Here is a 72,089-nt window from a genome sequence, read left to right on the forward strand (position 1 = left end):
GTCGTCCTCAGCTGAAATTTTGTGCATACAGCAAGAAATGTTGACCGACAGAGTGCTACCAGTGAGCGCGCCGCGGTTATGCCTAATAAAACGAATAGATAACGACGTGAAAAAACACAAGTGAATGACGTCATACCCGCTCTGGCGGGGACCTAGTAGGAGAAGGAACCTTCGACGGCGGACCAGCCGGTCCTGGAGACGTGGCGTCAGGAGACATTCCCAGAAGGTACGCCACGCTCGGTCCCTGCTGCGGTTCTTTTTCACCAGCCGGGACGCGCAAGGGCGACGACGTGAGGGACGGCGCTCCAACTTCGGAAGGTCGGTTGCCAGGTACGTTGCGCGCTCCAGCGTCGTGTCCGTTGCGGACGTCGGCGGGAGTCCCGGCGGACGTCGGCGACGCGCCAGGCGCGCTCTTGGTGCCGACGCGCGGCTTCACCGAGCGTCGGCGCCGACTTCGATGTTTCTCTAAGGCCAGGGGCTGTGCGCTTGTCTGCGGCACTGCAACCTGTAAGCGCGTTGTCCAGCTGGTGAGCTCTTTCTGCGCCCAATATAGGCTATGGATAGGCGTCTCGGATAGGCTCCTGTTGCTGTAAGCGTGCATACACCATCTGGAGGTAGCTAAGACGTACGTTTCTTTGGGCTGTAGTTGGCGCGCGCTGCAAGGACGCTAGAGCGTAAAGCTTTTGCAATCTGTTTCTATGTCGTTTCCGCCATTAGCCCTCCGCGACTGATCAAATATTTTCGGGACTTTTTCTGCCTGTCACGAGGCGTCGCAAAACCGCGAGAACCGACCCCGTCAATCTGACATGTACGTACCAAAGATGCATTATGATGCCGAATAATGCTTTATTTCTTTTCATAGCCGGAGACTGCCCCGTTCCAAATGGAATAGAAGACAGCTGCCCACCGATCGCTCTGGTACTGGCTCCTCGGCTGCTTGCGAGAATGAATTTCTTTGCGTGTAATAAAAATCTTTCGTGGCAGTATAACGCTCTCGAGCCCTTTCGGCACGTATACGACATCGCCCTTCCAACTCTTCTTCGCAGATGACCCTTTCCAGCGGCATTTTTAGCACCCCGTTACACGCTGCCGCGATTTTCAGCTACCGCAGGTTATGCAAGGGGAAGCGGACCAATCGGAGACGCCGGTACCACTCTCCTCTACCCGGTTATCTATACTTTCACTGTGGTAGCCTCATTCAAACCTTCTCCGCCTCTGCGCGATCCGCGCCTCTCGTCGGCCAATGATGTAAGGAAAACTTGTCACGTTAGGCAATGCTATTAGCTTTGAAACCAAGCGAAAGCCACTTCCTATAGACGAGGACCTCGTTTGGTCGCACTGTTCAAATAACGTTATGTGTCAACGCCCGTGATTGAGTCAATGGTTACGTAAACTTGACGTCAGGAGATTGGAATACAATCAAAATGGTTTACGTTATAGCGGCCCATGTATACGTACAACACGAGCCCCCCCCCCCCCCCCCCCCCCCCAGATAACGTACCAGGCTTTCTCGTTGCTCGCTTTTTTCTGCGTAAACTCGCGCAGTACTACATACTTGCGATACGGAACAAACCACAAGACCGCAGAGGTTGCTTCTCCTCGAGCTGTAGCCCTTGGTTTCTCTTTCACAAAGCTGACGCTTTAGCCGGCTTTCTTGGGAGCTACGGCCCTGAGCACATAACAGCTGCCGTCGCAGTAGAATGAAGCGGCATTAAACACAGTCCATGCTTAGTAGAATGGGCGCCGATATAGCAAATTATCGGTACAGCGATGCGTATGTGTTTCTTTTTTTCTTTTTCTTTCTTTCTTTTTGACCACGCGTTATAATTATAACGAAACTGAAAAGTTATGCCTGGACGAGGTATCGCTCATAGCGAAAACAAATACTTTTCTTTTTCGCATGCTCGATACATGTATAAGAAAGCAGCGAGATGTGTAAACGTTTACAAAAGTAACGCTTGATTGCATTCCTCCTTCCATTTGAGTCATTCTGTGCTCTAAAGCATGTGTTCTGAATCCTTTCGATGTCTATTTTGCGGCAGTCAGAGCATTTGACGTCTATTCTGAGGCGATGCTGTAGACAGAAATTCGAAGAGCTGGGTGTCGCAAGCTGCCCAGTGAAAATAACTGTCTTGTGCGGGGGAAGGGGGGCAATTTAGAAGGCCAAATGCAAATGTATGACCCATAAGAAATATAAGGTTCTGGGACAATGTTGTCTATAGCTCTAATTTCATCTAGTGTGGCAGATTGACAGAGCAGAAGGCAACCGTTTCTTTAAAGTGGAAAATAGAGTAAGCCTTCCTCACTGCGTTCTGAATAACCTCTGGATAACGAGCGTTAAATGTGCGATAAACAGTCTCGCGAAAAGGTGTCACTGGTACTCCATTATTTCTTGTTATTGCTTTATTTTTCTGAAATTTTATTTTGATAATTTTTTTATGCTCGAATTGAAAATTGCCATCGAAAAGCGCCGCGCGTACAGCTACTCCTAAAAGAAAGCTTGCACACTTTGGAGCTTATCTTGTCCCACAATAATCGTCTGTCTTGCTTTCCTTTCATTTCTTGAAAACTCTGCGCTCGCTACTTTCCTGTCGATAACGCTGTCATGCCAATAATGCGCATGCCGTTCGTGACCTGGAAATACTGGGCTCGCAGCGTTAAAGAAAGGAAATGCGGTCAAGATAGATGACAATTATTGTTGTAGAACAAGGGTGCACCGCAAAGGCAGCACATTTTTTAGAGAGTGTAGTAGCATCAATTAAAGAGCCCCTAACCCACTCTGAGTTCGTAGGTGAGCAGGTGGCTTCACTCTCGCCTTCGCTACCCTCTGCCTTCCTCGTCGCGTACTTCATTGGAAGACGCTTGATACCACGTCAGTATTAAACGTCACGTTAGCGCTATTGTTTGAAAACGCGACACAGGAGATTAAATCGCTTCGTTGCGCACAACAGATAAGCGAGACGACAACGAAAAGTGGGGGTCCGACTTCATGGCAAATGCATGCTAGCGGATATAGATAGGAACTGATGTCTCTCGTGAACTGTACAACCAACAGCTTTGACCCTGGTAGCATCCCGTGATTGACGCCGCTTACGCTAGGACGCGCGAAGACCGGGAATGCATAGGAGCACGCGAATGTATGTCCTTTTTTTTTTTTTATTAACAGAAGTGCTAAGGGTCCTTTATGCGAATCGAACGCAATAAAAGTAGCAGTGGCACCTGGGACTTCGAGCCTTTCGTCGCCGCTTCGACTGCCATCGGTTGGTTCGCTTGCTGCACCGCCGGGGACGGAATCTCCGGTGCAACTAATTCCCTGTGCTCCTTCTCTCGATGCTCTTGAGGCTCCCGTTGCGCAGCTGTCCCGCCGATAGGTGGCAGTGATGTCGCTGGCTCATCTACGTAAATGACAATGCGCCTTTCAGGGGAACCCGTCGGATCCGTGGGGTGGTCTTCCACCGCGGTGGTGATGGCGGCTGCGGGAGGGGTGCCGATGGCAGGGGTCCTAAGGTCGTCCCCCTCGGTTACAAGCTTTGGAGAGCCCGGCTCGCTTTGCGATTCTGCCGGCCGGCGCTTGTCCGGTTTGTCTACGTTCCGTTGGTAAGCGTGTCTGTCGGCACGTCCGAGCTTGGCATTGCCTTTTCTCATGGTTACCTGAAAAAAAAAACAATATATATATATATATATATATATTCCTTATGCACGGTTCCATTCCTTACCATCAGAATCGTTTCATCCCGTGGGCAAGACACCGGCTCAGCTCGTCGTCTCTTTGACCAGCACATTTCGCCGGACCGCAGAAATAGTTGGACAGGGATATCATATTCCTTTCTTTTCGATTCCATTCTTCTCGAGCGATTCTATTCCAGTTCTTTTGCTTCGCGAAATTTGCCAGTGGTCCGAGCGGTGCTCCCTCTATACGTTATCACGAGTATAGGCCGCCCTTGAGCCGCGCACGATCACGAAAATAGAATCGAGCGAAAAGAGTGGCTACACTCTAACAGCATTGGATTCTGTTTGATGCCAAATCACACTTTATTCTGCATTTTTATGCAGTCCGCCCCCTCCCGCCCTCTTTTTGTTTATGGATGATATTTCACGGAACTGCGGCCCGATTAACAAAGTTTTTAGTTCGTAAATGCTCAGTGCCATTGACGGGCATCCTACGCTAATAATATGTCCAGCATAGGTATTAGCTGGAATTTCCTCTTAAGAACAATGTTATTAGGTAAAAACTCACCAAATCTATTCACTTTCTTGCTAAATTACCGGACACTGCCCAACGGCCTCCGGTTACTGCTGACGGTACAAAACGCAGACTGCTTCGCACCACTCCCGCAAGTGCTCTGGTGGCTGCACACATGGAGAAGAAAAGAAGTACGATGGGGCGTCACGAGACAATTATGAAGCCTACAGTCATAAAACAAAAAAACCAGGAGTCACTGAAAAGAAAACACCCAAGCACGTGATGACAAGCAGTAATATATATATCACCGGGCGCTGCGGTGTTAGATTTGTCTGCTTGTCTCTGCGCGGATTCCCGAGAGGTTCTTACGCTAAAAATTTCGTAGAAGAAATATTCGAGCCAATGCCGAACGGCACTCAACGAACGAAAAGTTTTTGTTTATTCGGTTTCGGACGAGCCGCACGGGAAGTTGTGCAACGCGCGGCTAATCGTGCGGACGCTACGGGGGCAGCGTTGCCGTCACAACGGCAACTAAGTTATCAACTAAGTTATCAACTAAGCGTGGCATCAAACTAAGTTATCAACTAAGTTATCAAACTAAGTTATCAACTAAGTTATCAACTAAGCGAGGCATCAAATCGGGCGAGCAAGAAAGCGAGTGGCGCGAGTCGCTCAAAGCGAGCTGCAACTCTGGTGCGTCCAGGAGTGGCACAGAGACCTATGCCACGATCCGAGCTGCAGTGCATGCTCCAACCGAACCGCGTGCGGCGGGTTGTCCCCGGGATTCGACGCGCGATGCGCGGATTCTGCCGCGATTCTACAAGTGCAGTTGAAGTGGTAACTTAGCGCGACAAAAACCACAGAAACAAGAAAGGTGGACGAAGAGAATTGTGGAAAACCGACTAGCCCAACAATCAGCTCTTCTAGACAAGTGTAAGCAGGGACAAAGCGACGCCGTCGAATTGCTATAGCTTGTCCCGCCTGATCGACGCCGTGCTCCACCACCTATGTACAAGTAAAACTCTTGCTTGGGCTAGTTGGTTCATGCTTGAAGTAGGTAAAGGCAAGGCGCAGAAGACCAGGCAAGGCGCAGAAGACTCGTCGTTTGTGTTCTTCTTCCTAAGTCCTGGTCTTCTGCGCCTTGCCTTTACCTACTTCACCTATGTAGTTTTCTCTTTCCTCCGTGGCGGAACATTAGCCCATTGTCTGCTCGATCTCCGTCGCGGCGTCGGGGCCCGTGTCGGGAGTGAGTAATGGGAGAGGCCGCCTGGCGAATAAGGCGAAATAGCTATGGCCGTAAATCCATACCTTTCGCAGGTTCCGCTGCAGAGACGTGAAGACGAGCGTCGCCTCGGTTCCGTGCTGTTCTTCTCAATGCTCGTGGCACACGTGCCACGTGCATTCGTGATGATGACGATGATGATGATGACGACGATGATACGTGATGAAGATGACGTGCATGTCGTGATGATGACGTGCCCTTTCTTTTTTAAACATTTGCACGTATCCACAATGGAGTATGGGCAAGGATTCGTTGCGCTTGTAGGTAACGCGCAGATTAATGATAATAACGACAGGAATTACTTGAAGATGAGATGTGGAAGATGGGACGACTTCGAACAAACGAAGAGCGCGTAATTGATGTTAGCGATGACGGATCAAACGACAGCTCTTCCGTTTGATTACTGCAATCTCTAGTCGATAGTCCTTGAAGGTAGGTGCAAATGTCAGTGCCTCGTTTGTTGGTGGCACATAGCCGTTCTGGGCGATCGGCCAAGGACCGTTTAGATTAAAATAAATTAAGAAATTCAAACGAATTTTAATTTCGAAATAGACAGGTTGGGATCAAAATAGATCCCAGAAGGCTTCGAAATTGAGCTTGTTGGTACATTGAAACTTCTGGAGGGGCGCTAAACAACGGGACAAAAAAAAAATATAACGATAACACAAGGGCGTCCTTATGTTGTCTGTCTTTGTGCCGTCATTCAGAGCTGCTCAAGAACTTTCAAAAGAAAGACATTGGAGAGTATGAATTTAATAAATTCGGGGAATGAATGAGAAAATGTAAAAAATAAAGCAAATTGAAGTGAAGTTCGTAGTATGGAAAGAAACCAATAAAGCTTAAAATTGTATTTTAATTTGCATTTACCCTGCAAGAAATCCTAGATGGCAGCTCAAACCGACCTTTCGCTGTGTCCAAGAGTTTACGCACCCAAGGACAGCAAATTATAGTAACAATAATTTATAACGCGAAACGACGAAGGCATTTCAAGTATTCCGAGCTAGGTGACTATTCTGTATACTCAATAATTTCACCATGTTGACATTCTGAGCAAATCAGACGTGGCGTAGCCACCCTGGTGGTCAATCAAAGCTGAGAATACAGTGTCCACAATAACAGCCCTAGAGTGCTTTTTCAATGATGATGCTGTTATTACGGTAGTGGTGGGGTTATGATGATGACAACCACGATGATGATACTGCTACTCCTGATGATAATGATACTGAACTATGGAAAGTACGCACATCTGGAGATTGGGCAAGAATCGGGTGGGTAAGGGGACGCGCAAGACAAGGGAGTATTTTAAAGAAGATAAAAAATACGTTAAAGAAATGACAAGAAACAAGGATGTGTATAAGTGAGAAGTCAGACTGATTCGAACTGAATTGCCAAAGCCATATATAAGTTCAAACATAAGAAGAGTTTTGCAAGAACGGTCTCCTGTGAACGAGACTGATGGATTCTAGCAAAAACTGAGCTCAAAACTTGATCGAGGCTGTTATTAGCGATAATTTGACTGAATAATTATGTAAATATTTTATACATCTCGCTGCAGTGACGTAAGCTGTTTTCGGATTCGCCTCTGTTTTTATTCTCCTAACTCAGACCTAGGGGTGCAGATGTCGATTTTTTTTTTCGCTTTACCGCTATCAGTTTTCATAGTCAACTTGTGTTTCGGAGATATCTGTTTGGTCTTCAGGTGAGTGTTGTAGCTTGCGCTCCGAATATTCACAGTTGTTCTACGAAAAAATTCGTGGCGGGGTGGCTCGGAGTTAAATTTGATCAGCTGGGTTTACTTAAAACTTACCTAAGCCTGTTTCCTTGCATTTCACCACCACCGTAATACAGCCGACGCCCGCGACCTCGTTGTCAGCTGCCCAGCACCAAAGGTAATAAGCTTCTCGGTAATAAGCCTGCTTGAAGCAAATTAACTTCGAAAGGCTACAGTATATTATTTGTTAGGGTATCCGTTATACTGGGTTCGTATTCGATGTCGTCTGCTTCCGTTATGGAAAGCAGACGGCACAGACGCGGATGCGCATGCTCGGAAGGAACACCACAAGTCGACGCGTTGCCTCGTCTTGGAAGGCGAAGGCAGCATTGCCTAGTACACCGTTCCAGGATTTAGTAAGACGTAGTGCGGCCGCTTCCTAAAAGAACGGCATCTGCTTTCTGCGGGCCCAACAAAAACGACAGCAACCGGACAGGAAGATGAAGCGCTTTGGATCTGTAGTGAGCTTCAACTGCTGTCAAGATCTCGTCTTGCTCACATCCTTGGCGTCCTCCGAAGGAAGAGGTCTTGCGCTCATCGGTGTAAGTTGTCGTTTTTCATTTTCTTTGTTTCTTTTATTTGCGTTTCTTTGCTTTCTTTTCAGTCTTCGTCTCAGGGGACTTCTCAGGACAAACAATGCAAGGCCAACATTATTTTAAACGTAAAAGCTCTACCAAGCTGTCCGCCGTTCGGAGCAGTGATAAATACGTACTGGAGTCAAGTGAAAAGAGGTGGCGGGAGGGGTTTGGGGGAGGGACGAGAAAGAAGGAAGCTTTTCTACGAGCTTGGAACACCCCGCGTGTTTTGTGCTAGTCTGAATGCTCTCGTGAGCTGTCTGGAATCGGAAAGATTTTTCACTTCAGTTCAAGAAAGCATACGTCCCTAAGGTCAAGCTCTAGGCGTTCTGGAAATAGACGATCTTCTGTCGGGGAACGCCAGCGAAAGCTCTCAATATTACCACTCGCGTGCAAGAGTGTCGGGATTTGGCGCAATCGCGGTGACATGCATAGTTCCACGTTTTTTTCACGTCGGTGCAGAGGTTTTATACCCTGTCCGGGGGAAGCCACATAAACTGGATCGCGTGTCTGCATAACTCACCAGTTACGCTTTATTTAATGATATCGCAAAGCTTTAACCTTTAGCGGCATCAGCGATGACAGCTTGTTGCGGGGATCTCACGTGCTTTGAGCGAAGGGAACCGGGGCTTTGCAAGTTCGTGCCATCTTATATTGCTCTTGCAAGTGCTGGTGTTAACTGGGGAGGGTTGCAGCCCGATTGCACTAGTCGGAGGGTAAGCAGCCGATGACTCGTGAATGTTGAATCTAGTTGTTGATTGAATCTTCGCCTTTTCTCCAGCATGTCAACAATGTGCAGTCGAGTGCAAAAGTCTAGAGACCGCGGCATCGGTATCAAAAAAAAAAAATGTTCTAGCACAGCCGCGCAACGTGAAATCGTATTGGTGCACAACGCTGGTCGCACACGCACACGCAGGCATTACCACTTGATTTCAGCCTTTATGCTTAGGCTACGAAGAAAAAAATAGTTTAGCAACACCTCTCATCCTTAAACTTTTTCACTCCACTGCACATCCGTAATTAAAGTTTCGCCTACAGTAGTAAGCTTCCACCAGGCAAAAAAAAAAAAGGGAGAAGAGATCGAGAGAGATAGAGAGAGATAGAGAGAGATACAGAGAGAGAGCAGCGAATGTAACCGTCCCGTAAAGCTAGCTTCAACGCAGCAACCTCACTGTGTATGCCACCCAGCCAAGGAGGATCAAACAATAAAAAATAAAACTCGGACTTTTCCAACGTTCTGCAGGCTTTGGTTTTACTAAAGAAAAAAAAAGCTGTTTCGCACTTTTTGCTAGCCATCGGTGGTATCACTTCCCACGATCAGTCAGGGGTATTGGGAACAGTCAGGGTTTTGTGTCGCATGCACAAATCGTGCCGTCTCGCCATACGAGCTCGACAATTTGCTGCGAGACAAGAGAAGTTCGAGCACGTCGTTTCGGGTAAAGCTGCACAAAGACAGACATTCGGTACACATGGCGTTGCCGATCGACTGTCGCCCCCGAGATAAAACCAGAAGGAAGTTTCCGAACGGAATGGCCCAGTCGCAACTTTGGATGGGCAGACGCCCTGTAGTTCCTGACAGTGCGTGCAATATGCATTTGCTCTCTCTCGCAGACGCAAAAAAAAAAAAAAAAGACGGCAATAAGCCAGACGACAGCGCAGTTTTCGCTTTCTTCTGCCGCGCTTCCGGTATAAGGCGCGTGCCATCTGTGAAAATGCCTCCGGCGTCACAGAGCTTCCTGCGAAAACTACTAGAGGGAACCTTAATATGGAGGAATGGCTGCTACTCTGTAGATTGTCAAATTCCGCCATATTGTTGAATTCGCCATCTTGTAAGTTCTGATTGGGCCAGAGAGCTGCTACAACCTCTCTGATTGGCTCGAAACGCCGCCATTACAGAATAAAAAATACGGCGGAATTTGACGATATCCGGAAGAGCGCCATGGTCATCACGTGGATTTGCCTAAACTTCGCCCTTCTGGCTTAGAACGGCCTTGTTCCTGTCCAAATTGGTTATTTCCCGCTAAATGTCGTGTTGGAAATGCTACAATTAGCAATGGCACGTGGGCAGAAATTAATGGCCCTGCTATGTTTAGAAAATTATGACTGCTTGGAAATTTAGAACGATAAAGCGTAACAAATAAGCTCGCAAGAACCTTTGAAGCCCCAAACATGAAGCTTAGACAATTTCCCCTCAGCCACGTCCCTCTTTACCCTTTCCCCTTTCAATAAAGTTTATTACGATAAAGCGTAACAAATAAGCTCGCAAGAACCTTTGAAGCCCCAAACATGAAGCTTAGACAATTTCCCCTCAGCCACGTCCCTCTTTACCCTTTCCCCTTTCAATAAAGTTTATTACCACCACCACCACCTAGACAATTTCCATGCACTGACTGATATTGCCACGGTGGTGGAAAGAAAGGAAGCGCCTTAGTTGTCTCTATATAGTAATTTTCTAGGAAACTATAGTTCCGGAAAGGGGCTTTTAAGGTCTTAATGAGTGATGAATGATGATAATGGTCATCGCAAGGGCAAACTCAGGAAGGAACGGCACAGTGGCAACTTTGGACCAGTGGATGCCCTGTACTTCAAGTGTGCAGTATGCATTTGCTTTCTGACGCGGGCACACAAAAAGAAGGAACCGTAAACGAAACAACGCGTTTCTCGCTCTTCTTCTGCTCGACTTCCAGCAAATCCGGTGTGATCTACCACTAAGTCCCTAGCGCTGTGTGCAACGCGAGCCAACACAGCCTTCACTCTATCGCTCAGTGCTTCCTAAGACGTATTCAACAAGCGGCCATTTTACGCAGTGAGTTAGGCATGCAGCTGCTCCATAGTACAACTATACTCTATCTAACTTCACTCTATCGCTCAGTGCTTCCTAAGACGTATTCAACAAGCGGCCATTTTACACAGTGAGTTAGGCATGCAGCTGCTCCATATTACAACTATGCGAAGATTTCCTTTCTCCTGTGCTCTCACGTAGCGCTTGGTTTTGGCCCATAACTCACGTTAGCGATGGGCATTCCTTGACTTCGCAAGGTTTGTGCTGCCGGTTGTACCTGTACTTTCAGTGCCGCGGTGCTTGCAAAAATATCCCTCATTCCACTAGTGTCGCGTGCATTGAAATACCGGGAAGCGGAGGCTTCGTATTGACATTTTTCTTGGAGGCGCACTGAGGGTGCATCTGATAGGCACATGGCGAACAATATGCCACCTACATGTATATCACAACAGATTCTGCTAAAGATAGTCTATGACGCTGCTTTCACAATAGGCAATGTACGTTTCTTAACAAGCAGGCACAGCGCAAACTACAGACGAGCACACGACTATCATGTGTTGACACTTCTTTTCTCATTAACTGTTCGCCGTTTTGTACAAACATATATCAGAACGTAGCACGTCAGTACAGTGAGAGTGTAATTCTCGATTTTTTTTATGGCTACACTAAATGTGACGGTAGCACCACTGCATCTTCATGACGTCAGGCTCGCAAGCTTACATGCGCTCTATTGTTACATAAAATACGCTTTAATAAATTATAATCATTCACAATAGGTTTCGCAGTTATGTCAAATGTGAACGCTATATACCAACGGCGGCGCGCAATGAGTTCGAGCAAAGACAAGAAGGTATGCGCTCGTTGCGCACGCCAGGACTTACGACGGCGCGCTCATTACGGTAATAGCCCTTAACAAAAGGCCGATGTTTTTTACACGGCGAAGCAGAGCGTTCAAACTCCTAATAACTATCCAGACCTGGATCGTCTAGAAGCGTTGCTTCGGAAATCGCACCTTCATCAAGCTTGTTGCAGGTGGAGGCGAGCGAGCGCTTCTTTTTAGATGGCAGTGTAAAGGAAGAGCCCACAGGTGAGCGGAGGGCGCCGGTGAACCCACTGCACCAAACACCGTTCGCGCATCGGCGTGTGTATGTGTGTGTGCAGAGAGGAAGTAGGAAACACTCGATCGATCGCGCCTAGGACAGCGAATCGTTCGCAGAATGATTCAACGTCGTCGACGCGAGGGGCAGCGGCCCGTCTGTCGCCACGCCGGCTGGACGCGCTATAGAAGGCGCGGCGTGTACTACGCGGTGCGCGCATGGGAATCACGCGGTCTTCAAGGGCGTTCCACTTGGTCGATGCCAGAGTGAGGCACCACGGCGGTGCTGCATTGGCTTTCCGCCTTGGTTGCCCACAAGGCGGCGCCCGCCCCGTGTAGTGGACGTGATCGGACGTACCAAAATGGTCACTCGCGGCATCTCGCGCATCGGAGAAACGCTGCCGTAGTGCTGCTGCCTGGAACGAACTGGAATCGTTCGAGCGCCATCGATATCGTGGGTGGCACTTCGCGGATTTTTCTTCTACTTGGCACGGCTTTTTTTGTGAGAACACACGCATTGGCCTTTGTTTTAATGTTATTGTTTTATTAATTTTTTAAATATCCTAGTGGCGTTGTCGACATGCACCGGCGTCTGTTGATAGCATTCAAGTATTTCATGATTAATATATCCGGGAAGTTTCTGGGCCTTAAATAAATAAGGTCATTTAGCGTAGCTGTGTAGATAAGTACAGACAATACCTTAACAGGTACGCTTGCTCTAGGTAAATAACTTTTCTGAGTTCTTTGCGAGAATATACGGACACTCAGTATCGTGATGCCTATAAGAATCTTCTAGACGCCACAGGAAGTCTCTCAGCGCAGTCCACATCAAAAGCATCCGTGTTCGATCGACCAAATGCCGAGGACTACGCGAAGCGATGTAATATGTAGTGAGACGTGTGGGAGAATCCTTCGGACAATTGGCACAAGGAAGTGCGAGCGCCGTGCGCAAGAGCGCATCACGTGCTAGAGTAACGACTGCCAGATTGCTCGCGTCACTTCCATGTTTGCAGTTCTATTCCTTGCAAACAGGTTACCGTGCTACGCAGAACGACGAAGGATCAGTGAACAAAATATGTGATGGGCAGCGGCACGGCATTCCCGTTCCTTAGGACGCCAGTCACGCCTCTGTTTATGCTACACGTCCGGGCCCGAGCAGTTTCGGGTGCTTGTGATGCTTGTCATGGCGGAGAATCCGCGATGCGGGCGGGGAACACGCGTCTTGCATGAAAATGAGCCATGGCTAAAAGCCCGCACGGAAAGAGTTGTATCACAGCACTTACTTCTTCCGGCTGTCAATGCGTGCTCTCGCGATGCAGCGTCGGTCCGAAATCCACAAAGCTTTACAATGACGAGCGATGTTTGCTATTGGCAAGTCGCTTTCGAATATGATAGATTCGGCATTCTGATTTTTTCTGGCATCTGCTTTTGCGAGTAGTTTTATCGCTTGAACTTTGTTGCCAATGCGCGCGCCTGGGGCCAAATTCACAAAGGTTTATCGTTCGTAAGTGCTTCTTGCAACTGGCCAGCAGCCTTCTCTAATAATATTTCCGAAGCCAGTTGGAAGGGAGGAGGAGAAGGAGGGAGAAACAGACAAAAAGAAACACACATAAAATAAGCTTGAAGCACTAAAAGTGTTCACTGAGTCTTTCTTTCCTCGGCGCACGGGCAGGGTAGTAAACCGAAGATCTGCTTCTAGTTAACTTACCGGCATTTCCTCTCTCTTCTTTCTCTCTCTCCGATGTGAGGATTCGTTAAAATTGGTTCTTACGAAGAACTAAGAGTAAGAGCTTTTTGTGGCTACGGGCCTTGTTTTTTTCGCACGATGTAGTCACAGAAAAACATGTTGTAACGCGTTCACACCGGTGTATTAATTATTCGTGCGTGAAAAGAAAGAAAAAGGAACTCGAGCAAAACGCTACATCTTCTGTGCGCCATGCTTACGGAACTACATTGCCGCAGTTCTGCCATTCCCTGGCGCAAAAGGTCGTGCGTCATAAGCGGGCACGATGGAGAAACGCGGTTCATTTCCTATAATCTGCGCATGTCCGGAGGCAGGGACACAGAAAGCCGCAGTCGCCGCATTCTCGCAGGTTCAGTCACTAATTAAAGAATGACGCGTAACATTGCCCGGCATAGGCTGCATTTCTCTCATTTATTAAGTGAGAGCTTGAGGCAACTGCGCGGGCCCACCCGAAAGCGACTCGTCGCTTCGTTTGACCACAAAGTATACAACGACACTCCAGGGTGTTCGCGACAACGTGGATTCCACCCGAGGTCATGCTTGAAACGCCGTGTTCTAGAGCATGCGGCGAAGCGTTAATTACGTTAGCCTCGAGAACGCCGTTCCTTTAGGGTGAGTAAACATATATATGCTCCTTGCTGAGTGCGCTCGCGGGCTGCAGGAGATGGACCCACGTTGCCGAGCGTTCGAGGAGCGCGAGGCGAGATGCAAGGGAGCGCGTGCTAAGCGTGTAATTGCGTTCCTCGTCATTTGTCGTCGCGGCGGTAATCAGGCGACCCGCAGGTTGAGAACACTGCTGCGTTCGCAGCGCGAGCCGGGATGTTTGGAGAGGGGTCGAGAAGGTCCGCCGGCATGTCCTGTTTATAAGTTTCCACGACTGGGCGTGTCGGTACTTAGCATGCTAGATGTCGGATTGCGCGACATTTTTACGGGACACACGGAAGGGAAACACGCTCCGACGTGTGTGTTTATGTTCCGCGTGTTCCGTCAGAAATGTTGCGCAGTCCGACATTATTATGTTTGTAGACACAAACACCATATGCAGGCCGCGCACAAATAGGCGCGCGCACACACACACACACAAACACACGCACAACCACGCCCACCTGCGTCCCGCCTAGCCCAACCTTCTATTTCCTTAAAATATATTATCTTGAATCGAAGCACGCGAGACATGCGAGACGTGTCGAAGCGCCTTCGTATCATATGTTTGATATCTATATCGTACGGCACTCGCAGGGCTCAAGTACAACCATAAGTTTTCTGGTCGACGTAAACAATACGGCACGTCATTCCTTTCTACGTATGGCATCTGCCAAAACTGAGAAATCGCCCCAGTAAGTAAAGGTTAGCGGACAACGCGTGATAAGGGCAACAAACATCGCAATATGCGGCGCTCCGACGGACATTTAATCACCTCGCTGTTGCGTACCGCCGCCGATAGTAGGAGGCACAACACTGAGTTGGTTTCAATGTGATGAATGACCCCGACACATATTTACGCCGACCTCTAGCGTCGTCCGCTGCGAAACGATCTGGAGGCCCATAGGGGCACCCTACACACCACGCCGTTAATCAAAGCACCGGGTGGTTGCACAAGAAAAGGCGGTTCATATTTCTTGCAACAGCTGGCAGGTTGCTTGTAACCTATATTATTATTCTGTTATCCCGAAATTCCTTTTCAGCTGCAGATATTATAAACGGAGGGTATGTCTCTTATTTGACCGCATACTATAGCCATGCAGTATCGCAACGCCTCGGTACGCCCCCTTTTTCTTTTCCTTTCTTTCTTCTTAAGTTATTGATACCTCAAGAGTCCCAGTGGGACATTACATGAGGGGCGGGCACGTAAAAGGCAGGAATGATGAAGATGACCTTACAAAGATGAGTTAAAACTGTCGATGGCAGATCCAAAGATCGCTGTATCGCGAATGCATGTAGTTTGCCTCGGAAGTATCGGGCAGTGCGGATCGTCTTGTAATATAATTGAACACATCATCGCTAAACAAATTGACCAGTTTCTCGAGAAAAACTCAAGTTTAACACTTCACCAGCACGGTTTCAGAAAAAGATGCTCAACTGTAAGTCAGCTAATTACGGTGATTAACTCACTAGCCTCTTTACGCTTACGGACAAGTAGACATGATTCTTTTAGATTTTAGCGAAGCGTATTATATTTATAATATCGTAATGATGTAAATTAATTGAACACATCTTCGCTAAACAAGTTAACCGGTTTCTCGAGAAAAACTCAACTTGAACTCCTCACCAGCGTGGTTTCAGAAAAGGATGCTCAACCGTAAGCCAGCTAACTACGGTGATTAACTCACTAACGTCTTCTCTTGACACTAACGGACAAGTAGAAAGGATTATTTGAGATTTTAGCGGAGCGTTCGACTGTGTACTTCATGATTCACTCATGACAAAATTAAAAAATGCAATGCTTCCACCTATTACTTTAGATTGGATTACTGATTACTTGAGCAATCGAAAACAATGTTTTAATCGGCCTGCAACAGTCGGACTGTCTACCGGTGCAATCGGGAGTACCGTTAGGTAGCGTAATCGGACCATTGCTTTTCCTTTTGTTCATTAATGATCTTGTAAATGAAGTAGACTCAAACATTAACAGCTGACTATTTGCTGACGATTGTGTTTTTCACAGAGATATAACTTCTCATAACGATCAACTTGAACTTAGCAACTTAAACATTTCAAATTGGTGCTACATGTGGGGAGTGCTTCAGAATGCGGAAAAAAAGTTATGTTTTACAAATTGCATGCAGAAAAAAAAAACGCCCGGGCTAGTGCAAAACTTCTCTGCTACAGATAATATATTCCACCTATACTTCAGTATGCATGTATAGTCCGGGATCCCTATACCGAAGTTGACATCAAAAACCTCGAAGGAAGGCAGAGAAATGCAGTTCAATTAGTTTATTTTTTTCTAAATTTTCGCAGTATATATGATTCACCCACGAAACTAATGGTAACAAATGGTACGCTTTTACTAGCTTTACAAAAAAATGCGCCTTGGCTTTCTTTCGGCACTTATCAGTAATAAATAGTTATTGAACCATCAATATATATATTAAACCTTTAACAACTAGACACACCCGGCACCACCAATCCTACAATTTAACCCCGTATTTTGCACGTACTGAAGTGTTCAAGTATTTCTTCTTTTTTTTTCCACGAACTGTCAACGACTGGAACCGGATACCGTCTCCATGCAATTGTACCTGCTACTGATTGACATGCGCTACTTCTTTTCTTGAGTCTATTCAAAGGCTTCTTTACACACCCTGCCAGGACCTGTGCGATGTCCGCGATATTGGACAAACAAAAAATTGCCAGCCCCCCCCCCCCCCCCCCCCTCCCGTAATCGAGAGTACATGTAAGCATGAAATGGCTACCGGCAAAGCAGATTGGTTGGAGATTATACTAGCCACAACCTTAAAATGGGTGTAGTGCATGCTCGCAACGGGACACCCCGCCCCGTCACACCGCGCCGTGCCATACTGAGCCCTGGTCCATATGGGCGCGATAGTTTCCCGTCACAGACAGAACCTCATTGCAAGTATCGTCTCGGTCAAACGGCCATTCGCGGCGCGCCAGACTCTCCGCGGAACTCGCGGACCACTGGCGTTGAAGAGAACACTCAGCGTCAAAAGCTGACAATCAAGTGTATAGTGCCCTGTACCTGCCTTTTGAACGTCGCCTATTGGAAATGACAAATAAAACTTCAGCATACTAGAAGTTACAGCTTGAGGGATATTGTGAACGAACATTTGGAAGAACTGAGAAGCAATATTTCTGTAACTTGTTCGGGAGGTAACTTGTAGTGTGATCTTGACTGGTTGCCCGGATGATCTCGTTTTGTTCTCGCAACTTGCCCGATGTTCTCGTTTGAGTGCCCGGATAACGATTCTGGCTTCTGGCTCAAGGTCACTTGGAGGTCGCAGACAACGGGAGCTAAAGGTATTTCATGCTTAACAAGTGGTTGAATGTTTAGGCGTGATAACTTCAGTAAAGTACGATGTTGTGGAACCTATTCGAAAGCCTTTTCAATGTTTAAGAAGAGGTCGTCATTTGGAATGGTTGGTTGGTTGGTCGTGGTTTAAATTAATATCACGGACAAATAAACTGCGTTTCGCGTGAGTGATCTCTCCAGAAGCCACGTTAATTAGGGTGAAAAAACCACTGCATTTAGTAAGTTAGTAACATGAGAGTAGATGACGTGTTCCATGATTTTGGAGCATATGCTGGTGAGTGAAACGGGGCGATAGTTACTTAGGGAAGACCAGTCACCTCTTTTGAAGGCTGGCATGACCTTCCCTATTTTCCAGTCTCTTGGAACTGTGCATGTGTCCAGTGATTTCTCAAAAATGATACAGGATCGAACTACACACATACTTCGTATCTTTTTAACATTTTTGATTCCGTCTATCCCACAGGAGGATGAGCACTTCAGAGCATCTATAACCTTAACGATGCCTTCTGACCTGAGGTCAATGCCTTTCAATGGGGAAAAATCGAAAGATAAAAAATTTGGAAATCCGACGGTGGAATCTTCTGTGAACATTGAACATAATGCAAAGTTCAAGGCATCAGGAACATCTGAGTCAGAAATGGGCGAACCAGGCTTATTACAAAATGAAATGAAGGTATTATTATCGGGTTTATGATTTTCCAGAAGACGCCGCCGGTTAAAGTGCAACATGTTTTGAACGGTAGTCGAAAAGAAATCACGTTTGGTATGTGCGTTTAATGACTTATATTGTTTAGCGGCCTCATTATATCTTTCGCAGGTGGAAAGACAACCTGAAGATTTGGCTAAGCAAAATAATCGTTTTTTTCTTATTGTTCAAGCGCTGTAATGTAGTGTTGAACCAGATAGAACGCAATCTATTTTTTAATTTAATTAATTATGGGTTTTTACGTGCCAAAACCACATTCTGATTATGAGGCACGCCGTAGTGGAGGACTCCGGAAATTTTGACCACCTGGGGTTCTTTAACGTGCCCCTAAATCTAAGTACACGGGTGTTTTCGCATTTCGCCCCCATCGAGATGCGGCCGCCGTGGCCGGGATTCGATCCCGCGACCTCGTGCTCAGCAGCCTAACACCATAGCCACTGAGCAACCACGGCGGGTAACGCAATCTATCATTTATCGTGATAGTCGTAATGTAAAGACCTATTAAATGCAACATTTCTGTTGTGAAAAGCGTCCAGTTACTCTCGGTCGACCGATGGCAAGTTCCTCGTGAAAGATTGAAAGTTCACGATTCATACTGGTACGATCAGCTTTATCGTACAGCGTTAGTACTTTCTTTGATATATAACTCTTGAGTATATTGCAAGAAAACATGGCATAGATCACGGTGTGATTGCTACAGCCATTGATGTACATATATAAAAGGAGGCATATTATCGGGGTGTGACGTCAAAACGGGGTCTAGGATATTTGACGATGAGTGTTGTCTTATGCGCGTATGTTTAGTAACCACTGCGAGAGACCGAAGAGCAAGCACGTGTTTATAAATTCGCTAGCCATATTTTTTGTGTGTTTGCGAGTGTGTATTAGACATGACGCAACATTACTCCAATCTATAGATGGGAAGTTGAAGTACCCGAGCAACAAGACAGGGGTGTCGGTATGAGGCACTGTTAGTTCTAACAAATTAACGCGTCGTGAACAAACGAAAGACAGGAGCTATCAGTTCTGGGTGAAACGATAACAGCCGATGAACGTGCGCGATGCAGTGGCCTGGCGGCACGTCCAGATAATTTCCAGAGGCGTTCTTACGTTTACAGAAGATCACTTAAGTTGGCGATGGGTAGCGATAGCCACACCGCCGCCAAGGGTTCCATCGCACCTATCTTCGCGAAAAATGTCGTGCACTGATAGATCAGGAAGGGTTTCGGAATGAAGTACTGTGTAACATAACCAAGCAAGTTGCCAATAGTAATACGATGTTACTAGACGACGATGTAAAGAGGCTGCATAATGAATCACGTTTAGGTATTAGGCTGCGAATGTTAGCGTAGAGCAATGACAGATTGTGCTTAACACGCTCAGCCAGCCTCGCTGGCTTTTGCACTTGCTCCTAGGATTTGCGTTCGACAACCGACTGTGTGGCGTGATCGTAAGCGCAGGTTTTTCGCCCAGAGATGAGTTTGTCGTAACGGAGCTTAAACGAAGAGTGTTGCGCTTTTCCAAATTAGATCAGGTGCCTTCGGGCCAGGCGAGTTGCCAGGGAGAAATCTTCGCCAAATGCCGTACTCAGTGCCGTTCAGTTTACCACTTGAAGAAGGATGCCTTGCTTATCCTTGAAGTCGGCGAGTTTTACTATTATTGACTTCCGTTTCTTTCCCTGAAAAGTTCTAAGTCTGTGGGAACGTTCTACACCGTGACTTTGAATAGTTATGCCTAGGCTTTTGTGGCAGTGCTCAATTATCAATTCTTCAGAATCACCATAACGAGAAAGTCTTTCTTGGCCTTAGTCAGGAAGCCTCTTGAAGAAATAATAGGAGTCTGTACCATCGGGAGCTTACGTCTGAATGCGTCAAAACTAATCGAAAAAGCAAGGACAAACTATAGCAGCAATATACAGCCGCGGGAAATGGAGAGGCGGTGACACCGATCTCATTTCCTGGAGGCAGATCCCGGAATCCGAGAGCACATGCCCCGGAGTGTTTTCCGCGACGAGTTGTACGGCTTTGCCGTGTGGCAGCCGAAAATGAATTTCTGCGAGACAAAGCGCGAAACGAAAGAAGTGAAAAAAAAAAAAAGAACAGTGAGGACATCGAGCGCTAAGCAAAACTACGACTCTCACTTCGAGTGCTTCTGGCGACCGCACCGATGGAAAGGAATAACTGCGGTCGTAACCTCGATCGCCACGAGAAACCACTGTTTCTTTCTCCCCGGTTCATGTGCTTCGCTAGCTTCTACTTCTTGCAAGTTCCGCTGCGGGGACTTTAGATTTCGACCGTAACACGACCACGACTGCAGGGCGGGGGGGGGGGGGGTATTTTGTAAGAGTCCACGTAGTGTTATCAGCAGCGGCCGAAATGGACAGTCCGCTAGGTGGACGTGAGAGAGCAACGCAGCTGCAATGCGCGATTCATACATGACGCATTTCGGCAGCGGCGATACGGTGACACAAAATGGTTTTAACGCTAACCGCATTGACGTCAGCAGTCATCGTGAGATGGGTTGTGCCGCAATTTTTCGCACCGTAGAGCAGGCTTAACTTTTCAGATGAAGGTAATCTACCAAGACATAGCGGTTGATGACCCACATGTACAGAGGACATGGCGTCGACTTTTGTTCATACTATAGCTGTTGCAATAGAAAACGCGCACGCACGCACGCACGCACGTACGCGCGCACTCAGGTACGCCAGGAAGGTGCACGAAAAGAGACAGTACAACGTAAGAACCGTATCTGAGATATCCTGTCTGGCAAATAAATTATTGGGTTTTACGTGCCAAAACCACTTTCTGATTATGAGGCACGCCGTAGTGGGGGACTCCGGAAATTTCGACCACCTGGGGTTCTTTAACGTGCACCTAAATCTAAGTACACGGGTGTTTTCGCATTTCGCCCCCATCGAAATGCGGCCGTCGTGGCCAGGATTCGATCCCGCGACCTCGTGCTCAGCAGCCTAACACCATAGCCACTGAGCAACCACGGCGGGTCCTGTCTGGCAGTCTGTGATCGAGAGGGATTCTCCAAAAGTAATATTTGAATCTTCTTGAAAATATTGTCTCCTCACTTCCGCGACAGGCGATAATAGACACTCGGCTTATTTTTCTGTTGAGGCTTCACAAGAAAACGGTTCTTCGTGGCATTTGTAAAACAAGTGCACGGTTGCAGGTGGTGCTTAGGGCTATAGTGCCGCAGCCGGCGACTCGATTGGCAGGATCTGGAAAGTCATTGTGTTGGCGGCTCTTCTTTTCTTTTTTTTTCAGTGATGAGTAAAGGATCTTCAACCATCTCTCTGCTTCTTCCGTTGAACTACAATCATAAGATAATTCTGGCAGAAACCGTCGAAGATGATGTCAAAGTCATCGATAGCTTTCTTGTGTAACCTGCTCCATATCCGCAATGTAATCTGTGAATCACGGAAGCTTACGGGCCCATCAGCAAACACGCGAAGTGTGCAATCCCGCTGCCAACCGCAATGTCGAGTGGTATCACGACACAGCATATCTTGTAATCACTATACACCCCAGTTGGAACTCCGTAGCAGCCCCCACTATCTATTTAGCATCCTGGCTGCAACGTCGACGTTGCAATGACTATCCAATAAGCGGTCGTTCTCGAAGCGAAGGCGTCTGTCTTGCGGATGGGGCGCTGGTCGCTTTAATCTAGTATTCAAGCCTACGTGTCACCTCGGCACATTCCCTCGTGTCGCCTTCGCACATCCATCCCGGGGATCGACCAAGGATGGGCACATAACAATGTGATATACGCAGTGCCAAAGTTGTCTGTGCCAAGGGGCGATGGCACTCGTCTCCAATTCGCCACCGCTCAGCGCCACCTCCACAAGCGTGTACAACTCGCGACTAAACTCGTCGGACAAAGAAGTTTTTACAGTGAAGCTGTTTATGGCTAGGGTTCCGTGTATTCTGCGTATCCGTCAACAAATCCGTGAAAGCAAAAACTATCATCATCGGCAATGGCTCGTGCCACTGCTGGTCGTCTTCTTCTACAGCTGGCTCCGTTGCCGCTCATCACGCCGGCTTTCTCATATTGCCCCTCCCTATGCGAAGGCGCTGACGTCACTGGCCCACTGCTAGTCGGTGCGGGGATTTCGGTCTCAAATTCTTTGCCTCAATATACCGCGAAATGAAAACACGAATGCATATAACGAATGTATACCACGAATGAATGCGATCGTAGAAAAACAAATGTGTGTGCGTACCTTTCGTCACCATGACCACCGGTCACGGCAATAAATGTGTTCCTATATTTGTTCAAAATTATGCGTCACCTCTTTGTCGCGTGCTACGCACCTACCCTGGTCATCCAGGTTCACACAGTGGAATGGCTCATCACTTTCTTCTTCTTCGCGCTCATGCCAGTTTTGGCACATGTCCAGCGAGATAAGTTGTCTACCAGACCAGACAGCAGCAAATTATCTTTCGTGCACATGGCCAGTGGAACCTGTCTACTCGGCAAGAAAGCAGCCAGTTGCTAGTGACTCAAGTAAGCAGACAATTTCAGTCTGCGTATGTGCCACGTACTGTTTATTTTGTGAGATCGACCAGTCACCCAACGTGCCCGAATTAGCTAAAGAAAGCTATCGCTTTAAGAGTTATCGATTTAACAAGCACTATGACGTAAAACGTCGATCCGTCCAATTTTTTTTGTCTGTGCCATACGTCGGTTGGTTGGAAAGAGCGAGAAAGAGAGGGCAATAAAGAGAGAAATAAGGAACAAAGGGCCGGGGTGTTAACCAGGTTACATCTGGTTTACTACTATACAGAGGGGGAGGGGGCAGCGTGAAGAAAGTCAAACAGGAAAGGTAGAAGGAAACTGATAACAAGTTATGCGCGCGCAGGCACAACGGCGATCACATTACAATTAAATAATCAAACGTGGTCGCAGAGCTCAAGCAGTCATCTTTAAAAAGGGCACCAATGTGCCTCCCTCTGCGGACGATGATCGAGTACTGCCCCACTATGTATGTTTTCTCCCGTAATGTTTAGCTATTCACTAACTCCCTAGTTATCGGTTGCGTTGTTTGATGAGCTTTCCTCTGTACCTCAGTGTGACGGGGTTTATATACAAACACATATGACAAATCGTTAGTATGTACGAGCGTATTAAACTATACATGCCTGGTACCGCTATTCGTTCATCACTAGCATTGTCGTGCCATTGACCTGCGGGAATAGAGGAGGGCACGACTTGAGAAGTAACAACGAAAAATATGCCGGACCGGTGAAACCGCCAAAGCATATCGTAGAGAGTTTCACAACCGGCGTCTGCAACTGTGCGTAACTGCTCCTCGAGATAGTGGTCGTAGCGTTCTTACGTTGTAAAAAGACGTGCTCCGAATCAAAGACGATGCTTGGTATAGCACGTTCCGGCTTTTAATCGATAGCCTATTACGCGCAGCCTCGTACTTTCTTGTTTGAACACCACACTTGCCTTCCCGATAAGCAGCATACCACTGAGTAAGAAACTGTGCCGATGCGCGAGTAATAATCGCATCCCTCGGATCCCTATTCAGCTATTGGCGGTGGCCGAAAGTGGCCTCACAAAAGTCGTAAACCGGCCATGACCAAAGGAGCCTTGCAGTGGAGAAGGTTTTCTCTTGTTTCTCTTTATAGGTTCGGTAGAAGCAACGTGGCAGGATGTAAAGTATAAGTAAATAAAGAAAAAGTGACGCCTAACGAAACCGACAAATATGCCGTCCCTTGGGGGAGCGACCAGGATCATGACGCAAGAGGTCTCGTCGGGGAATGACTGCTTACGATGAGCAAGTTACGCCGGCAGCGGCTATAGCGGTTTCATTTTTACGACGTAGTTGCCATTTGGGCGTCGAATGTCTTTTATGGGGTGTTCCGTATGCAGACAGCTGTAGGGAGATGAGCTCCGCGCAAGGAAGAATACTCTGAGCCGTAAAATGCTGGCACGGCTTTTGGGCAGGAGCCGCGTAATGGGAGGCCTGTGTGCCAGGAGGCTGACACTGCCTTTAGTTTGCCGAAAGGGCGATACGGGGCCTGTGTTAATTTAACCCCCACCGCCACCCCCAATAAATATAAAAACAAAAATAAGCGCGCGGAGGTTCCGTGGGTGTGTTGGTTTTGTTCTTGCACATTCGCTCCCTAATAATAACGATAATTTTGCAATAATAACGTAAAGAAAAGTAAGAAAGGCTTTCTGTTTCTACTCATCTCTCTTTACATTCTTTTATGGCCTTCATAACAAGTAAGACAGCCAATCGAGAAACTATAAAGCGGTTTTTCTGTATGAGTAGTTTTTGTTCTTCCTTGAGGGCACTACAATGTTCTCGATACCAGGCCACTCGCGTTTTAGGAAAGGTAAGAAACAGGTATGCGCAGTCAATTGCCCGTGTGTTGCTATAATGGCTTATTCTGATTTACGTTTCAGAACACACCAAAGAACAATCCGCCGCCTAAATGTATGTGTACCAATATGTTTGGGAGCAAGTTTATTGATCTGTGAGATGCGCTGTCGGTGATAAAAAAATTTGCTGATTATTTCTTATAGTTTTACTTTGGCGTTCAAGACGAGGCTTACTTTGCAGATTTACTAATCGTTGTATCTAACTCCTGAATAAGTACATCGAAAAAAAAAAAAAGATAATTTCTGGACTATTGCGGAGGATGGCGCTAGGTGCAACGGCTCAACTTATAGGCGTTCCGCCTGCTTGCTTAGCCAACCAGCGTCCACTGAAAGAGATATCCTCAAATGCGATCGACTCAGAATACGTCCGCAGGCGTAACATTTCCTTCAATACAACAATTTCTCCCAATTTTTTTTACCACTAGAAACTGACGACGAGATGCCATATTATGGCTCTCGACATAAAATACTATAGATTGGACAGCTATAGGTTATACTGAACAGAAAGCAATAGGCTGTATTTACTGAACGCTATGATCAAACAGTGAGAAGTGATTCATTGGCTATGACTATTTCTGTGCCATAGCATCGACCGAACAAGGAGTAAATAACATAGGTGTGCACGCTATAACGTGCTAGCTTCTCGGAAGGGATGGCTTGGCTTCAGACGAAACGTGAGCCGAAAACCCGTGCAGTGCAGACTAAGACGCCGGGGCGTCCTCGGCACTGTTTTAAAACGAAAGCTTTACTGGCCGCGAACTTGCGATTTCGCCGTAGCCGTGCTCTGAGGAGGAACATGACGTCACACCGCGTTCCTCGTCACAGCGCTTTCCTCGTCGTTGCGCGCGCCTCCGCTCGCTTCGCCAGCTGCGTCGCATGCCTGATAACATGTCGGAGAATTGAAAAGGAGAGCTCGCGTGCGCCGCAACCACATTTGAGGCGGCAGTATGGACGGCGACAATTCTGATAAGCAGTAGGAGGCCTGGAATCGACATCGGAACGAGATGAAGAGGAAGCGAATCGCCCAGGAAACAGATGAACAGCGCGCCGAACGACTGGCTAAACGCCGCAACATAGCTAGAAGACCAGACTAAGCTGCACTTGCAATCAAGATTAACCAAGGCTAACCATGCTATGCCTTAGATTTCGCTACCTATATCCTGGCATAGCCGAGCTAAGCTACTGCCAATTTTTTTTCTAGTTCGTTCGCGGAACGTCTCGCATGTGTGAATAACATTGAACTTGGTTGTTCGTTGTTGCTGTTCGCGCCAACTTTTCTTTGCTCCCTCCTTCCGTCCTCAGGACAATCTCGAGCGCCGAGTCGCTGTTAATATTAACGCTGTTCACGCTGGCCTGTGACACTGCCGGCTGCAGGGTGATGCATGCATAAATAAACACCTCGACGACTTTGTTTACGCATCGTTTGCACACTGCACAACTTGTCTCTTGCGAGGAAAGGACAGCTCCGATGGGCTGGGAGCAAAACGTTCGACGTCTGCTGAAAATTCTATGAGAACGCTAGGCACCTACCGCTTGACAGATTGATAATCGATGAGGAACGCAGCATCCGTGACCTCTTCCTTTCTGGTCAGTTCTATTTCGTTATACAGGGTGTTTCAGGTAAGTTGAGCCAAATTTTTAAGTCATGCAAATGCCACGTAGCTAGACCGAACCAAGGTAACGTTGTTTGCTGTCGTTTGAAGGTACTTAGATTATTTTTTCAAATTCCGCGTTACGATATAATTAGCCTTCATTAATTAATCAACTCCTCCATTGTTATAATTAGATGAATTAGAAGTGTCAGAAAATTTTAGGGCAACATGCAAAACTCCAGATACAACTTTTTGTTGAACATCTAGAAGGAGCAGCGCAAGACGACAAAAACAAAGCAGGAAACGCACAAGAAAGCATTTTTGTCGTCTTGCCCTGCCCTTTCGAGATTTTCAACCAGTTCCAACTTGCCGGAATGTCGATTCTTCTGCAGCTTTCTGTTGCTCAACCCGTGCTACATAAAAGTATTTTTCCGAGTGTGAAATAAGGCCGCGAATACACGCAATATTGCCGTGCGACTGGCCACTCGAGGTCCTTCGCGTGTATTCGCGGGCTCTTTCACGCTCGAAAAAAAAAAAAACAAAATACACTTTTATTTAGCGCGTAATGAGCAACAGAAAGCGATATCGGGAGCTTCTCATGTTGCTCTACAATTTTCTCATTGACACTTTTCATCTGACTATAATATTTGAGAAGCTTATTATTTAATTACGACTAATTATGCAAACGTGGCCACAATTATGACATGACCGGAGTAGTTGGAGAAGTATATAGGAGAGGCCTTTGCCCTGCAGTGGGCGTAACCAGGCTGATTATGATGATAATGATAATGTTGATGATGATGATGGTGATTTATGCAATTAGACAGATTGAAAAAAAAATAATCTATCTCCAAGCGATGCAAAACAACGTTACCGTGATTCTGTCCAGCTACGTGTCATTAGCATCTTTTTTATGCTTGGCTCAAGTTAAGTGAAAACCATGTGTATAGGTCGCTTTTGGGAGACTGAGGCACTATGTACCTCGGCTAAAGCAGTTTTATGTATTTCACAGAGACCCACAAGCAAATAGGGAAATAATAATATCTGCCAATGATTACGATACTCCCTAATGCGAAATTTGAGCACAGATTTATGCGTGTTTTTATTTCCTGATATATTGGCTGGCGTGGACAATCTGTCTCGTGCGGCACGTTGCGAACTGTGTGAAGTGTGGCCCGACTGCCTCTCTAATCGGGAGATCGCGAGAGAGAGCGCGTGGGCACGATTCGCAGCAGCCGCCGCAGACAGACCTCCGCTCATGCAGCGCTTTGTTTCCACATATGGTATCGGTGTCCTCATTGCTGAACAGACGACGCGCGCTACTCTGGCGCCATCTCGTAGCGATCGTTTGCCGCAGAACACGTCTTGCGCGGCACTACGCTTTTCTTCTCACGCATTCGCCATACCCTCCTGCTCCGCTTTCCTCCTCCTGGTTCCGTTGCGCACCCTTCCGCTTTCCTTCTCGCGCTCTCTTCGCTATCAGTCTTTCATCCCCCTCGCTGCTCTCCGCGTTCACTCTTTCACCATTCGCTGTGCTCGTTCACTTCGGTTAAACGCTCAACGCAGGAACGGGCGCCTAAGAGCTGCGCTCTAAAACGAACAAATGAATAGGTAATACTTAAGAAAGAAATAGGTGGTTATAACTGACGCAGTTAGAAATCGACTCGGCTAGGACTTCAACAAAACGTCAGACAGCGATAACCCCACCAAGAATGAGAAAACTGGCGAGCGTAATGAAGCAGAGCGCGAAAATCGCCGAAGTGGGAATTGGAATTTGCTTGTTCGAGGTTAGAGCGACTTGACTGAGAAACGAGACCACGACACCACAGTGGCTTCCAGGCTACTGTGGTGTCAAATATGATGAACACGCCGATGGCGTTGCTTGCTCAGCTAGTGAAGACAGAAAGTAGGAATAAATACCATGAGAAACTTACATGCACTAGACATTACGTTGTCCGAGTGGATCACGTCAAGTTTTCAACACAACCAACTGCCCCACCTGAACTCTTCGCTACGCCTTCGCATCGTATCTCGACTCTGCCGACGCCGGCATCTCTGCTTTGTGTGGTATGTAGGAGTTCACGAAGTTTACTGCTTCGTATTAGAATGACTGACAACGCTGCACATTACATTGTAAAACTGACCCCCGTCAGTTGCACGTCGCTCCTCGAAGAGGCAGGACATGTGACAAGTGAGCTCCTGAACAACGTTTTGCAATGCTGTGACGCAGTTTAAATCATGGATCCGGGACCTCAAAGAGGTGTGACGTAATGCTGACGTATTTCTCTCGGATTCACCGCTTAATAGTTGCTATATATTTTTTTTTCTGCCTTGTCCTTCATACAGGCTACAAAGAGTATCGTCCGTGACAGCGCTAGCTGGTCCTCATCACAGGTGTGATGAAAACGCATCGCAACTGAAAGGAAGGTCAGATACAAAAACACATTACAAGCGCTTGTAATATGATTTCTTTTTTCTCTCTTCATCCCAGTCATGCTGTGTTTTAACGGAGTACGAACCGACTCGCCCAAATCTAGGTCTTTCAAAAAAGGCGATTTTGGAATGCCGAGCGCACCAGCCGTCGCAGCACAGGGCGACGAAGGCGTTGCCGCTTTCTTAAAGGCAATAAACTGCTAGCAGAAACGACTTAAGCACTGACTTGTGTTCTTCGCGATCTTGCGCTGCGATCGTGTGCTGCGAACATGCGTTGTGATCGTGCTCTGCATCAATTTTTATTTCCTTCTTATCTTTCTAACTCGCGCTCCTTCTTACCGAGGGGATATGCGGTTCTAGTTCACCTCTCTGCCTTTCTTATTTCCCGCCTCTATCCCTCTCTGACTCTCTTGGATTCGCAGCGAATGCAACTTCATAAAGGGGTGCCGCTAGATTTTCAGCAACCCTTGCGTTCATAAAGCTATAACGGCGTCAAGCCACTTACAAGCATGTTGTCGGTTAACGCTTATCTCGACGTCAGTCATTTACTCTCAAAATGGCCGAAGGCGTAGCGGCAACTTTGCTTTCGTGTTGCGCTGAATGAACTTAGTTTATGCATCTTGTGTACCGAATATTCTTGCTCACACGTCCGATTGATTGATTGATTGATTGATTGATTGATTGATTGATTGATTGATTGATTGATTGATTGATTGATTGATTGATTGATTGATTGATTGATTGATTGATTGATTGATTGATTGATTGATTGATTGATTGAAAGTTCAAGCGCACGCTAGAAATCGCAAATGGAATCGGCGGAGGCATTCCATTGTGAAAAAGCTCGCAATTGAAGCCAGGCCATTTCAGAGCAAGGCAACCGGAACTGATGCCGAAGCTGAAAGGCGCTTCATTACTGCTTCTTGGCCGAGTTTCTGAAATATATTCTTGCCGCTAAAATGGCACATACGCAGAGAGAAGGTAGAAAAATACAAAGCTGTCGTGTTGTCCTTGTTTCTGTCTTTCTATGTGTGTCTTTTTGGCGGCAAATATGTACTTCACCTAAACCGAACGGCGGATGACAGTGAAAGGAGTTCGAACACGGGGACTGGCGACTGTGATATAGCGATTGCGTATATCAGGAGAGTGCCTTGACGTATCAACAGCACTTTTCACCACGAAACTGTCGCTTTCGGAAAGTTGCATCGGATACGTAGTTTTTTCACGAAAGGCCTTTCTCTCGGGACGTTTTGTTTTATTTTTATTTTCTCTAGCTGCCTTTCTTTTTCTCACCGTCATGACTAATGTTACTGAAGAGGTGAATCGACTCGGAAAGGGTTTTCCCGGTAGGCTTTCTATAAAGTTACCAATGGGACGTGAAGCAAGATTTTGCTCTTATGAAGACTCGCTGCGTAAGTATTACCTAAATAAATGTAAAAAAAAAATATAAAGACGGAAGACTTCCGCTATTCGCTGAAGACCGGCTGCGAACACGCTCACTGCGACATCAGCGGGCTATATCAGCAGGCCTGAGGAACTTGTCTGTAGAAACTCGCTCGATGAAAGTACTCTTGCAGACTTTTCACCATCAGAAGAATTTTAACGGAATGTTTGGAGAGCGACGATCGAGAGAAACTTTCTCGCGAGCAGAATTTATTTTTCTAAATTTTGAGTGAACGCTAATAAAATCGTAGAACTAGCCCGAATTCGTAAACTTCCCGAAATATTTGGGAGAGTTGGCCGGTAAGGTTTCAACGTCTGAATCTTGAAACGAACCCTTTATAGTCACGTGACGCTCACTGACTCTGGCTGACGCTTTCCCGAACTGGACGGTCAAAATTTACATACCGTGCCGCCGGGTGGAAGAACAAGTTGGCGAAGTTGATTGGGGGCGTCTCTAGCAGCAGGCAGACAGCGATATTAAGGCTAACGCGAACCGTTACAAGCGCATTACGAAGCATCACATACGATCAAGGAATGGGTCGGGTTTATGAACAGGGCACAATGGCAATTGCTGCGCGCCGTTCATTTCACCTGCTGACTTTCTCAATCGCTTCGCCACGAAGAAATTTCAGTAGGAGCCGGAAGAACCCCGTCTCTAAATATTCGATTCTCTCCCTACAACGCAATGCCATTCACGCTTGTGCGAAGCTTCACGCCCTGTAGAAACTTTGGCGTACCGTGTTTGCCACTAAAAATGAATGCTGAGATCGAGTCATCGTCGTGCGATCCGTTTCAGGAATACTGCTTGTCTAAGAGATAACGTTTACTGTTCTTTTTTTAATTGTCCATGATGATGTATATACAACACAGGAAGATGCAGTTTCCTGTCGCTGTCTTCGCTTTCCGCACAGGGTAGAAGCTTTGATGAAAACATCACAGCCGTTAAGATCCTATTGTGACACAATTACTGCCCACGCGGCGAGAAATCGTCCCTGCTTCCTACACGCGACCAAATATATGGTTTCAAGAACGGTTTGAAAAAGCTAAAGTGTGACTGAAACAGTTTCTTAGTAAATCCTCAAGAACGAGGGACGAAGTTTTTTCGAGCGTTTCGCGCGCCTTTGCGTTAACATGCTCACAAAGTGGACCTAAGCTGTTTCTTGCCGCGCGCCGAAAGAAGTATTCCCTCCCCGAGTGCATGGTGGATGAACTTATCCGCCGAAATGCAAATTCCACGCGGCAATACGTAAGCCGCTCTTGCAAGATGCCTTGATTACGCCGCCGTCTGCACGCGCGCGTGCTGACCTGTAGAGGGAGTTAAGTGAAGATAAAGCTCAACGGAGCGACGGCAATACCGAACGCACTAGAGAACGCGCCCGTGTTAAGCGCATACGTAAATGCATATTCATTTTTTTTTTAAGGTTGCGCGATGGCAATTAGACTGTTCGCACACCGGCCCAACTATAGTGCGCTGAGAAGTGGAATAGACAGAATAGGGCAAAGAGGGGGTGCTCATGCACCTAATGAGGAGATTTGCGCCCGGAGTTCTTCCACGACTTCATTACAAGTATAGCAACATCTGTTCACGAGTCACTGCCTGCGCCAACATCTCTGCGACGGTCTGAGCCTGGCAAACTAAGCGCAGGATGCTAAGAGAATCGTTAAAGGACTTGGCTGGAGAGTGCGCAAGATATTGCTTGAAAGCGCAGCTGCGCGTGGTACTTAATTGTATGCTAGCCGCGCAATTGGTGTCGTCGAATGACTCAGCAGATAGGGCATAAGTGAGTGCAAGTCTTGAAACTGTGCGGTATCCGTTTCATTTCTTTTCTTTTTTTTTTTTTGTAGCGCAGCAAAGCTCCGTAGCGGCTCGAGCACATTATGCAAGAACATGTATTCACTTGCCGAGATACGGACTGCAGTTGATCGGAGACTGCGATACGTTTCTCGTATCTCGACATGGTGCCTTGTCACATCTTAGAATTCCTCAGTTGCCTGGGCATACATCACAAGATGCCCCTGACATAACTGAGGCAAGATTATTCGTAGCGGCTATGAAATACGTAGCTTCCCATAAAGTTACTGATAAGTGCTTTATCGAATTATTTTAATGCAAATCATCGTCTAGCCCGAGCGAAATATTTTACGAATATATTCGGATATAGAGTGTTGAAATTTCGGCACTTAAGATCCATTTTAGCAATGCTCTGATTCCTTTTTCACCAAAGCCGCAAGCGCGAAAGAACAAATAGAATCAGGAAACCAGTGCCTCTGGCGGCTTGGAAGCTTAGAGCGCAGTTATTCACCTTCCCTGAGTAAATGCTCCCATTCTTTTCATCTCCGCCACTTCCCAAACCAATTCACCGCAGCCCTTTAAGGGCAAAAATGTGGATAGAGACGTGTACACTACAACAACAACACCGTCCGTGAGTGAATTGTACGCAGAGAAGTCTTCTAAGTGGCATCATTTCCAGACAAGATGAGACTGAAGACTTCGGAAAGGACTGTTAAAAGTGGCACGTTTGTGGAATAATTTTAAGACTATATACGAGAGCAGGCATTTATAACCTTCAGACTGCTTCTCCCCACCTCCCTGCGTTCGCCTGAAATGTCATTCAATTCAGTGCTACGGCTCCCAAGCACCTATCGCAGCTATACGACTTATATCAAATGAGTGCGGGTCACACAGTCCTGTTTCAGCCACACGAAGTTCAGTGGGGCATGATGAAACGCACCCCGGGCTTTGTGCAAGGCTTGTTCCCACTATCTCAAAGGTCCGCAACAGACGGCTCTCATGCCGAGGACCAATTGAAACGCATAGTGGAATGGCTCTTCTCTTTCTCTACTTCGCTCGACGTGCTTTGTACGACGTTTTCTTTTGTGCGATCAACTATATGTCCTCTCGCACATGACATCAAGAACTTCCGCGCGCATCACTTCTCTGTGCAAGTATTTGTAGTGCAGCGTTGCCAACAGCCTCGTATACCGCCGAAAACAATGCTCTCCAAAAACACAGGAGGACACTCGAAATGGCATCAGTTTTCTGGTCTAGACCAGAAGCACGAAACAGTGATGCTCAAGTGGAACTCTCCACGTTAAATGCGTTCTGGGGTTCCAACGAATCGCCGTTCACGCTGGCCGGCAGAATCTTCATACGTGCGAAGATCGGGATAATAATGCTTCGCTTAGAGCGCCGTTCCTAAATGCATCGCAAAGAAACGCATCTGAGGCAACTTCATCGGTGCAGCAGACGCGTGACAATATGACTGAGGTATTTGGAGTTGTAGACTCCTTCGTTCGAACAAAATCAGTTCAAATGACAGTGTTCTTTATGCCTGTAACAGTGACAATGAATCCTTGCGAGTTGCTTCACTCCTTGTATTTCATAAACTGTTGAATTGCTGCATTGATATCGAATTTTCATGCCCGCCGGTCCATGTCATCTTTGTCAATTTTAAGCTCAGAGCTGCGGCTGACTGCACAGAAGTCCCTGAGCAGTCTCATGATGCCTGCGACATCTTTTCGCCAAGAGGTCTCCTACTCCATGCTGGATATAAAATTTGACTTGACATTTGCTTGCGCCTCTCCTGTCTTTCAGACCGCAAAACGAAGTAAACAGGAGGTTCACGAACGAACAGGCCACGCTTGAAGTTTGCAGGAATTCGACTCCTCGGAAAGAGGCAAGTTTGCTAGTGTTAAAAAATTATTCGCTTTCTCTGTATCTCACAAGACGACTAGAAACCTAGTGGATTCCGAAATCTTTAAAAAAATCCAGGTGTCGTTGGTGTTACCACTAAGACGCTACATAAAACGTCCAAAAAACTAGTTTCTCGTATGCAACGCGTAACGTTCCTGCAGGATATATGACGCACCTTTCTGGTGACACCAGGTGTTGTAAGCGTGCGTGTGGAAAACTCTTATTGAGAATGTTCTTCAAAAAGAATGTCCCTTTCTACACACTAGCTTCGCTGTGAGCAAAGGAAGTGTTCGGTGTCTCGTGTGCGGTTTCATGACGAAAAAAACTAAGCTTTGTTTTTCCGTGCATGTGTCTTTGTACTGGAGAATACACCTGCAGGTTCACACTCCGAACTCACATTTTCATCCTTCTTTATAGGCATGTCTCCATAGAGTGCATTAGAGTGAATGAGAAATAAATAAATAAATAAATATGGGCAAGCGAACTAACCAGTTCTCGTGCGCTAATGTTTTGATCATCCTGCGATATTTATCTTGTCCTTGAATACACGTTTCGTAACGATTACTAGTTCAATGTGAATGCCTAGCAAAACGCGCCAATTACTGCCTGTTCTACTCTGGCAGTAGTAAACAGTCAGTAGGAATTTAGTAATTTGCAGAGACACTTAGTAAAAACGCTAAGGTTACTAAGATCTCAATAAATTTTTCACTTAAAGTGTAGGAGGAAAGTCGTGTTGCCTTTCAGTCAGACCCTGTTAATCGGTATCTCCTTCTGAGCAGAACCGTTTGGTCACGTAGGTCATAAGCGGCGATGCACAAAGTGATAGACAATGGAAGCTTTATGTCAGTCTTCACAGCATGGTTACGCTTCGGGACGTGAACTCGTGGAGAGGTTAGAATGGTCGACGAAGCTGCCGCGCTTGCTTACGAAACAATGTCCATCTTGTAAGGCGTCGCTTCAGTCGTTCTCATGTTCGTTGAACACTTGCAGCACCACTTTATCCTCTAGCAGATCTCTAAGCTCTACGTATAAGGCAACCACGCCTTACGAAGTCGATCTGCGAGTCAGCAGATCGCGCGACCCCTGAAAAGCCGCTGAGAAATCGAAGGCGTGACGTTGTTGGAGACGTCAAAGAGAAACGAAATTCAAAGTTTACTTCCTTGTGTAAACATACTTTGAAAGGGATGTAGAGACGGAGCCACTATATATATATATATATATATATATTGTGCAACTGTGGGTGCAAGACTTCGGAAAACACGGCGAAGAGTACCATGCCCGTCCGAATACGAAGGGAAAACGCTTCCTGGGATTTCGAGGTGCGGTATCAATAAATGAGCAGAAATGTAAGTGCAGAGAAATGCGGAAACGAGCTTGCTTTACCTAAGGTAGAAACGAATAAGTAATGCCGCCATTACCGGCGAAGATCGATGTTTGCGAGAGCAGCGCGCATGCGCGCGCCTAACGCAGCGCCACGTAGTGAGCTGTCCGGAAACATCCTGCCGCTGTTTTCTTACTCCGTGTAAATATATCTGCAAAGGCTTGTGTAAACAGGAAAGTCCCAAAGTTGTTATTTACTGCATTTCTATTTTTTCTTGTCTCATCTTTTTTTTTTTCTATTGTTGCTGAACGGACTGCCTCGCCTGATCTCTTTCGCCTGCTTTCCCGTTAGAGGTCGCTGGGTGTTTGGTTGGCAATCTTTTGGCTCGCCAGTAACGCGGCTCGCTTCTTTAACCCTACTTCAGACGCGTGCGTTATTTACTCGCGTACACAGTAAAATAATTTACACCCTTGATGGTGAGAATTGCGAGTCATAACACCCTCGAAGGGTGTTTTCATTCTAGAAATATCCCATCATCATGACTTCTTGCGAAGCGTAGGGCAGTTCTAGATGTCATAACACCCTTTTACCCACCAAAAGGGTGCACTGACTAAGAATATTGGGGGTGGGTGCAAGGGTGTTTTTGTTTATTTTTATTACATTCACAAACATACAGTTGTACAAAGAGACAGCGTGTCCCACGGCACTACAAACCAGTGGCGGATCCAGAAGCGGGCCCTCCCCTACCCCAACCCCTTCCCCCCGAGACATGTCGGACTTTCAATGCCGACAAAACGCCTGAAGAGGGTTCCCCACCGTTTCACTGTCTGTTTTGATGAGCCATTTTAGATATGTCCTGCGAAAAACCTGTTGCTGAAGCACTGCTATTATGTCATAGTGGGCTAGGTGGCACACAGTTCTCAAATCTCGTCACGCACAAATTCCGCGGAATCCAAAAGCGCGCACATACTTTTTTAGCATTGAATATTTAACCAAAAAGAAAAATGTTCAAAACGTTTTCAGCAAGGCAGAACAAGTGCAGCTCTTGCTTGTGGGACGCCAGCAATCCAGCAAAATGAATAGGCCACGTGACAGCATGCAGCTGGACGCGCCACAATTGCTCCAAAGCAATGCGGTCGTCTAGGTTTCTTTCAAGCACAACGAAACAGGCAGAAAAGGGGGCGACGAACCATACTCGGACAAAAGATACGCCGATTCGGGAAGATTTGACCCCACCTGAGATTCTTTCGCGGAATCAATAACCCCAATTCGTTCTGCTTCTCTGACGTTTAAAAACAAGGTAGCTTCGTAGGCAAACTTGAGCCTTCTCACCCACCACAATGCTTTGATCAAGCAGCCTCTACAGAAAGAGCCGTGCAAAACGCTCATGGCTTCGCGTCTGCGTCAATTTACCAAGCTGGCTGTACAAAAAGAAACTATTAAGATTGTAGTTGTATAGGAAAGGAAAGTTCTACTGGCTTACAAACAGCTGCCAGAACAGAGTGCTGAAAAAGAAAGGGAGGGAAATGCGAGAAAGTAAAGAGAACCAACGTACAATTTGCGATGCATACAGTATTTGCCACACCGACTAACAGCGCTATTTTCTCAAATATTTCCCCTCCCAAATTGGAGACAGTATTATTGCCTGCATGGATAGGACATTAAGCCAATCATTATAGATAGAATGAGATTCCAGAAATTGGCGGGCCATTTGCAGACCCATCTTTGTTCACGGAACAGTGGCGAGGCATTTTTCAAGTGTGCGCGCGATTGCCCACCTGCAAAGTACGTTCGAGATGTCTTGGCATATGCAGACCTGCGCGAGACTCGCCCGTCTCCCCTCGCGAGACGGGTAGGACAGGTGCACATGCTGAATACGGGAAATACTTTGTAGAATGAAATTGAACTCTGTCAAAACACCAGAGCTCTGGATGACAGGTTACAGTGTGCACAGAGGCGTTCTGCTAGATTTTAAAGCGAAGCTTTCTATGCCTCCTCCCTTATAATTTCCAATTCTGCTGCTGCTGCTGTCACTGCCTTGCCAGCCGCGGCGGTGGGTGGTTTTAGAGCGTGCATAATGTACATGAGAGGGACTCGGGGAAGGCGTGTGCGAGCCCTTTTAGCGAGAACTTTGTGGGCATCGCTACAATACTCTCTGGACCCCTTTGGCCGTCATAATGCCCACTGAAACACCCTGGTCATCGACACAATGCCATCTGGAAGACTAACGACGAGACAAGAGAATGTTTAAAGCCAACACCCAGACGAACTGGGTAAATAATGCCACTTTTCGCCGTGGCAGCTCGCATACATGGGATGATCGCCGGAGAAGGTAAGGGCGCTGTCGCCGTGGTCGCCCTTTTGTGCCCCGTGTCCCCTCCAGCGCTAGTCACTTCAGCATGGAATACCAACTAGCCCGGTCTCATATTCTACAAACACAAAGCATGCTTCGTTTGGGGTCTCCTCAATAAAAGGAGCACTACTACTAAATATGGCAACAGTTGCGGGCAAACAGTAATAATTTTACTTCAAGGTATGAAAGGGCACGTTTCTGCTATTTCTAAAAAGTAAGCACCGCGCAGTTTTGTGCACGTGGATCACTGACTCAGGGCATGCAGAGACGCAAAGCCGCACTAAAGCACCGCAGCGTCAAGACGACAACACGCAAACGGCTGTTCGGCAAATCAACGCTTCAGCCCCGATGCGATGCGCTCGTGTAAGGGAATCAGAGCGTTAACTTTCACGTAAGCTACGAAAAATGGCGTGCAACAGCGCCTCGAGCAAGCACGTCTTTCTGTATTATAACATTCAACATCACATCACGACTGTGGTAGGCCGTCAACATCATCGCCAAATATCGTCAGTGAACGCAAATAGAACAGCACGCTGCGCTTATGTCGATTCCCACAGTGCGTGGGATTTGCCTCTGTTGTTTATAATAATAATAATAATAATAATAATAATAATAATAATAATAATAATAATAATAATAATAATAATAATAATAATAATAATTGCTTAGAGGTAGCGTAAAATAAATAGCCTCGAAAGTAATATACACACGTAGTTTAAAAGAATATATGTATTTATGCCTTGAAAACGAAACCGAAATTGAAATAACTTCCACCGACGGGTGTCGCCGCGATCGCTGCTGAGTCTCGCGGCGGGCCGCCGGGTGCACATGTGTGTGTTCTCCGTGACAGTCTTGAAGTTGTGAGTAATTAGATTGTTTTTCGCTACGTTTAGGTTGCACCACCTCGTTGTTTTCGTGTACTTTTGTGCTCATCGACGCGAAGGGAGCATCCGGACTGAAGGCGACGCGATTATGCGTGAGAAAGAAAGGCAGTAGCGGCCTACAACATCGGTGTTTCTTTGTGACAGTGTGTTTACTATGCCAGCGCCTCCTCTAGAAAGGCGCTGACTATGCCTACGACGGCCGTCATTCGTGGCCAACGAGAAAACATCTTCCAATCGGCCTGACCAGTGATGAAGTGGACTTTTTTTTTCGGCGGAATCCATCGTCAACATCGTCCATCCACTACGTAAACGAAATGGCGTGCCCAGAGTATACATCGTGACAGCGCTCCGCCTTCAAACCGAGGGCCTTTTGCAAGGCGCATGGACGGCTCATATAAAAGGTACGTACGTGGTCACATTCAGCGTCGCGTTTTTATGGTGCGTCATTGTGGTAGTAATTTTCGCGTAATTTCTTTAAAGGACAGCACAAGGTGTGTTGGATGCGAGTGTAGTATGTGTACTTCAGGCGGAGCCTACGGGCACCGAACGTGAAAAAGAAATGAAAATATATCGGATGTTTCATTGTTCGTGTGTCCTCAACTAATTGTGACAGCACATTGAGTTGTAGAGAATTAAGTACTGCTACGCGTCAGTATACGGCGCAGGCAGGTAAATAATACTTTGGTTTGGCTAATTCATTCTGTTGCTAAAGATGGGCGCATACTTATACCGGTGTCACACGGCCACTTTCGATCACGATTGAGCCTGTTCCGGATCGAAATTTTCGACCGCGATTGGCTCCCGTCCGCAGATTCAGCAAGGAAGCCAAACGTGACCAGAAATTCGATCCCAGTCAGGATCGATCGCGGCCAAAAGTGTGCAGTGTGACAACCGTATTAAATGTCGCTTGTGTACTTGCACTCGTTTTGTTTTTATATTTTGTCCCAGGTCACGTGGTAGGTAATGACGCAGGTAGCTTGCAATGCTTGTGCTTTCATCGCTAGAACTAATACAAAAGAACCACAACCATCCCGGCTATGTGGTTATCCTTCGTTTTCAGTTGTACTCGTTTGTTCTAGAAGCTTTCGTGCCGTTGCGGATGAACGCGTGGTTGCGCTATTTGTTTATGAATTTATCTTTGTGTAAATAAGTACATCGAGCCTAATCATTTTTTTCTCGACCTTGAACTCGTTTTTTGATTTCACGCACGCATGCTTATTACTACTACTATTTGTTTTCTTGTTGTACGACTGAACCCTGCCTAAGGCGTCCTGTCAGTGGTCGACAGTATTTCTGAAATGAACTGCACTGAACATCCTACGGCTATTCTACGTTTCACTACCTTATTCTAATGTCTAGTTATAAAGCGTATGGTTATTGTAACTATTCTTGGCTTGTATATATGTATGTATTAAGCTGGTAAATGCTTGTGTTTGCAGGTTTGAGAGGTTCTTTTATTAAGTGGTCAATCTCGGGTGGTATTAATGGTGAGTTGTTTTCTTGTGCCCATGCAGTTAGTCAGCATGAAGCAATTGCATGGGAACCGGCCGATTGTCTTGGGCCTACACATTGCTCAAAAGACAGTGAAGGTGTCTGAGCCGACAGGTATACTTTTTTCATCACAATTGGCCTACATATTTTTTCCACTGGAGCATGAAGACCTCTCCCAGTGAGCTCCAATTACCTCTGTCTTGCGCTAGCTGATTCAAAGTGAAGCCTGCAAATTTCCCGACTTCATCATTCAGTCTAATTCTCTACCGTCCTTGACTACCCTTCTCTTCCCTTGGCATCAGCTCTGTAACTCGAATGTGCCACCGGTTATCTGCCCTATGCATTACATGGTTGAAGAAGGCACTTAGGCTAGTTGGTGCTCATTGCAGATTTGAGACATCAATATCTAGCGTGAAAAAGACGACAACATGAAGAAGCACATAAGACAGAACTCGAGACTTCAACTGAAATTTTTGCTGCACAGAAACATGGGATGCACAGAATGTCGACTGTTGGAAACCACAGGAGCTATCGGAACAAATTGATGAACAGGTTAATTTCACATACGAACACTCTTGGTAAGAGCCAAGGACGGCTGCTCACACACCTGTTCCCCACTTTCTTTATGCAAAGTGGTTCGTATATTTCCCTATGAACCTGCTTCTGGAGCTGCCTGAGCGCACGATTGCTTTGAAACTGCTCGGTGCATGAGCATGTATGGCGATAATTGGCCAGGTGGCCACTAGCCACTAAGGCACTGAAAGCAGCCCTGTGTTCCCTCAAGTCAAGCAGGTTGGTGTTTAAAAGACTGCTTCGGGGAACCAAGATAGGGCAGCTGTCAGTGGCTGGTGGCCATCTGGCCAATCATTGCTGTAGGTGCTCATGCACTGAGCAGTTTCAAAGTGCTCATCTGCCCATGCGGCTCTAGAGGCAGGTCGACATGAAAATATTCGAAGCACTTTGCATCAAAAAGTGGGTGATAGGTGTGTAAGCACCCCTTCCCTGGCTCTCACTGAAAAGAGTGTTTGTATCTCGAAATGAACCTATCCATCAATTTGCTCCGATACCTCCTTTGTCAGACAGGGAAAGGGAGAGATGAATGTTGCTTCCATCCGTCGAAGTAACATCCCCTGGATCCTATGTTTCTGTGTAGCCAAAATTTCAGTTGAAGCCTAGAGCTCTGTCGTGTGTGCTTCTAGCTGTCGTCCGTTGTTTTTTTCGCGCTAGTTAACGATGTCTCAAGTCTGCACTACATGGCCTGACCAGCTCCCTTCTTTACTCGTTATGTCAGCTAGGATATCAGCACCTTCGTCTGCTTTCTGAACCACGCTGCTCTCTTCCTGTTTCTGCTGCCATCAGGATGGGAGTGGACATGACAAATAAAACTGAGTGTCATTTAGACAGAGGAGCAGTGAGACTTCCTGTGCTTTACCTTTTGTTGTTGTACATAAATGTTGAAATTGCACCAACACATCTTTTTCCACCTTGTGATTTTCCCATAGCTGTGACAAATGAATATATAGGCTTTAAGAAACTAGAAATGCAGTTTGCCTAAGAAAAACAATACTTTTGCACTTAAAGGTAATGTGTATGATGCTCTAACTCCTTTGATGCATGTGCCTTGAGAGGTGTTGATGTTATTCTTCATTTCTTTCAGTAAGCTTTACTTGATGGGCATGACTTTTTATAAAGAAATAAGTTCTGAAGAAACCATAATAACTGACAGGCAGAATTGTCGAGGTTGAGAGCCAAGTTTCCTTTCATGACATTTTTTTCAGGCTGTACTAGTTGACCCATGATGTTCAACAGTGCGGACTTGTACAAAGGACGTCGAAAGTGGCGAGAAATGGAGACAAATGCTATCACCTCATTCTCCATCCTTTGTCGAGTTCACATTGTCGAACGTCATTGACCAATACCAACTAGCCCGTTTGCGTACCTGTACTAGTTGAGCCATTTCTACTATGGTACTGTAAACCGAACGTGATAAATTCAAGACTGGTGCCTTTTCTATCTTTCTACAAGTGTTTCATATAATAGTTTAAGGCATTATGGTTGATGTCATATTTTGACACCACCATAACCTCATAAAATATCTTCATGCATGCGAAAGGTGCCTCTTGTACAAGTTGCATGCTGGCCTGATATGGAGAACAAACCTGGCAGGAGGTAGAGCACATGCTGTATTGTAAACAAGACGCACGATTGCATTTACTTGGCAGTTATCGCAATGTTTTCTGATATTTACCTGCAGGAACATTAGTTATCTCAGCTGCTAAGGGCACTGGTAAAGATATATCACTAGACACTGGGAGCAGAAAGAAAATCTGATTTTGCAGTACTATTGAAGTCATGCAACATTATGTCTAACCAAACTGGCAGGGATGCTAGCTGTTAAAAAGAAAGGGCTGATTTCAAGAAAATTTCGCATTCCTAAATGTGTAAGTGAAATGCTCTATGCTTATAAGCTACAAAAGATTTCCAGGATAATCATGCTAGTTACACTGGCCATTTGCTAATTCAGTAAGGTTCACTGAAGCTTGTTTTAAAATTCAGTGTCTTTATACAGGGTGATGATTTTAAGTTTTTTGGAATTTTTAAGTATAACCTGTTGCATATAGCATAATTCTAGTCCTTGAGCAGGAATATTCAAACAGGCAGACATATCTTGCACGAGAAATCGAAACACATGTTCAACTAATTAACGAAAATCTATTAATTAGCTTTTCAATTAATTACTTCATGGCACATATAAACAAAAAGAAAGTGGCTTAACCGAGGGGCCGATGTTTATTAATCTTATCCTAAGAAGCCAGCAAACACTAACACCAAGGACAACTTAGGGTAAATTACTTGTGATTAGTAAATGAAATAAAGAAATTGTAAATTACTGAAAATGAAAGTGGATGAAAAAACAACTTGCCACAGGTGGGGAACGAACCCACGTCTTCGCATTACGCGTGCGATGCTTTACCAATTGAACTACAACAGGTGCCTTTTCCCCATCCACTTTCTTCGGTATTTATGTTTCCTAGTTGAACTCTAGGAGTGTTTGCCAGTGCCACCACATATATGAAGCACATATTGTAATTTACGAATCATAGCCAGTGAGATTACAAGATGCATCCACTCTGGAATTGATTTCCAGAATGACGCCAGTTTGGAGATATGTACCATCAAACTTGCCGTAAAAATGCACTGTTGTTCCACTTACTTTTTTAACAAAATGTGCTTTTATGCACTGATGCACAAAAGTAACTGGAACACCCTTGTGTAGTGTTCTTTATCAGGGAATTATTCCTAAACTGGTGTCATCCTGGAAGTTCAAGTGCACACGTCTTCCAAGCTCACTGGCTACAATTCGTAAATTGCAATATGTGCAGTAAAATAATTAGTGACAAAGTGAATAGTGAATTATTTTTAATTAGTCGGACATGTGTTTCGATTTCTTATGCTAGTGATGTCCACCTCTTCAATTAATCTAGCTCAAGGACAAGAATTATGCCATCTGCCACAGGAAATTTTTAAAAATTCCATAAAACTTAAAAATGATCACCCTGTACAATGCCACTACAGTGCTAAACAGCCAGCAGCCTAATCATCACATTTAAGAATGCCGTAACAACACTGACAAGTGCACTAAAGTTTTCTGCGCTTCACAGATGAAAGATGTTGGCCATTAGAATGTTTGATCTTAGTGTAACTCACAATCATATAACCAGCAAGATCAAGTGAAAGCAGATGACAAACTTCATACATGAAAGGCTTTAACTGTGCTTTGATTAAAATAGCTAAACTTCTGTTAAGCATGATGCATTCACTGTGTTGTTCCAGTTCAAAGCATCTAAATGATCAGATGCTAAAAAGTTCTTGCTTGGAAGATCTTTAGTGAAAACCTCTGTAATAAAAATACCAGCAGGATTATGTGCTTGCTTAGTGGAGATGTCTAAGATGATGTTAAAAAGTGTAGGTAGGGCTTCTAGTAGAGATGCCAAATAGTTCTGAGAGAGGGGTTGTTACCAGCCACTGTGTAGGTCATAGATTAAGAAAAAAAATAAAGGTCAGCTTAGTGATGCTTAGTACAGTGATGCTTGCATTGTTTGTGATAGTGAGTATAGTGATGCTTGCATTGTTTGCCTGGGAAATCTGAAGAACAGCATCGTTTGTGTCTCTTGTTAAAGGAGCAAGCTTCTGTGAAAATGCTGATTTCTACTCCCATAAATAATGTATATTCCTGAGGAGGCAGGCAAAACAACAATGCCATGTGTTATACTAACCGATGAACGTAAGGTCATTGTTTAGGCACGTAAACCTTGCGAATTTGTTTTTGCATTGTGGCCACCACCTCCTGTGAAATAATGGTTGGCATTTACACTATTGGTTTTGGGAACAAGGCATTAATGTCAAAGTCCCTCTTGATGGTTGCCCTGCAATGCATAGCGAAGCATATGGCTGCACCTTATTTTCAATATAACTTGCTTGTAGGGAAAAGTTGCAGTGAGATGATGTGGCTTCTCATTGTAAACTTATTGCATAAGAAAGGATTGATATATTTGTAAGCAATTTATTGGACTCAACACGAGCATCTTTATTTGTGCACATTCCAAATTGTAGTTTTGGGTCAGATGTCACACACAAAAACAAACTGCCCAGCGTTATTGCTGTAATATGAGGGCGGTTAAGGAAATAATGTCTCCAAACACACTACTTTGCCAGGAGTACTGCAAACATTTTGGCTCTTTATCATTAATGCACTGATGTTTATGCTATAGAATGTCACTTGCCCCATCTTCCTATCTCTTCGCGTTCCAAAGTAATCGATCAATGCATGGCATCCAGTGATGTCCACTTGAAACAGCGGGCTGTAATTGAATTTCTCACTGCGGAAGGTTCTACGCCCTTCAACATTCATTGCCATCTGAAAGCAGTTTACGGGGATGCCTGTGTTGAAGTCAGCATTGTGCGGAGGTGGGAAAGGACTGTGAAACATCAAAATCCAGCCGCATCAAACGTCCAGGATCAGCACCGAACTGGACTGCCTGCAATGGCTTCTGATGAGGATCATCAACATCAGGCAGACGAGTTGAATGGGGTCAATCGCAGGATCAAGCAACACCAGATTGCAAAAATACTCGCCATTTCCATTGGTTCAGTGAACCAGATAATTAAGAAACTCCTGGGTTACAAGAAGATTTTAACTTGTTGGCTATTCTTGAACTTTTTCATGTCAGTCTTCAGTTGCCGTGGCACCCAACAAACGCAAGTCTTCTTGTAACGCAGGTCTTTAATGATGTGGTTCACTGAGCCAATGGAAATGGCGAGTGTTGTTGCAATCTGGTGTTGCTTGATCCTGCGATTGCCCTGAGTCAACTTATCTGCCTGATGTTCATGACCCTCATCAGAAGCCATTGTGGGCCGTCTATTTCGGTGCTGATCCTGGAGATTTGATGCGGCAGGATTTTGGTCTTTCACAGTCCTTGCCCACCTCTGCACAGTGCTGACGTCAACACAGGCATCCCCGTAAACTGCAGTCAGATGGCGATGAATGTTGATATGCGCACAACCTTCCGCAGTCAGAAATTCAATTACAGCCTGCTGTTTCAACTGGACTTCACCACTGGATGCCATGAATTGCTCGATTACTCTGGAACGAGAAGAGATAGGATGGTGAGGCGACATTCGATAGCATAAACATAAGCGCATCAATGATAAAGAGTTCAAAATGTTTGCAGTAATATTGGCAAAGTAGTGGGCTTGGAGGCAGTAATTTCTGAATTGCCCTCATATAATTGTGTAGCCTCTCTCTCCTACATTCATGATGTGGCAGAATAAATGCCTTATTCTTTCGAAATAACGATTTCTTGGAAGTAAGCACCACCTGTGCTTGTTTTCTTTATCCTGGTCTTCATGTGATCTTGAAATATTTAAGTGAATGATGCAAGGAAGCGCTGCTTGTCATGTTTCGTGTACTTTTCCTGACATTAAATTGCAACAAATCATTTTGCAGGTAGAAAACAAGCAGATGGCTACAGCGATCAATGAAGAAATGGCTTCATCTATGATGGCTCGCCTTAGGACATTGGAATGGAGCTACACAAAGGCATCACCAGCCTCGCCTGTGCCCTGGAACATTGGTTTGAATAAGACTGTTCTTCAGTGTAGAACGACCACAAGACTTGTCACCACATACAAGGCGTAGTGCAAGCTCTAAATATTGTACAGGTGGCTAGAATAAATGACCCTCCATGCAGTCACTCTTCCTGTATCTGTGGTAAATGGATTATTTCACGCAGAACACTCACACATGATTATGTGTTTTCTTCAAAGTTGCTATGCCATGCATTTGGAAACACATTACCTATTGTATGCACACCGTACATAACATTTCTGTGTGCTAGCCTGACTGTAGACTTACGAAACAAACAATGAAGTGCATGTGTACGCGCTTCAACATGCCGTACTTCAACACCCTTATAGCAAGGGCTATTATATTGCTCATTACACCCGATAGGTGAAGGGGTAATATATTCCTGATCACACCCTTACACCCCATGGGTCGAAGGGTAATATGTTGTTCAAAACACCCTCAAGGGATAGGGTGTTATTGGAATATAGAATAACCATCATAAGGGTGTAATTGCCTATAAAACCCAGCTTTTTCTAGGGTGCTAGGGGGTTAGTTATAGACACTCAAAAAAACCCTTAGGGGTGTAAATTATTTTACAGTGTACTGGAAGCCGCTTCCGGTTCGCTGTCCAAAGCCCACTGGGCCCATAGCTTGCGGTGTGTAAGCAGTCATTGGAATTTATGGCGACGCTATAAATCAAACGTCATCATTAATGCCTAGAAACGGCACGAGGCAAGAGAGAGTAAAATGATACAGCGGAAATGCAGCACGGACTTGGTCATATCGCCGGTTAAGCGAAGTGCGCTCTGAGGAAGCAGTACACTGTAAGCAAAAATTAGCCGAGATGGGAGTTTTATCGGCTTATCAGCCCCAATACCTCCCATGCCCCAAGCATTTACTCCGTCATAGCGGAGTGAAGACGGCACATGTCTTCATTATACTCCGATAGGTTAGGAACGGAGTATAAAAACGACATGACACGATTATACTCCGCACGGAGTTTCAGGTCACGTGGTTGGAAACTCCCCACGGAGTAAATAGCGACGTGCGTGCGTGTGTCAGCGCGCGTCCGTGTGAACCTTGTGAAGCTCCAGTGCCTTCGTTGGTTATTTCATGTGATCATTTGCCGAGAGAACGTATCATCAGTGCACCGAGTAGCTGCAACGACCGATTAGTGTTTTGTGTGAACGTGTCAAGGTTATTTGCACTCGCTGCTCAAACGCGCTGGACGTCTTCCCTGGGTTGTACGCTTGAAAATCCGCGATAATATTTTCGGTGTCCGAGAAAACGCCAATGCGACAAGATGTCGTGCGCCTGTGCAAGGCATGTTTTGGCTGTGTACAGCCGCTCAGTCTACGAGATCGCGCCGTTTGTACATTGAACGCAAAACAAGTCGTGGTATACAACTGTCGGTAGCAGTTCACAAACTTGAGCAAATTGCAGCAGAAAGTGCGACTTCTTCGTCACAGCGACGTTTACTAATCGAAACAGACGACGAAATGTATCACGCTGCCTCCTCGTTGCGTCGTCTGCAGCTGTCGCTGCCGCTTCCCTGGCAATCCTATTGCAAAACCGCCCAGTATTGCAAAACCGCCCAGTGTCCAATACAACGCCGGATTATGGGCCCGTGTCGCGCGGTGCATGCTGGGGCGCTAGTCAGGCACGGCGTACTGGTGCGAAAAAGAGCTCTTGCGCGTTAAATACGTGGTGCCCGGAAACGTATATATATTTTTATATTATAGAAAGCAATAAAGAACGTACTAGTGAAAAAAAAAAAAAAAAGGTCAGATTAGGAATCGAACGACTGACCTTCAGATCTCAAGCGCGGTGCTTTACCACTACGCCATGTGAGCAGGTGGTGCCTTAAGGATAATTTACCATAGTTTAATTGGGCAGAGAGAGGTCTCGTACAGATAGTAAATGTGTTATTGCTCACCAACTAAAACTCACGCCTGTACCAGAGAACTAAAGTTGCTGTTCTTATTGAGTAGTATGCTTGGAAGTGTCACGACATCGATTTGCACTTGCGATAGGTACTTTAACTACGAAAAAAGTCCTAAATTAACCGCCGACCCGGGAAGCTGTATGGGCTGTTACTACTGATTTCGATAGCCGTTTCTTGTTCTTCAGGCATGGGATATGCAACGTTTTCTAAGTTCAGTTATGCGATTCAATTGACACGTCCGTTTAGTCATATATCTTCGTCAGAGAAGCGCAGGCTAGTGCTGGCAGCCTTCGGCGACAGCACGTATACTTAATTGTGTTTATGACGCGTCACATCGGCGCGCATCGCTTCTTGTACTGGCACCGTAGACACGAAAGAAAAAAACAGTTTATTTAAGAACACCGATGCGAAAGTTGAAATATGGAGTGATTTATCCTTGTTTAGTCTTGTTGGTTCCTGAGCACAGACGCGCCGATAGCGTGCAGACGGACTCGGCGGATACGCCTGAGCTTCCGTGGCGGGGAGCGATCTCGGCGCGGGTAGCTGGCGAAAGCTAAAATGCGTGTATTTGAGCCCCAGAACCTTCTTTTAGTACGATAGGGAAAGTGGAAGCGCGCGAATCGCCTCAACTTCGTTGTCGGTGCGATAATATCAATCAGCGGTAGGCTTCGAACTCGGGGTCCGTTCGAGCGCGTCTGAACAACTGGATTTCATGTCCACTCCACAACACTGCGACAAATCCCAGTCATATGTTACGCCCAAACTACTAAAAAACGCGGCGTCCTCTGCGTATGCGTGATTTCGTTCAAGAATTTAGCTATCCGCCCAGTCAAAAGGGAAAATGCAAGAAAAACGAGAGTGATCTTCAGTGTCAAATGTGCATGTATAAACAGGGCAACTTACGCACCTTTGCACCAAGCTGCGACACGAAATAGAGTGTTATGACCCCAAGATATAACGTTATTTAGGACAAGAGACTAGTATCAAGCGATGAAATTGTATAAAGCATTTAATATTCAGCAGCGATCGTCCTCGCGCACTGGAACCAGCGCGGCACAAACACACCCAGCGCAGTTTCCAGTGCGAACCAGCGAACTGCAGCGAGAACCAGCGCCTGTACAGCACAAACCAGTGCGCCCGAGAGTCATGGCAGTGGAACCAGCGTCTCGTCCAGTGGGACCCAGCGTTCTCACGCGTCCCAGTCAGTCCCAGCGAGCGCCAGCGTCCCGGGCATGTGCGATCCAGTGTCAAAAAACGTGCTGGTTTCACACTGGAAGGCACTGGAAGCAACAGACTTGAGCGGCGGCGCTCTCCGTCGCGTTCGGGAAACACCTGCTTCGCGCGCGATCCACCGTGCAACGCGTCGGAGTGGTTTCCGCGGCGATTCGTGTGGTATACGAACAAGCCCCTGCAAACACGACCAGAATACTTCGCAGCCAAGAAGCTGCAAACAAACGTCTATGCTCAGCACTCCTTCGTTTTACACAAAACGATCTTACTAAACGCGAGTGTCGATGTTATGTCGACGCGATGTTATCAACGCGAGTGTCGCCGCAGCGGAGTGCCGTCTATTAGGCTCCCCTTGCAGCCGCTGATATCGCTGGGAGCCACTAGGCTTAGAACCTATCTTCGTCAGGACAATAAACGTCTCTACAATTTTGTCGTGTCTGATGAAAATGCCGCTGGCTGTCCTGACATGGTTGGCAGCGATGAGCAAACACATACGCAAGCCACGCAAACCACCGCGACTCATGATCGCTGTGCTGCCCGCCTATGTATGAGTCAACTTGTATCGCGGATCTCGAGTTGTGACTAAATTAATTAACGTCGTGCCTCAGGGACGGGAGGGCCACATTTAAAACGCCAGGTCCTTTGGAGCTGGCTACTTATATACGTCGAGGTGGTCTTCAAGCACAGCTGCAGAACCAATGAACCAAGAAAAATTGCCGTCAGCCGACATTGTCTGGCCATGACATAAATAAACTGCCAACATATTTAAGCAGAACACGCATAATCACGTAACTGTAACCAGAGATGAGGAATAGTGTAACCTAGCGTCTCATGTTACCAAAGTTATATGTGCTATGCTGAATAAAATCTCTAAGCTTACGCCAAGACAAACTGCCCTAATCTAACTAAACATAGAAAATTAAGGCTAAGCTTTAATAGCATCAGCTTTACACGTGTGACAGGTGGGCCAGTACGTATCGATTCACCCTAGCTTATGGAACATGCTAATGTACCGAAACTCCTTCAAAGTGTAAGCTGCTATACCATATCTAATACCTGTCACACTGGACATTTTAATGTCATTAGATGCAAATTACATTCAGTGCAATAAATGCCATTCGACCTGTGGTGGTGGTACACAACAAAAATTGATGTCATTCGGTCATGATATCAATGGCAATCATTGCAAAAAAAATTGGTGAGAGAACAAGAGCAAGGTATATGTAGAATGTCTATGTAGAAAGTCAACTTATTTTAACATAAATATGGCGTGTCACTTCACCAGAATAACATGCATATAAAACTTCCAATTCCAGAATTTCTAGCCACTACAAGCAAAAACAAGGCTTGACCAGCTTAGTAGCCATAGCCAATAAATTGAAGACAAACAATACGGCTGACATGGCAGTGCTGGATGACGCTCGGTTGCAGTAGCCGAAGCCGTCAGTTGTTGTGTGCTTTGCATTGTGAACAAAGCAATCGGAGGAAGAGGCGAGACTGTCAAATAGATGCATACAGGCACTCGACTGCTTGCAGTATGACTGACCAGTAAAGCGACAGCCGCCAGACGCCACTGAGGTGGAGAGTAAAAAACATTTTGTGAAAGCCTGCCGTACAGCTTTCCTCTAGTCGAAATAGCAGATGCCTTAAATAACACAAAATTAATTACCTCTTTACATTACTGCTTCTGAAATTATGAATGCTCAATGTCATTTTAGTCATTCGCCACGAGTGCAAAGCCGACTGATTTTTTTCAGATTCATTTGATTGCAGAAGTAATTCGATTCTAATGGCATTAAATATTGCTGCGTAACAACCGAATAATGTCATTCAATGCTAATGCCATTCGATTCGAATGACATTAAAATGTCCACTGTGACAGGAGTATAACACAACCACTTGTGAGCCACTGGCGATGTTACCACTATCCATTCATCTTTAGAATGCTGATTAATTATGTTTCAGAATGATTTCATTAAATATGCTAGTCCTATTCCCAAGCCTGTGTGAATCAGTCACTTGTGAAGAAACTTTCCATTTTTCTGTGAAGTATGGGTTAGGTTGCTGCATCAGCTCAGATAGGGTACCAGAAATTGTTTCTACCCGTCAAATGACGAAACACAAGTCTACAGTTACCTTCATTGCCTTTACATTGCACTTATTGCGCAAAGTATAAATGGTATTGCAGCTTTCGAAAAACTGATCCAAAATCAGCTATTTATTTTGCATCCGTATTTTGCTCATGGTGCACATCTTTCTACAGAAATTGCTATATCAATGTCAGCAGCAGAAGCAAAACTAAGGTAGATCATTCTTGTCGCAGATTTTTAGAAAACATTTGAATAAGAAGTGTATTGCAAGCAATCAGTGCAGGCTGAAATTATTTATTTGCTTCATGACTTACAAACAACAGGCGATGGAGGAATCAGATTTTGTGTATTCACATAAATACTTTGTACGTACAAAGTAACTATGCATGGCACAACATATAATACTCCTGAATTCATGTCGAAAGATTGTAACGCATACTGTTGAGTAATATCTCGTGTCTTTTTAACTCTAGAAGTCAACAATGCACCTATGAAATTTTTGTAGTTGGAACAAATGATATGAAGAAATCATATATACTAATTCAGATGAGTAGACAATTACATTTGCCTTTAACATAGTGCACAGCCCTCAGCACTGAGAACATGCTAGAGATATTGACACATCATAGCAAGATTCACATACTGTAACAAGTTTAGATATTTTGCTTTACAGCTCGATGTCCAGAGCTGGATTGCTATTATCTTGTAAAATTACCACTCACGTCAATTTTCAAGGAATAAAAAGCCGGATTATTTCAGCCCCATTACAGATATTTATTTTTTTTATTATCAAGCAAGAACGTCTATAAAAGGCCACTCATTGAAGAAGGCAAACAAAACACTAAATTCCACAATCACAATGCAAGGTCATGCAAACGCCTCGTGGGTTCTATCGCAGATGCAGGTAAATCACAAAGATAACCAGGAAACACTACGTAATCGCGTTTATTCGCTGGAACGCACTGCAGCCACTTGGCTGTAAAAACATCGTACACCACCGCACATTTCTAGTACACACCACGTAGGACACATGTACGCTGCAGATATATGTGTTTTTTTCTGAGGAATGTTCGTGAGTCACACGATAAACACAGAAGGCACGGGCGACAGGCGCGCAACCCGCGCACATTGAACACACCGGCACGAAAGCAAATGCGGACGACACCGGTGTAACCTGCGCTACACGAGTGATGAACCCTGGTAGATTTGATGCTTTCCGACTGAAACAGCTACAACACGCTCGGAAACATCGCACGCTGCACAAGCGTACACCTGATACCGTGTCAACAATTCCTGAGGCTACAGTTGATGTTGATGACAGCAGAAAGTTATTTAAAACGAAGTGACAACGCACGTAGCACGGGCAGGAGCTCATAACGCCATGAAAAAACTTCAATACAGCTGACTTGAAGTGCGGTTCTCGGAGGCCATGCTTTTGCTGGCTGCATACGGCAGAAGTTGTTCAAAATCGAAAACACGCCATAAAATTTTTTTCTACAGTAAAGTATAGCGTGCAATATAGACGCTTCAATGTTCGTTTTTTTTGTCTCGCAACTATACGTAGTTGGGCGCAATACGGCACAAAATGAGTGGGTACTGGTTAATATTAAGGCATCACGGGGGCCACACAACCGCAAAGGTCTACAGATGACGCTCGCCCCATGCGATCGGTTAGTGGCGCAACCCACCACCCTGTTTCAAAGAAGACGCTCATAGCATTCATTCGTCTACTCTGCTCTCTATTTTGCAACTGCCGGTCGCCGGGCGGTTGCGCGAGCCGTTGTGGCGTGTTTGTCTAATCGTGTTGTTTTGTGTTTGGTGTAACGAAATGTGACTTAGTTCGCGAACACAGAAGTGCCAGAAGATAGCTTGTGTCTCTCTGAAACTCGCCATATGCGTGGCGTGCCAGGCAAATGGGGACCAACGATTTTCATGCCCTGGAGTGCGTTCTCTTTTGTGTCTGGTTGCGGGAAGTTCGCTGGACGTCGCAAAGAAATATTGTGTATTATTAGCGTGCCTCAGCTCGTCCACTACGTAGCGGCGTGTAGACTGGGAGTCGACGCAGCACCGGCAACTTGGAGAGCGCTTTTCGACCGCGTCGTACCATTCAAAAGGTAAGTAATCGTGCTTGCTAACCACACGTGTATTGTGCGTGCACTCGTGTGTGCACAGAGTGCACGAGCGTAGAATAGAACCAATAGAACTGCCACGGCAACAGTGGAACCCGTGCTGATGCTTGCTGAGCGCTGGTTGTCAGAATTTAGCTAGGCAAGTTTATTGTCTTAATGCGAAATTGAAAATCATTATAAGCGTTTTCTTCCGTTGAGAAATATTACGTTCGGAAATAATCGTGTTCATCATGTGCGCCTGTGCGTGAGCTCCCGCTTTTCTGCTTAAGTTGCATAACAACGCTCATCTGCATTTTAACAGATTCTTACTGCAATGACGTTTCCTCGCGTATAAATGCTTCTACGTTGTAAATAATCTGTGCTTACGCGGTTCTGAATTTACGAGCAGTTTTGGAAAAAGAAAAACGTAAGCAGTCAAAGCTTGCAACAGGTGCAGATTACTAAATATTTTTAAGACAAGATGTGTTGACATAACTTATGCATAACTAAACATGACCCGAGACAGTTGCTTAAACTAAGTCATGAAAAAATTGAATTGGTATGTAAACAAAGATTCTTTGTAATGTGTTGCTGCTGTGTGTGTGTTAAAAAATTTACGGTGATGAAGGGGTCCCTCTGTTGCCACCCTTCATTAATGCAAACATTATTTTCGTGACTATTTTAGATGCTCCTTGCATGTGTTCACACTGTGACAGCGTTAATGTGCCACTGCTATAAATTAACTGCGAACTTTCCGAACTTATTTTGTAGTGGCGAGGCCGTAACCCACACCAGTGTCCACATAATGGAGGAGCCAGCAGAAATGCAGGGAAACCTTGAATGACTGCCATAGCGCAGTGTGTAATCTGATTGCTTGGTTCAGGTATGTATGATGTGTATGTGTTCCAAAGAGTAGGACCTCAGTATCATTCGTGAATAAGTTTATCAACATATTACTCAACACAGCTTACTAAGTAGGCTAAGTATTTTTGCAACTTGCTGCTTATTTGTGTTCATAGCTGTTATCGTTTTCTATATAAAACTAGATCTAACATGTCCTGATGTTAAGTATTTTTTCTTGCATCAATTGCTTGGCTGCAATTTAAATTTCATTTTTGTTTGGCAGAATAGTTCTTGCGGAAACCCGCAAGGTGGAGAGAAGTAATTAATAAAGGGAAAATCAGACATCCACCCATTCATTGCAATTCTCACAAAGGAAACCCGTACAGGTTCCTCGAAAGAAAAGCCTCGAAGTTCAAGAAAAATTCGTCATGGTCCGGGACTCGAACCCGGGACCACTGCCTTTCCAGGGCAGCCACTCTACCATCTGAGCTAACCAGGCGGCTAGCAAATGGTAGGGTGAAGTCAAATTTGTCAACAGCTGACAAATTCTGTCTGATTTTCCCTTTATTATTTTTGAAAGAGCGTAGGTTTGGGCATGTTGGCATTCCATAACTTTTAGGTTTTTGGCGCACAGAAAGGGGTGAGAGACAGAGGTACGACGCGGAAACAGCGCTAACTTCCAGCAATTGTTTTATTCTACGAAGCGGTACACATATATATAGGTAACAGACAACAGCGTACGCATGCGCATATGTACTGGTTTCTAATCAAATGAGACAGCAACGAGACATGTGTAATGGAAAGTTAAGATGATATCGAAGATGAAAAAGTGACCATGCATAGCCAAAAAATTTTGTGTAATTGCAAGATTAAAATGCCATCTCCGTCAAGCCACCCTCTGTGACGTTTAAAAAATCGAATTCTTTTTTTGAAAGATCGATTGAAGGCGTGCTAACACAGATTATTGAAGCGGCGAAGATCGCTAGTTTGGGGAACGCTCGTGTTAGCGCACCTTCAATCGATCTTTCAAAAAAAGAATTTGATTTTTTTAACGTGTCACAGAGGGTGGCTTGATGGAGATGGCATTTTAATCTTGCAATTACAAAAATTTTTTGGCTATGCATGGTTGCTTTTTCATCTTCGATATCATCTTAACTTTCCATTACATGTCTCATTGCTGTCTCATTTGATTAGAAACCAGTGCATATGTGCATGCTTATGCTGTTGTCTGTTACCCATAAATATGTGTACCGCTTTGTAGAATAAAACAATTGCTGGAAGTTAGCGCTGTGTCCGTGTCGTACCTCTGTCTCTCGTCCCTTTTTGTGCGCTAAAAGCATAAAAGTTATTATTTTTGCTTAGTACACGGTGTATTTCTGACTTTTTTATTTTGGCTTTATTGTTTTGAAACTGTTTCCTATGCTGCAGCTTTTATTTCCATCTTCTTTTCTGTTTATTCTACACGCTTGTGCAGTTTCTGTGCACATAAGAATTCAAAGTGTAGTGGGACAACTACGTTGCATGTCTAAGCACATGGCGTGCTTACCATTGTTTAACATTCATATTTGCCATTATTTATCTCTTGTTCCCAGAATAACTGCCACTGGCAAATACACATTTGATGAGCCGGAACTTTTTGAAATGATACATGAAGGTCATTATTCACTGTGCTGCAGTTACTGCTGTAACATATGGGCAACAGCACAAACATGATCAGAAGAAGGGGGACACATACACACAGTGCTGGCTAATAACTGGTTTTATTGGCAAGGATAGCACACCTTATATATGCCAGTGAAGCAAAGGAAATGAAGGGGAAAACACGTCAAGGGTGATAGCGTGCTAACCACGCAAGCACAATACAGCCAACCAAGCGCAACAATATGCAAACAATTATTTTTCTTTGCCGTCTGAAGCCCCGGTAGCCACATGTAGAAGATCAAATTCAGCATCACAGAGAGCAAGGGAAGGAGTGCTAAAGCACCTGCTACCAAATTTTCTAATGTAGTAGGCTTCTAAACTGATGCGTGCGGTCGTGTCACTGCCCTTTCCTAGAATCGTCTCTTTCATCCAGGCCACCCATTCAGTATACTTGCTAACGTTCGCAACTAAATGTGCATATTTATCATCTAGTTTCTTTTTTTCACTTTTTGAGCGTGTTCCCTTAAACGGTCATTGACACAGCGACCAGTTTCGCCGACGTAAACCATCCCACATGACATGGGGATGCAATACACCACTCCAGTGGAACATTTTACTAACAGCGGTTGGTGGTTCTTCTGGCATCCACGTTTTCTGGCGTTACAGATATGTGGACACAACTTTCCCAGCTTAATTGGGGCAGAGCAACAAATTGACACGCCGTGCCTACTTGCCACCTTCTTAAGATTGTGGGAAAATTTATGGATGTAAGGGACCACCTCTGTCTTACGTGCCTTCCATTGATCCTCAGCCAGTGTACTTCCTGATCCTCACTTGAATTTTGGAAGTGGGATTTCAGAAACGGCAGTCAAGACCAAGACGGGGAACCTGCAGCCAAAGGCGGCTTGCCTGATTATTAAACGTGGGCTTAATCTGAGGTGGGCACGATTTTTGGAGAGCTGATGCCATACACAACACCGCTATACCTCTCTTAATTGTCTTGGAGTGTGCAGAGTCAAAGGGCAGCAACTTCTTAGCTCGTCGGTAGTAGCCCCAGCAAACATGTCCATCACAGAACATGATTTCTAGGTCTAAAAACTGTAAACTTGAAAGGTCCGGGAGTTCATGGGTGAAACGCAACCCATGTCTATGTTTGCTAAAAATGGAAAATATTTTGCCTAATGTAGAGGGGTAGGGGAAGGTAGGCTGCTTTTTTAAAAGCACTAAAACATTCTCAACATACCTAAAAAATTTTAAAACTGGCATCCATTAAACATCTGTTCCAGTGCATTTTCCACCTTGGCCAGAAAAATGTCAGAAAGAATAGGGGCTACGCAAGAGCCTATGCAGATGCCATCGCGCTACAGAAATGACTACTCGTGAAATACAATAAATGTAATTAATTTAGGGAAAATGAGGTATCCACCAAATCATAGCAATTGCTACAAAGGAAACCCATGCGGGTTCCTTAAAGAAAAGCCTTGCAGTTGAATAAAAATTTGTCCTAGTCCGGGACTAGAACCCAGGACCACTGCCTTTCCAGGGCAGCCACTCTACCAGCTAACCCGGTGGCTAGCAGGTAGTAGGGTAGCAGATGTCAATCGTAGCAATTAATTGCTACGATTGAGTGGATGTCTCATTTTCCCATAATTAATTACTTATCTCCACCTTGCGGGTTTCCGCAGAACTATTACCACAATAGAAGTAGAGTTCAAATGAAACTGCAATAATGATAGAAAGTTATGAACGGACAAACCGACAGTGTTCTGGAAGGATACGTCGCCATTATTTTCAATGCACTCTTTGATACACGCTAGCAGTTGATTCTGCGGGACAGAATGAATCGTCCTGCACGCCTGCTGAAAAACCGAAACCAACATGATCATTTCCCTTTAAAATCTACTACTGCGACTGATTGCTTTAGAAGAAATGGGTCGTTCAAAGCTAGCGTCTTCAGCTTCTTAGCAAAAACTGGCTAACACACTTCTGCCACGATCCCTCTTCACTAACAGTAGTGCTAAATGGAACTTCGGGCTTATGTGTCTTGGCTGTGAAAAACCCCCTCAAACTGTTCCCTCTGCTGTTAGATATGTCCCTGGCAAAATTTTTGAGGTCTAATTGCTTACAAAACTCAACGAACTTGGTTTTTACTTGCACTTCACTTTTCTCTCCAGGGTCAAAGTTCTTATTAGCCGCTACCAAACCTTTTTCATTGTAAGTTCTCTTGGCCAAAATAATGAACCCACCCTGCTTGCCAGCTTGCATAAGCATCAGGTTGTTACTCTTAAAGAAAGAGATGTCATTCAACAATCTAGTACGGTACGAGTCCGGGGTTTTCGGAGCAAACTTTCGCAGGCAGTCAATACCTTCAAGAAGGCAGCTGTCCCGATTATCATCTTTTCCTGAGTGGCCACTTTTCGATTCATTGCAGTGATATCATGCACAGGAACATCAGCTTGGACCCCAAATTTGGATCCTTTCTGCAGATGTTGCATAATCTTCTCTGGTATATGGATGTCCCCCATGACGCTGACATTGCTTCCATCTTGCGTCATTTTCTTGTCTCCTGTACAACAGAGCAACATATTCAAGATGCACCTCCACCTGCACTCCATGAGCTGTGCCACTAGGCGCTTCAAAGACGCGAGCTTCTAAATCACAAGCCAGTCAGGATGGTCCTTAAATCACAGAAGGTGCAACCTGTCCTGAGCGACTTATTCTGCAAAGTCTTTTCACGTGCCCCCACGCTGGTTTCACAGGGCCGAAGAGGGCACTCACTTCGTTATGGACGAGTCATTTCCGGATGGAAAAGGCGAACTGTCTTGACTAGCATGTTGCATGGGCGATGTGACTGAGTAGAAGGTTGATGGTGGAAAAGGTGCCTTACAACCTTACAAGAGGAAGGAAAGACACTTCACCTTTTGCATCCGGAAAGGACTCGTCCCTAATGAAGTAAGTACCCTCTTCAGCCTTGTGAAACCAGTGTGGGGGCATGTGAAAAGATTTTGCAGAATAAGTCACTCAGAACTGTGACAACAAGTCCAACTTTTTCAGGACTGGTTCCATCTTCTGTGTTTTAAGGACCATCCTGATTGGCTTGCGATTAAGATGCTTGCATCTTGAATGAGTTGCTCCGGTGTTCAGGAGGAAAATGACGCAAGATGGAAGCAATGTCGTCATGGGGGACGTCCACATACCAGGGAAGATTATGCATCATCTTCAGAAAGGATCCAAATTTGGGGTCCAAGCTGATGTTCCTGCACATGATCTCACTGCATTAAATTGGAAAGTGGCCACTCAGGAAAAGATGATAATCGGGACCACCGCCTTCTCAAAGGTGTTGACTGCCTGCTAAAGCTTGCTCCAAAAACCCCGGACTCGCACCATAGTAGATTGTTGAATGACATATCTTTTTTTAAGAGCAACAACCTGATGCTTACGCAAGCTGACAAAGAGAGTGGGCTCATCGTATTACCCAAGTTAGAGAAATTTATTTACAGAAAGGCAGAGAGGTCGGCCTGAGCTATAACTTGCTCTGGCCTGCTACTCTACACTGGGGAAGAGGGACGGGGAGGGAAAGGGCTGATGAATGATGATGGTATAAGGAAGAGATGCGTATATACAAATTCAGAGTTGTGGCCTCTCTAAAGCCGTGCGTCCAGCCCAGTGGCTTGGAGAAAAGCTACAGCGGCTCTTGTTACCAGGGCTGCGCTGTTTGCATTAGGCCAAGGACCTAAAAGAAACTCGTCCGATAGCGGTCTCTCATGGATCTTTGCAATGGAAGAGACAAGTTGCTGTCGTTCTTGCGCGTAGGTGGGACACACACAAAATATATGTTCAAGCGTTTCTGGCACCTCACAGAATTCAGTTTGGGCTAGTATCACTGGCACCTATCATATGTCTATAACGGTTGGTGAATGCGACACCAAGGCGAATCCGGTGCACCATGCTCGTGTGGCTTCTTTTGAGCTTGTGAGGCATACGAAATTTCATTTCTTGGTCCCATTTGTGTAATCGCTTGTGTCGTCGATCTGGTTAGGTCCAGTGTTTCTAACGTAGAGTTGCGGTTTACGCGACGAAGTAGGACGTTTGTGTCTGCACGTGAGAACGGAATGCGTACTTTACAAGCATTATCTAAAGCAGTTTTCGCTTCAGCTTCTGCCTGTTCGCTCCCGATCAGGCCACAGTGTGAGGGTATCCACTGAAAGGTGACATTGTGGCCATATCTAGTTGCGTGGTCGAGCCGTTCTGTAATTTCTATAGCCATGGAATAATACGGGCCCCGTCTGAGGACACAGTCAATCGTTTGAAGAGCTGGCTTGCAATCGCAGAATATTGTCCATGCGTGAGGAGGCTCCTCGGAGAGAAATCGAAGTGCCTCCTGGATAGAAACAAGTTCTGAGGCAGGCAGTTGATGTTGCGCTATGGCCTAGTTTAAACTGCCGAGCAATGATCATATGTGGAATGACAAAGGCTGCAGTGGAGGCATATGGTGTGACAGAGCCATCGGTATACACGTGTGCAGTATCTCCCTACTTTGCAGAAATGTGCCACAGGGCAAGTTGCCTGAGGCCAATAGATGCAACGGATATGACTTTTTAGTAATTCCAGGTATCTGCAATGTAACGACAGGTTTAGGCAGAACCCACGGGGGTATTCTTGGAATACAGGCGGGAGAAAATCTCGATTGCAAAACGCGTTGATGGCGCGATATAGTCCTTGAAAAGCTGGAACCTGGGTGGGTGGCAGGGAGCGATGACAGAGGATGGTGCCTGTGTCGGGTCAACACGCGAAGGTACATTCGAAGAGGCTCGCAGAGCAAGTATACCCCAATATGACAAGTAAGAGCTTCCGCTATTGTTCCATTGGTTGACGTGCATCGTGGGAGGCCTAAACACGTGTGCAATGCTTGAGCTTGAATGCTCTCCAGCGCGCGCACACAGCTAAGTCTCATGCTTGAGAGCGCCGGAATGCTGTACCGTATATACCCTACGAATAGTGCTTGGTACAGTTGGAGTAACGACGACTCCGAGGGGCCCCATCTTGTTCCTGCAACGATGCGAAGGACGTGAACAAAACTCTTCAGCTTTGACTTCAGTGCGGCGACATGTCTTGACCAAGATAATCCCCGGTCTATGACTACACCAAGGAATCTGTGGTGTGTAACCGTAGGTATCGCTACTCCGTTAATGATTATCGGATACCTGGTCATTTGTTTTCGCGTGAATGTAATCACAGAACATTTTTCTGTTGAGAGTTGGAGGCCTTGACGCCGCAGATACTTAGCTGTGATTGTCACTGCACGTTGAAGCCTAGCACGCATTTGGGGACAGGTGGCTCCAGATGTCCATATGCATATGTCGTCCGTATATGCGCTAATCTTCACCGTGCTAGGAAGTTCGGATGCAAGGCCAATCAATGCAACATTGAAAAGAGTTGGACTGAGAACTCCTCCTTGTGGAACACCTCAATGTATATGGTACTGTCCGGTGTCACCATCACTTGTCGACATATACACCGTGCGGCCACTGAGGTAGCTAACAATCCATGCATATAGCCGGCCACCGACGTCTAAATCTTCCAGTGCATCAAGGATTGCATAATGGAGTACATTGTCGTATGCACCCTTAATATCCAGAAAAACAGCTCCAACTAACCGACGGCGACTTCTTTCTTGTTCAACAGTGGATACCAAGTCAATAACACCGTCAATGGAAGAACGGCCTCTTCTAAATCCATGCATAAAATCAGGAAAGCAAATATTTTTCTCTAGAAACCATTCCAGCCTTGACAAGACCATTCTTTCCATTACTTTGTCGGCGCAACTGGCTAAGGTGATCGGTCTGCAGGAGGAGAGCTCGTTAGGGTATTTCCCCGGTTTAAGCAGGCCTACAACGCAACTGCATTTCCAAGAATCTGGAACATTTCCTGTCTCCCACGTCATATTATAATAAGATAGAAGAAGACGTCATGATTCGATGCCAAGATGGGTCACGTCGGCAGCAGGACCAGACGGAATCCCATACGTTACCCAAGGGAATTTACAATGAAAAATGTTTGGTAGCGGCTAATAAGAACTGTGTCCCTGGAGAGAAAAGTGAAGTGCGAGGAAAAATTAAGTTCGTTGAGTTTTGTACCAATTATACCTTGGAAAGTTTGCCAGAGACATATCTAACAGCAGAGGGAACAGTTTGAGGGGGGTTTTCACAGCCAAGAGACATAAGCCCAAAGTTCCGTTTAGCACTATTGTTAGTGAACAGGGATCGTGGCAGAAGTGTTAGCCAATTTTTGCTAAAGAAGCTCAAGGCGCTAGCTTTAAACGACCCATCACTTTTAAAGAAATCAGTCGCAGTAGTACAGTCTTTAGAGCGAAATGATCATGTTGGTTTCGGTTTTTCGGAAGACGTGCAGGAGTTGTTTAATTCTGTTCCACAGAATCAACTGCTAGCATGTGTCAAAGAGTGCATAGAAGATAACGGCGACGTATCCTTCCAGAACACCGTTGGTTTGGCCGTTCATAATTTTCTATCTTTATTGCAGTTTTATTTGAACTCGACTTTTATTGTATTTGACAAGCAGCTGTTTTTGCAGTGCGATGGCATCTGCATAGGGTCTTGCGTAACCCCTAATCTTTGTGACATTTTTCAGGTAAAGGTGGACAACACACTGGAACAAGTGTTTAATGGGGGGCCAGTTTTAAAAATTTTTCGGCATGTTGACACTTATTTGGTGCTTTTATAAACAGTAGCCCACCTTCACCTACCCTCTACAGTAGGCAAAGTGTTATCTATATTTAGCAAACATAGACGTGAGTTGCCTTTCACCCTTGAACTTCCGAACCTTTCAATTTTAGTTTTTATACGTAAAGATTACGTTCAGTGATGGACATGTTGGCTGGGCCTCCAACCCACGGGCTAAGGAATTGCTGCCCTTTCACTCGGCACACTCCAAGACAATTAAGAGAAGTATACAGGTGTTGCGTATGGAATAGGCTCTCCAAAAATCGTGCCCACATCAGATTAAGCTCAGTTTTCATAATCAGGTAAGCCGTCTTTTAGCTGCAGGGTTCCCCATCTCGGTCTTGACTGCCATTTCAGAAGTCCTCCTTGAAAAGTTTAAGTGTGGATGTGGAAGTGCAATGGTTGAGGATCAACTGAAGGCACCTAAGACAGAGGTGGTCCCTTACATCCACAAACTTTCCCACAATCTTAAGGTGGCAAGTAGGCACGGTGTGCCAATTTGTTTCTATGCCCGAAATGAGCTGGGAAAGTTGTGTCAACGTATATGTAATGCCAGAAAATGTGGATGCCAGAAGAAGCACCAACCGCCGTTAGCAAAATGTTCCACTGGAGTGGTGTATTGCATCCCCATGTCATGTGGGATGTTTTCTGTCCGTGAAATTGCTCGCTGTATCAATGACCGTTCAGGGGAACACCCTCAAAAACTGAAAAGAAAAAACACTAGATGAGAAATATGCACATTTAGTTGCGCACGTTAGCAAGTATACGGATTGTGTGGCCCAGTTGAAAGTCACGACGATTCTAGGAAAGAGCAGTGACAAGACTGCGCACATCAGTTTAAAAACCTTCCACATTAGAAAATTCGGTAGCAACTGTTTAGCACCCCTCACTTTGCTCTCTTTGATGCTGAATCTGATCTTCTGGGTGCGGCTATCGGGGCTTCAGATTGCAAAGGAAAAGAAAAATAATTGTTTGCGCTTTGTTGTGTTTGGTTGGCTTCATTGCGCTTGTGAACTTGGCACGCTGTCACCCTTGACATGATTTTCCCTTTCATTTCCCTTGCTTCACTCTGGCATATACAGGGTGTCCCACATAACGTGAGCCAAGAATTTAAAAATGAAAGGCACGTGTGAAGGGAATTGAACGAAACCCATACTATTCGCAATAGCCTATAGTAACTCAGACAATTTTTTGTTTTCCCCATAACTTGCTAATTAAATAAGTTTAATTGCAGAACTTTTAGTTATTGGCTGAGGACCCCAAGTGTGGTACGCAGATTTGTAGAGCACCTTCAGAAACCACCGATCGAGTTCTTTCCTTTACTAAATGTCTCATGTAGTCCGTTTTTCCTGGTTGCAAAGAAAGCCCATGAAATATGATGAAGGCCACGTGATGGAACATAGTGGTATTGTGCTGCTCTCAAGCGTGCGTTCGGTGAACAAGGTTGGCTGCATCGTGACTGGTGACGAGAAAGTGGCAGGGCATTCTTTATCTCATTGGCACCGCTCCGCCTGCAGCATGCATTTTCGCCATCATCCGACGGGAGCCGACCTTGTTCACCGAAGGCACGCTTGAGAGGAGCACAATACCACTGCGCAAGCACTCTGTCACGTGCCTTGTTTCATATTTCGTGGACTTTCTTTGCAACTCAGAAGAAATGACTATGTGAGACGTATCGTAAAGCAAACAACTCGATCGGTGGTTTCTGAAGGGGCTCTACAAATCTGTGTGCCATACTTGGGGTCCTCAGCCAATAATTAGAGTTGGGTAATTAAATTTAATTAATTGGCAAGTTATGGGGAAAACAAAGGATTGTAGGAGTTACTATAGGCTATTGCGAATAGTATGCATTTGGTTCAGTTCGCTTCCAACGTGCCTTTCATTTTTAAAAAAATTCCTGGCTCAAGTTATGTGAGACACCCTACAAGGTGTGCTATCCTTGCCAATAAAATCAGTTGTTAGTCAGCACTGTGTGTACGTGTCTGCCTTCTTGTGGTCTGTTTGTGCTGTTACCCATATGTTTCGAGATGAACCAACTCTCCCAAAAGGAAGTATTGATGACGTTACTGCTGTACTGAGGTGTTTTCTAGTAAGCTTGATTTTTTTCTCTCCCATAAAAAAAAATTTGCCAAGCTATGCCCATTCATGCAAATAGGCATTGTAGCAGTTAAGAGTCTATGTCCAGTTACATTATTTTTCACTTTAAGTAAACACAGTATAGATCACATAGTTAGCTGATAGATCCGTGTATTGATGCTCAATCATTAAAGAACACTATTTCATACATAGTGCTAAATTGTCTGGTTGCATTTGCTCGTTGTTGCTCATCAAATGAATTTAATTTCAACTGCACCACATAGAACATTCCGATTGGCACTTCTGTAATTTTAATAGTGATAATCAACCAACAAGCCCTAATTCAACAGCTGTCATGAATAATTTCTAATACTTTGGGTCCCTTTTCATGTGTTCTGTTTCACACTATGTATTTGGTCAGCGCAGTGGGCATTTTTATATTCAATCTGCTTGGTGCTGTTGAGGTCAGAATATCTTCAACCAGCAAGTCTAAATTATAATGCTATCAATAAAACTTCGATTACTGGGCAGATGAAAGCATTTTATCTCATTCTAAAAGTATCTTTGTTGTAACCACCAGTGTCTAGAGCAAGCATCATATGCACAGCAACTCATAATAAGTTTTTAAGTTGGATGGGCGAGTACCTATAGCTAAGTATACCTGTGCATATACTTTCTACATATTAGCTAGTATTTTAGCCACACGAAACAGCCTATGTTGTGTTTGCTGAAGTCAAATTTATGGTTGATGCACCTGCTTTTTTTTGTTGTGCACTTACACTTCTGTGGTCTCTTAAGCACTGTAGTCGTGTGACAGCTGAAGTATTGCAGTAGTGTCGAAGTTAGCGTGCTACACTATGCCGACACATACCTATCACCGTATTCGTGCATTTTCCGAGAACCAGCTGTGTTCACTAGGTGAAATTTGTAGTGTCCTTATGAGTTTGCCATTCAGTTCATGTAACTTTTCAGGACAGAATTTGCACAGGGAGGGAAGGGAGACCATACAACATGACTGGTGCTATGCATCAGATTTAGATTGTTCATCTGTTTTTTTCACCTCTGGTAACGGAATGGCCAACAATAACAGTAAGGAATATCACTTAAATACTGGGACGTGTCAGTCCGCTCTCATTATGATTGTGTGGAAAAGAGGAACACTCTCTAAATGACACAGAATAGCAATCACTCTGTGCTTTCTAATTCTATTTGTTTGCAACATTTGCCCTCATTCTAAAAGAACGTTTGTGCAGTACAAGTGCACATGCAGTGTAAATATTTTCTGTATTCCTTCCCATAAAATAAACATTTAAACATTGAATTGGTAGCTTTTGTGCGCTGTGGTCTCTCTTCTGTCCCTTGTGTTGTATGCAAAAGTTAAACATGAACATGCACCAACTTTCTCAGTTACTCGTCAGTCAGTGTTGATAAACTCACAATGTTTCCAGCCAGAACATTCTTACCATTTATGTCACATCCAGTCAGTATAGTACTACTCTGGCTTTTCATAAAGCATGCTAATATGTACTTCTGCATTTATAGTTTATGTAATGATAGCCTAACAGCACAAGCCAAAAGTTGTAGAGATACAAGCCGTCTAATTGCTCAGAGGGTGATCAGAGGCGGATACTAAGAGAGCTCTTCTGATTGGCTGGTACAACCTGTACCACACAGTAACTTTCTCTTGAGCGACTTGGTCATTGCTAAATGCCATGCTGTTGTAGTGCAACAAACTGCAAAAAGAAAGATACAAAAGGACAGAAAGAAGGGAAAGAAAGATGGCACTACACTTACAACTGTTTATTAGGCACAAAACTTGCTACATATATATTGCGCACACTCTTGACATCAGGGGCAGCAAAAAGAGCAAGTGACAGGTCATGTTGTTTGTGTGAAACCCAACAATTTCATTTCCACATCATATAAAAACATATGTTTGACTAACACATGCTTGACCACTGATCTGAATGTGATATGCCTCTAGTAGTTCCCGCGTGGTTTTATCTCTACTCATACCTGGGATTCTCACCTCAGAAAAACGTGGCTTACAGGAGCACGATTTGCAATGTGCAGAGAGATGGGTGTTCATATCCTTTTTTAAATTGTTTTTGTTCCCTCATTCGGTCATTCACACAATGGCCAATCTGCCCGACATAGGTTTTCCCATAACTTAACGGTGTCTGGTAAATCACGTGGACTGCTTTTCCACATAGCTTTTTTGTCTAGTTTCAAGCATCGTGTCCAGCAGCTTTTAAATGCCAGATTTCCTCATTCGGTCATCACCTAGTGGCAGAAACCTCGCTGCAGCAACTCAAATGTTACAATAATCCGAAGGGGAGTGAGGGAAGTAAGCACGATTCCCAAAGAAAGGCTCAAGTGGCTCCTTATTACCACAGGGTGAGCCACAGCCTCAAGGCAGCGAACAGGTATGAGGTACCTGTTGTTTTCTTCCTCGAACACGCTGTCTTGCCTATGTCCCCGAATCATAGAATGTGCAGTGCAAATGTACGAAGTCAAACATGCAAAGTGCTACGTGGAAAAGTGTCCCACTGCTGTGGTTTACCAGATACATGTACCGCTAAGTTACAGGAAAACCTACATCGGGCAGACTGGCCGTTGTGTGAACGACTGAATGAGGGAACATGCAAACAATTTAAAAGCGCATATGAATGCCCATTTTTCTGTGTATTGTATACCGTGCTGCTGTACTGTAAGCCAAGTTGTTCTGTGGTGAGAATCCTAGGTAAGAGTAGCGATAAAACTGCGCAGGAACTGCTAGAGGCATGTCACATTCGTATAACTGGTCAAGCGTGTGTTAGTCAAACATCTGTTTTGTTATATGATGCAAAAAGGAATTGTTGGGTTTGATGAAAACAAGATGATCTGACACTTGCTCTTTTCTTCCCCTGATGTCGAGAGTGTGCGCGGTATATATGTAGCAAGTTTTGTGTCTAATAAACAGTTGAGTGTGGCGCCGTCCTTCCCTTTTTTCTGTCCATTAGAACCTTTCTTTTTCCAGTTTTTCGTGCTACACCATGCCGTACAACCTGTACCACTTTCTACGCTTCACAAAGCTGAAAGTCAACTTGGGCTCACTGAAAGTCGTTGTGTATTGCTTGTGTAGTCTCTTTAAAGATTACTTTCAAACAGAGGTAAGCCATATAATTTTGTGTGGAGCCCCTGCACTAATGCCACTGGACATACTTCTTTTTGCTGCCAGCAGTTAGTGACATAAAACCAATGGCTGATTGCACAAACAATAAAGATGCATAAAAAATGCTTGATGTCAGATTTCTCAGGTTCCTGTAAACAAAGCAAATTAGCTGCTTTAATGAGAAAGTTTGGCAGACTGGGTGGGAATAGAACCTGGGGTGTGAAACAAGGACACTTCTGTGATGCCACAATATCCATGTGCTTTTGGAAGTAACCGTTGCAGATGTAAACGCTACTGAGGGTGAGCTTTGTGTTGTGCCAAGAACTAGGTCTTTAAAAATCGGTTGTCAGTCCCTTTAAGGTGTGCCTACTGTGTGTCATATCGTGCACGTCACATTGCAGCCATCTGGTTCACTAAAGATGCTTTCACGTTCCCACACCTAAGCAGTCTTAACGTGTCTCTGCCCTTTTATTGCAGGTGCACCTAGCAAATGTATACATTGACGAGGAGTGGCACCTGCTCTAGTGCCATGGCTAGGACTCCCTGTTCTGCAAAGAACTGGCGAAACTGGTGTGCGGAGTTCTGGCACTCAGGATAGGAGCATCACGGGGCTCTTTGGTGGTGCTTCCTGAACGACCGCAATTTCATTGAGAAGCCGGCATTGAGCCTCCATAAATTGGAAGCTGTGGACAGTATCATCGACATTGTTTCAAATTTGTTTGTGTAATGTTTGTAACAATACATGTATTACAGCGAAATGATTAATTTTCCAGATGCACTTGATGCATATCTTTCGAGATGTGGTGCCCCTGAGGAGGAGAAATCGCGGTGCTCAAAATGGACCGTAGCCTAGCAGACATGCTGAGAGAAATTAAGTAAGCGTGTAATTGCAAACATGTGTACATGCAGTAAACCTCGTTAATTTGAACTCGTGGGGGCCATGCGAAATGTCAGGACTAAGCAAACGCAACCAAAATGGTTTAAAATATATATTTATGTTTCGGCTTCCCACGGGAGCCTTGTTCACAATGAAACCAGCAGCAGAGTAGGTAACGTTCTTATCTGCAGCTCAAAACATGATTAAGGTACTTGGCATACATGGACATGGATGATTAGAGATTCAAGATAAAGACGCGTAAAATGATTTCATTCCTTAACAATCAAGCGATATTTTTCCTAGCTAATTGTGACGTAGTTGCGCAGTGCTTGGCCAGGGCATTCGATGCAAAGTATCGTTTCTGGACATCATTCCTGTGCTGTTTAAGTCTTTTTTTGGAGTTGCCGGTTTCTCCGATGTAGACGTACCGACAGTTCGCACACCGAAGGACCTACACTACGCCTGGGAACTTGCCCTTTTCCGAACGGTCTTTCACATGCATGAGCTCATGTTTACGTTTTGGAACGTGCACAGCCTGCACATCATATGACCACAACGCATGCAAGGGTCTCGCTTATGCAGGGGACCTATGGTATTGAAGCCCATTTTTCGGGGGGTCCAGGGAGGGTGGGTACTGCGCAAGCCAGCTGACACCCTACTGTGTCAATGGAGTACTCAGGGTATCCACAAGCCATCAATTCCCACTGCACAAGTGAATTGTCTGCCATGTGGTCTTCTACTGTTGTGCACACATTTTTCACCCAACGAAGGAGAGAGCAGACAACAGACCTCTTTTGCAAAGCAGGGTGCACCAATGTGTAGTTGAGGTAGCGCCCCGTGTGAGTTAGCGTCCTAAACACCTCGAATAACAGGTTTGGCCCTTTATGCTGCACGAGGCTGTCCAAAAATGACAGTTGGCCTTCAGATTCCACTTCTATGGTGAACTTAATTGCTGCTTGCATTACTGTTTAAGTGAGCCGTGAGGAGGTGAATATTCTGTTGTTGCAAAACTCTGAAACAGTCGACATATCTGAAAAAGACCTTAGGTGTCGATGTAAACGAGCTAACCTTGAGTTAAACCTCGACCTCTTTACGGCTCACTTAAACAATTGCAAGCAAAATTAGGTTCACCATAGAAGTGGAATGTGAAGGTCAACTGTCATTCTTGGACTCCCTTGTGCCACGCGAAGGGTCAAACCTGTTATTTGAGGTGTTTAGGAAGCTAACTGACACGGGGCGCTACCTCAACTACACATTGGTGCACCCTGCTTCGCAGAAGAGGTCTGTTGTCTGCTCTCTCCTTCGTTGGGTGAAAAATGTGTGCACAACAGCAGAAGACCACATGGCAGACAATTCACTTGTGTGGTGGGAATTGATGGCTTGGGGATACCCTGAGTACTTCATTGACTCAGTAGGGTGCCAGCTGGCTCACGCAGTACCCACCCACCCTGGACCCCCCCAAAAAACGGGCTTCAATACCGTACATCCGTGGCATAAGCGAGACCCTTGCTCATGTGGAAGAGCACGGCAGGAAGAACAAATCCTGACAGGCTTGCCAACTGTCACGAATTTCAGCGCTTCAGGAATGGACAGAGACGCAATGCAAATATGTTAAATATTTTTCCCAAGACACAATGTAACCCAAAACAAATGACCAGCAAAGTAAGTGTGCACAAAATATACCCTGTACACAAAAGAGATTAACAAAACTAGGTATATACATAATCAAAACAAATGAGAAATTAGCTGTATAATGTTTATAGTCTGACTGGCCAAGTGACAGTCCCCAAGAATTGAATGTTCTGACTGTCAGAGTAGCAGTGAACGTCGGCAAGGTGTGGTGCAAGATGTCAGCCTGCGTAGTTGCAACATGACGTAGACATAGACCTTCGTTGTGAGTGACGAGGTTGTCGCCCCCTTACGAGACTTGCATTGCACAGGACGCAGTCTGGACTAGTCAGGCATTGTGTGGCCGACGTGGTCAGGTGATTGTGGCACTGGACAAGGCCGGTTATGGCAGTGTGGCGTTGGGTTGGGGTTGCAGAGCATAGTCATGGCGATGTAGTCAGGTCTTGGAAGCTGTTGTTGGCCAACTCTTGGATGTCCTCTCGTCTGTCCGTGGTCCCAAGCTACTACTTCCCATCTCCAAACACAGCTAGAGATGCAACTGCCTTGCTTCTCATCCATGTCAGCAATGCGCGCTCCTTGGTTTTCCTCCCCTTTTCCTTCAATTTTTCTCTGACACTTCACATGCTTCCTCACCTCATGTATCCATTCTCCATTTCACTGACCAATGTCGTCTGCTCCACATTATCGCACATGCTCTGCCGGTGACTCGTGACAGTGTGAAAACGGAAAGCATGGCAGCAAACGTATCCACTTGTCAGTCAGCACTGTGTTTGTCTTTTGTTTTATCTCATCTGTTGGTACTGTTCCTTGCCAAGGTGGCCAAGGTATGTATTCAACATATGAAAAGAGTGCAGTGCAAACCGGAAAAGAGATGGTACCCTAGCTTGAATGGAAGCATACTTCGTTGACTTCAGTTGCACAAATGGCCAGGAGTGTACACCTTGAGACACTAGTTTATGGCATTGTAGGTCTTGAAGGCCATGGAATTGGCTAACATGGCTAACACTTTTCTGCATGCTTGACTTGATGATTATCGTAAACCACAAGTGTTCTCAGCATTATGTTCAAATGCCTTATGCCATTTTAATGTGATGTTTAACATGCCTCCCTTCTCTGCTACTAGTGCACTTTTTATTTCGTTGCTTATATGTACCTTTTATTTACTTATTAGTTATGTGTAATATCTGCAGTGTCATTGTCTTACAGCGACACTGTTACGAGGTGTTTCACAATGGTTACAGTCTATATTCTTTTTTTAATTATGTGCAATATATGCAGTGCCATTGAGGCATCCAACATCTTAAGCGATGCTGTTAAGAAAAGTTACAATGTGGATGCAGCCACATTAAATGTAAATGCAACGCTGGTTCGGAGCCTTGAACTTGTTTTGAGACATAATTATCAACAATTATAAAATAAAAGTTGCCTGCATATACCTTGTTTGAATACATAGCTTATTTTCACGGTTTCTGAATAAGTAATTCATAATTTTTGTTTCTTGCATTTTATTATACTGGCTTTGTGTTAAAAGTCGGCAAGGACCTTGTACGGCTGCTGCCATAAAAGCAGATGCCAAGCTCTGCTAGCCTGCATGCAGGCTATCACTAATACAACCAGCCTTGACCATGCTCGAGCGCAGCAGCACTTGCTGTGTGCAAGCAAGGCTGTGAGCCAGCAATCAGATCCCTTATTCCTCTGAAGGGTGTGAGAAATCTCTTATAACAGTGTTGTCAGATTGGCACAGTAAAACTTCATTTGGGCCTAGTTGGTACATAATTCTGAACTTAACGTTACAGCGCAGACACCTAAGACGAACCACAAAAAGCGCCAGTGTGTGTCGTGTCTTTTTGTGGTTCGTCTTAGGTGTTTGCGCTGTA

General features: G+C 45.3%; 1 protein-coding gene, 3 long non-coding RNA genes and 1 other non-coding gene across 8 annotated transcripts in view; 3 read left to right on the forward strand and 2 right to left on the reverse strand.

The window, feature by feature from the left end:
- Window positions 1–964, forward strand: part of LOC129382317 (uncharacterized) — a 228,867-nt gene extending 227,903 nt beyond the window's left edge. For both annotated transcript variants that reach the window (XR_011895144.1, XR_011895145.1), the window contains exon 5: window positions 863–964. This is a non-coding gene — a long non-coding RNA (uncharacterized lncRNA). The remainder of the gene's footprint in view (window positions 1–862) is intronic.
- Window positions 1–5,579, reverse strand: part of LOC126521901 (uncharacterized) — a 5,898-nt gene extending 319 nt beyond the window's left edge. Inside the window, exons 1-4 of one of the 2 annotated variants that reach the window (XM_055066165.1) lie at window positions 5,492–5,579; window positions 4,238–4,350; window positions 3,220–3,651; window positions 1–505 (exon numbers count right to left, since the gene is read on the reverse strand). The exon at window positions 1–505 is cut by the window's left edge and continues 319 nt beyond it. In XM_055066165.1, the coding sequence (XP_054922140.1) occupies window positions 131–505; window positions 3,220–3,645 (801 nt within the window). In that variant the 5' untranslated portion in view covers window positions 3,646–3,651; window positions 4,238–4,350; window positions 5,492–5,579 and the 3' untranslated portion in view covers window positions 1–130. Of the gene's footprint in view, window positions 506–3,219; window positions 3,652–4,237; window positions 4,614–5,491 lie in introns of those variants that run through there. The other variant, XM_055066164.1, reaches the window with a different exon arrangement.
- Window positions 5,580–37,955: 32,376 nt separating this feature from the next.
- On the forward strand, window positions 37,956–46,006 carry LOC126521902 (uncharacterized). Its single transcript, XR_007597318.3, has 3 exons — window positions 37,956–38,662; window positions 39,776–39,866; window positions 45,760–46,006. It is a non-coding gene; the product is annotated as an uncharacterized lncRNA (long non-coding RNA).
- A 6,929-nt stretch (window positions 46,007–52,935) lies between these two features.
- On the forward strand, window positions 52,936–69,373 carry LOC129382318 (uncharacterized). 2 transcript variants are annotated; one of them, XR_008610399.2, is made up of 3 exons: window positions 52,936–53,258; window positions 54,024–54,135; window positions 68,184–69,373. It is a non-coding gene; the product is annotated as an uncharacterized lncRNA (long non-coding RNA). The 2 variants fall into 2 exon arrangements; XR_008610400.2 differs by lacking the exon at window positions 68,184–69,373 and adding an exon at window positions 58,168–58,453.
- Window positions 54,520–54,594, reverse strand: TRNAS-GGA (transfer RNA serine (anticodon GGA)). Its single transcript has one exon. It is a non-coding gene; the product is annotated as a tRNA-Ser (tRNA).
- Window positions 69,374–72,089: the final 2,716 nt, after the last annotated feature.

Source organism: Dermacentor andersoni, chromosome 6 (assembly GCF_023375885.2).
Source record: "Dermacentor andersoni chromosome 6, qqDerAnde1_hic_scaffold, whole genome shotgun sequence".
Taxonomy (NCBI): Eukaryota; Metazoa; Arthropoda; class Arachnida; order Ixodida; family Ixodidae; genus Dermacentor; species Dermacentor andersoni.